Source organism: Poecilia reticulata, chromosome 6 (genome assembly GCF_904066995.2).
Source record: "Poecilia reticulata chromosome 6, P_reticulata-male-v2, whole genome shotgun sequence".
In the NCBI taxonomy this organism is placed as follows: domain Eukaryota; kingdom Metazoa; phylum Chordata; class Actinopteri; order Cyprinodontiformes; family Poeciliidae; genus Poecilia; species Poecilia reticulata.
In genome coordinates, this window is record NC_088835.1 from 8,611,660 (window position 1) to 8,682,787 (window position 71,128).

Consider the following 71,128-nt stretch of genomic DNA (forward strand, 5'->3'; position numbering starts at 1 on the left):
TGGAATCTGATAATATAACTTGTTAAAACTACTTGTGCTTGGGTAATCTATTCTAAGATAAACTAGTTTGAAAGGACAGAAATTAGACCATTTTATCTGTCAGTCAAATCTTTATTAATGATAAAGAATTAAACTTAATAAAAGTGTATACTGTATGTTTCACATTGAGCTCCACTAATGACTATTAATTTACTTTAAAAAAAAAATTTAAAAAATCAATTCATACTTAATTTTATTAATTATGAACACGTAAATTTATATTCCGTCATGTGTACAGGATCTGTGAAATACTTATTAGACTGAGTGTGGATAAACTCCATCAGGACGAGCAGAACAGAGCTGAGTGATGAAAGCAGTATGAATGCACTAATCTGGATTAAGTTGTAAAAAGGCTGAAGCACAGCACTTCGAAGGTTAATTAAAGTCATATCTAGATTACTCAGGAAGCTGCCTGGTGGATGATCTTTCTACAGCTGACAGATGATGTCAGCGTCCAGAGAGCAGTCTGGTGTCACTCTCCAGGTGCCGTCCTCAGCTGCCATGCTGCAGCCTCTGTCCTGAATGCTCTGATCCGGCTGTCTTTCTCCCCATTTAGTAAAGGTCAGAGGTCGATTTTTCATGTCGGACTGGAAGTTCCCTTCTGCTTTTTTCATGTTGATGTTGATCCATGCTCTTTTCTCATGTTGACCCATCAGCTGAAGCAGCATGTGGTTCTCCTCCTCACTCTGGGGCAGAGCCAGCTCCAAGCCTCGTTGGTCGCAGAAATCTGCAGCCTTCTGGAAAGATCCTCTCTCCTTGTTGGACACAAAGTATTTCTGACCCACCTTCCTCACAAAGTCAAAGGTTATAGCTGGAAAAACATGCAGAAAATTTGAGGTTATCTTTTTTTTTTTGGACAACGTGAAATAATCGTGTGGCTGTTCTCTGAGTCACTGCTTTAAGTCCTCTATTAACTTTGCTGCATAACAATATTTAGATGTTTGTCATGCATGGACACAAAATGTGTAACACTCTAAATCAGACATTGAGAAAACATTAGATCCTCAGTAACTCTAAAACAGCTTTTGCTGGTTTAATTCTTGGCTGATCAGAATTGAATAGAAAGCCCACCAAGGTCCAGCTTAGCGGTGATCTTCATCTGTCCTTCAATATCCCGTCTGAAAGAATCAAAGATCTCTGGATAAAACAGAACAAGTTTGGTTACCAAAGTTCATTTGGCTGCAGCTCAGAAATATTTTCCTGTGATTTTCTCTTATCTATATTAATATGATATTCCAATAATTCCAATAATAAACAGTCGTCACCTCGTCCACACACGGCAACAGGTCCAGGTCGTCCAGTTGCTCCTGTCATTCCAGGTTTCCCTGAATCCAAAAAGAAGATGAATAAATCTTCACTGGTCATAAAAAATTGCCCACAGTATTTCTCATTGCTCTTCTCATTCTCCAGATTTTGTTGCTCTATTTTTTAGCTCTTCAGAAACACTTTTTCTTTGCTTTGTGAGCTGATACCCGTTGGTCCCCTTGGTCCATGAGGTCCAGGTGTTCCTGAATCCAGAAAGAGATGAAGCAATCTTCACTGGACATGAAAAAAAATTAAGAATTTGGCTACAGTATTTTTCATTGCTCTTCTCTTTTTACAGACTTTTTGTTTTTTATGCTCTACTTTTAGCTATTCAGAAAAACGTTTTCTTTGCTTTATGAGCTGATACCTGGTGCTCCGAGAAATCCAGGATCTCCTTTATCTCCCTTAAGTCCTGAATCCAAAAAGAGATGAAGCAATCTTCACTGGACATGAAAAAAATTTAGTATTTGGCTACAGTATTTTTTGTTGTTCTTCTCTTTCTACAGACTTTTTGTTCAATTTTTTAGCTCTTCAGAAAAAACTTTTTCTTTGTTTTGTGAGTTGATACCTCTTGGACCAAGTGCTCCAGGAAATCCAGGTGCTCCAAGATCTCCTTTTCCTCCCTTAATTCCTGAATCCAAAAAGAGATGAAGCAATCTTCACTGGACATGAAAATAATGACGAATTTGGCTACAGTATTTTTCATTGCTCTTCTCTTAGACTTTTTGTTTGATTTTTAGCTCTTCAGAAAAACTTTTTCTTTGCTTTGTGAGTTGATACCCATTGCTCCAGGTGCTCCAGGAAATCCAGGTGGTCCAGGTTCTCCTTTAAATCCAGGTATTCCAGGTAGTCCAGGAAATCCGCGTTCACCTTTCTGACCAGGGGGACCCGGCAGCTGACTGAGGCTCATGGGAACCATCAGACAGAAAACACAGAAGAGAAAACAAAGCCTCATCTTCTCAGTTTAGTGTTGGATACTGTAAAAAATGAGTTAAATTTGATACTTAGTTTGAAAGATCGTTTTCTCAACAGAAAAGATGCTGTCTTTTCTGTCTCTTATCAGTTCAGACACACATTTAAACATTTAATCCTGTTAGAACAGGTTTACAGTCAGTTATTGTGTCACATCTTTCCAAGGCGAACATTAGAAATGCTCAAGTGTTGAAGTCACCAGTAAATGAGATTGTGAATCTCCTTTTTTCTTTTTTGCAAATTAACAAAGTAGTTTTAAACATGCAAGGCTAATTAAAAGGAAAAAAAAAACTGTACAATGATAAACAATGAATCAAAAACCTCACCGTCAGAATGTGATCGTTCAGAACGTGCTGCTGCTTTGCCGTTCAAAAACCTTCTTATGTGAATGAAGATTCACAAACATGAGATCCAGCCCAGAGGAAAAGATAATTAGTCAAGAATAATAAACAACATACAGAAGATAAGCAGAGAGTTCCTGTGGTCTGACAAAATATCATTCCATGGCAAAGCAGCAGCACATTCTGGATGATCACATTTTCAGAGTGAGTTCTTGTTAGTTTTCTATTATTGTACCATTTTTGGTTGACATCATTTATGCAGGATTTCCTGGACCACGTGGACCCGTCACCATGTGTGGACGAGGTGATGGATATGTCCTGAAACAAATACTAATCTGTAAAAACTATCAATTCACCCAGCCTGTTTACATCAAGGAGGAAACAGAGGAAACTACATGAAGAAAATCCATCCATTTTCTTGCACCCTGTTCCCTTAATGGGAGGGTTGCTGGTGCCCATCTCCAGCTAACGTTTCGGGTGAGAGGCGGTGTACAACCTGGACAGGTAGCCAGTCTGTCGCAGGGCAACACAGAGACAGACAGGGCAAACAACCATGCACACACACACTCACACCTAGGGGCAATTTGGAGAGGCCAATTAACCTGATAGTCATGTTTTTGGACTGTGGGGGGAAACCAAAGTACCCGGAGAAAACCCACGCATGCACAGGGAGAACATGCAAACTCCATGCAGAAAGACCGGGGCCGGGAATCGAACCCAGAACCGTTTTGCTGCAAGGCAACAGCTATACCAACTGCGCCACTGTGCACCCCATGAAGAAAACCATGCAGGGTAAATATGCAGAGAGCCGAGACCACGATGAAGAAAGGGTTTTTGTTATGAGGTGACAGTAGTGCTGATCACAACCTCTATGATTGTCAGATCTTAAGTATGTCCAGGTAAATTGAAGATAAATATGGAAAAGCACATGGAAATGAAAAAAACAAAAAACATCTGGTTAACCTCTATATAACAGAACAGCATCATGGTAATGTTAAGTTTAAATATGACATTATAACATGTGATGGTCCCCACAGTATGGAGGGAAACAACACACAGAGGTACTTATAGATATTTACAACATCAGGAATTTCATTGGTAATATCAACATTTGATCCCGTGTCCTTCACTAAATATTCAAAAGAACATGGTGTGATTTAGGTTTTCTATTTAATGCAATAAAGTCAAACCGGTTTTCAATCTAAAAAGTTGAATCTGAGATCAAACCTATGAAGTAAAATAGGTGAAAAAAAACTGAGCTGCTCCTGATCAAGGCTTCAGAAATCTGTTTTATTTGGTGATTTTGTTAAATTTGTTACAAACATAAAGTAATTCATCTTCTGACATGAACAATAAAATGTATTACTTTAATGCTAAAAAAAAGTAGAGACTTAAACTAACTTTAGATGTGAAAGTTCACTGTAGAAACTTTCTGCTTGTTTTCTATGTGTTAACATTCTTTACTAATCATCTTTTTCTCAGGGTGGATCTCAAATGTATGACTCCAAAATCTTCATCCACATGAGTTTTAAACAGACAATTAGCAGATCAGATTTTGACAGTAAGTGTTTTTTATTTAGATCTTTTTATCATGTTTATTTTACCATTTAGTCATTGGAAATCCCAAACAGAATCTCATTCTCTGGTGGTTCTACAATACTTTTTTTACTTTCTGGCCTCTGTCTTGTGAACATGTGACAGAAAGTTATTTACTGCAAACTTCTAGTTTAATTGTGTGATTATATTATTGCTAGATGAACTGATCAAATATCAATGTTTAATTAAAAAACAGAAAAGGAAAATTAAAACTTTTTTTCAGAGAACACGACGGCTGTGTTTTCTGCCTGATGGTTCCCAGGAGGTACAGTGACCTGATGGGTCCCCCTGATGGTAAAGGTGTCAGAGGACTACCTGGATCACCTGGTAACACACATAAAGGAAAGCTTTTCTGACGACTTAAAGATGAAACAAAAACAATTTGGAGAAGAACAGGAGAAAGAAAATATTGTAACCACACTCTTCCTCTTAAGCAACCTGACCAATAAAATTTATTTATGTTTTTCGTACTGAGGCACCACTGGAAACCATGGACAACGCGGAGCACCTGACCCACCTGGACCTGTTGTGTGTGGACGATGTGATGGCTGTTTGCTGAAACTGACTTGAATAAATAAAGTTATGGTGACATTTCATTCACTGATTCTTCAACACCACAGTAGAACAGAACCAAAACACTATATTATATACATCCAAAACGCTGACATTTTTCACTGCCATGTGAATTATTTGAGGGATTATATAGTGAATAACATATTACTCTAGAGGAGAGAAAACTAGTGGAAAATATTTCTGAGCTGCAGCCAAATGAACTTTGGTAACCAAACTTGTTCCGTTTTATCCAGAGATCTTTGATTCTTTCACACGGAATATTGAAGGACAGATGAAGATCACCGCTAAGGTGGACCTCGGTGGGCTTTCTATTCAAGTTTGATCAGCCAATGATTCAACCAGAAAAAGATTTACTAGTTTCTGAGGATTTAATGTTTTCCTGCATTTCTAATTCCAGAAGGCTCCAACGAGGCTTGGAGTTGGCTCTGCCCCAGAGTGAGGAGGAGAACCACATGCTGCTTCAGCTGATGGGTCAACATGAGAAAAGAGCATGGATCAACATCAACATGAAAAAAGCAGAAGGGAACTTCCAGTCCGACATGAAAAATCGACCTCTGACCTTTACTAAATGGGGAGAAAGACAGCCGGATCAGAGCATTCAGGACAGAGGCTGCTTAATGGCAGCTGAGGACGGCACCTGGAGAGTGACACCAGACTGCTCTCTGGACGCTGACATCATCTGTCAGCTGTAGAAAGATCATCCACCAGGCAGAAAACACCACCCGAAAGAAATCAGTTACTTCAAAAATAATTTATTGTTTGCTTTCGTTTTACATTGTTGGGTCTTTTTTGTTATTTTCAACTATTTCTTTACATAACCTGCATGTTCTTAGGCAACAATTAACCCACCAAACTGACCTGCATTGTGGATTAGCTCGGACCATGTATGCTCAAGTGCATGGCATTGGTAATACTTAACGCTTGAACAAATAAACTAATAAACAAGCCAGATTGACAAACGGGTGGCATGTGTGTTTGTCACTAGGAGACCGAGGGGAACCTGCAAGTGCCAGAGAAAACCAAAACTCTGAAACCTTCATGCTGTGAGCCGAGAGCACTGCTAATCCTGACTGAATGTTGAATATAACCCAGCAGTAATCACTTCTGCATGATGGCTTACTGCTAAAAAGATGGCATTTAGGTTGTCGCTTTCCTACAAAATTTAGATTCTCATCTCACTTCATTGCTCCGCCTGGGCTTTCTCCCTTGCAAGTGGATTCCTCTAGTAGAATTTCAACTGGCCAATCAGCAAACAGAAGGAGGAATAATGACATCAGTGACATTGATTTTCTGTGCTGTTCTAGAATTATAATTTGCCTGTACTTTTCGTAAGGGCAGTTCAGTCCATGTTGGCCACACTTCATTTACACCAGCCTTGTTTGGCTCTACACTTTTCTCTTTTGAGTGGGGGACGGTTGCTTAAAGTGCAGGCGGTTTCCTGTAAGCTTCATAGTATTGCATACGACACAGAGAAACGTAACATGGGGTAACATTTACGAAGTCAACACAGTCCATGGCTCCAGGAAGCAATGGTTTCTCAACACTATTGTTGAGAAACAATAGTGTTGTTTCTCAACAACAATAGTGTTGAGAAACAACACTATTGTTGTTTCTCAACACTATTGTTGTTGAGAAACAACAATAGTGAGAGCTCAGGCCTGGTTGTTACCTGGGATGCACCGATCCTCTTTTTTCACTTCCAATACTAAAACAGACATCTGAGTTTTAGCATCAGCCAATACCGACCTGATACAGAAAAAACTGTGCTGAATTGACTTTTAAAAAAGTCTGTTTTTAAACTCTGCACCATTACAGCACAATTAAATACACCAATAGCTTCAGAAATTTTGTTTAAATGTAAAAAAAACAACAAAACTTTTATTCGTTCAGTCAGTACAATTAGGAGTAGAACAACCAATGCAAAATAAATAATAAACAAACTGAAACTGGAAAAAATAATAGGTTGACAACATTGATCAAACGTAAAAAACTAAACAAATATACTGCAACAAACATTCTTAAAATGGTGCAGAAAGTGGAATTAGATATTCTAAATTTTAACCAAATAATAAACTTATACATTTATACATACAAAACCATTTACACACTACAAAGAAAACAGAACTAAAGATCAATCTCAACTAAGCCCAAAACAATTCAGCTAAACTTGAAATCCCCCTCTTGCTGACAAGCACACAGATTTTAACCCCCCTGCTTCCCCAACACTTTTCCTCGGACAGGAAGTGGCAAAAAACAGAAACTTAACAACGGAATAAATTCTGAAAATCACATTCCTATGCTCCTTACTATATTAAGTTAATTGAAGAAAGTAGATTAATTAAATTGGTAAAATAGGCAACACATAGCACCACTAAATGAAGTGACTATTAACAAATTTACTGACTAACATAGCTGTTAGCCAAGGAAGCTTAAAGCACATTTCTGCTTTTCCTCATGAAATTTGAGACTGTTTAAACTTTGTGTCAGCTCCCCCTTTGGTCCCTTCATACTTAAAGTACTTTCAGAGAACAACATGACGCGTTGCTTACATTTGTAGGAACGCTCCCGACATGTTTATCCGCTCAACAGTTGATTTCTGTTTCGGCATGAAGAGATGGGGAAACGCAAAATGTTAAATTCACTACAACATTTTGGCATATTTCCAACATAAGAACCAAACAGTCGACAGACAGAAACAAAACACAGGGATGTTGATGAAAAGAAAACATCTTCCAGAAAGTTAATTTTCTATGGTGGGGATAAATATTTTAAAACGGGTTTTTGACACCAAAAAGTTTTAGATACTTGTTAATGTTATTTGTTATCATCTATTTATATAAGTTACATGCTGACAAAAAAATTAAGGTATTTAATACAAAATGGGAATGCAGTATAGACAAATAGCCACAAAGTACACTTTGTTTTTTTTAACCGATTAAATAATCATCTGAAAGCTATATTCAGCAGCATATTCAGCATACCGCGCTTCTACTTCTGATAAAGTAAATTATTTTATGCTGATTTCTGTGTTTTTACTGCAGTTTTATTATTCATTATTTTTTAAAGAGAAATTGTATATTGTTGCTAAGATGTAAAGCAGCTTCAGATTTTTAAACAAGAGTACATGTGGGCTCTTGGTCTCAACCAGGTCCGTTAGCGCGTGGCTCGCTTTATTCTCGATCATGTCAAATGAGATTTCGGTTTTTAGTTGTCAGAAAATAACACAGAAACACGAGACGTACACATCGTTGCACATTTGAAGTCTGAGCCGTGTTTTATCTACATTTCAGCTCTGCAAGTCTGACAAGATGAGGCTCCCTGTCTTATTTGGAATCGTTTTGTTGGTGACAGACGTCGGCCATTGTCAGTATCCATGTGTTCAACCTCCGTATTGCAGCAGAATCCCATACCAGGGCCGATGGGACTTCCAGATGAGTGACAAAACTTTCCTTGTAACGACCACGTCTATAAAATATGGCAGAAAATATAGAACGGTAACATAATAAAACCACCGGGATAAAGTTTGTTTTGGTCTGTGGCCTGCAAAGACGGCACCGAGCGACTGCACCTGAACGCCCCACAACGTCTGACGCAGTGACGTTGGTTCCAAAGCTCCATTGGCCAATAGTAGACATAGAAGGCGGCTCTCCTCATTACCATAACGATGCAGCAGGAAAAACAGCAAGCGGAAAAACAGCGAGCAGAAAAGGGAAAAGCAAAAAAAAAGTCAAAGCAAAAAAAAAAAAAAAAAGAAATTCTTGACGGAAACTCATGTGTAAGGAAAAAGAAAAACTAAATATATATTTATGCTTTTATTTCTTATCAAAAATATGTATTTAAGCTTTTAATTCTTATAATATATATTCTTTTATTTATATATTTTTTCTTTTATTTCTTATGTCGGATATATATTTATTTTTTATTCATATATTTATACTTTTATTTATATACGTATTCTTTTATTTCTTATTATGTTGGTTTTTGTCCTCCATAACCCGGTGCTCACAAATGGGAATCCAACAAGACGCAGAATAAATATCTGAATCAACAAAATTGTAATTATTCCCAACCCTACTACCAGGGATCATTTTATTCACTGATCTCTCCTTTAGTCTTGTTGTTTTGTTTCAAAAACTGATCTAAAACCTTTTACTTCTCTCATGGTGCAGTTATAACCAGGCTTGTCCTGAATTTTATGGACCATTTAATTTACCTTAATTAGCATGAATGTTTAGACAAAGGATGTTCCCAAGATACAAATTCAATCACTTAAATAAAAAAAGAAAATCGTTGATGTGCAAAAAGCTTTGACTACGTTGTCAAGTGGTCTACAAAGTCACACGTTCACTTCACTGAGTAACGTTTTCCAGACACATTTATAATTGTTAGAAACAAATCAATAACATTAGTGCACGGTATACCTTTTTTTTTTACTGAGACATTTATAAATTTAATTACTGGAAAATATTTTAAAAAAGACTTTGTCCTTTCCACATCAGGCAGTTTCTGAAAATGTTTAATATTGATCAGTCAAGAGACAAAAGACGAATCAAGTATCACATGGGGACGTTGATGGTGTCGCAACAGTTTATGCATAATTACTGTTATGATGAAAATTTTAAATGTTGTAAAAGGAACTGCTGTCAAATGAGTTAAAGAAAAACAGAGATCACGATTCCAAGTGCTTACAGCTGACATATTTCATTAATCTTCAGGGATACGAAATTGTTAGTGGTGAAACACATTAGCTAGATATCCTAGCTGGTAAAATGAGCTGTTAGTATGCCATTTGGGAAGCCTGCAATTTACCTTTTTCATTGTAAATTACAGCTTCAATATGGGCCAATGAAGCAGACCCCCCAAAAGCATGCCAGTTGTTCAAAGAAAACCTGGAAGAATAAAGAAGAGCTGATGAACGGTTTCTCTGAAAGCCCAGGCCATTCTCACAGTCGACATGTCTGATGCAGAAGAACAACGGGGCAGTGCGATCACTGCGTTTTATAAGCAGAAGAACGTGAACTGGGCAGCTCCATGCGGTCGCTGCCCGCCGTGTGGCGTACAAGCATGTGACGCATTTATAAGGCTTCGTAATAACACGGACGCATACCGAGTTTTCATTTCAACTCTGTTGGACAGCACGGACTTCAAACTTTATAAAAGTGGTGTTTTTATATTGGTTTTGTGGTTATTTACTTCAAAAAAAAAATCCAGAAATAAGATTGATCATTTCCGCCTTATTTTGTGGGGTCTAAATGTACCACATTTCGAAACAACCAATGAAAATGTGTTGACGGTCTGTTGCTAGGTAGAACGGAGACACGCGGAGAGAGACACGTGTGTGTGTGTGTGTGTGTGTGTGTGTGTGTGTGTGTGTGTAGGGGGGGTTGGATACGGCAAGAGACTAGGGCGCAGCGATGCTGTGGATTTTACTAAGAGTGTTTCGATGGGTTTTTTTTAGACTATAAGCGTGTTAGTTAGAGTTCGTGGTGTGTGCAGGGGTAGTAGTAGTTTTGCTAGCTATCGCTACATGGCTTCATAGCGAGCGCTGAGAAGAAAGACTGCGCGCCGGGATGGCCATTAGTGCAGGCTGAGTGGTATTATAAAAAAAAAAAAACATTGTAATCGTTTTTCTGGTAATGACCTGAATTAAATTGTTGCTGTTTCAACGGTTGATTTCATGTTCTTTAACACCCATATATTTATTACACTCCATGCTTTGTGTTGCTTTACCCTTTTGCTTGTTCTGTTCGGGCATTTCTTCCCTCTGCCCCAACGGGGATGCTGCAGTGGCGGAAGACATGCTATGTCCATGGCCAGGCAGAAAACTGGCTTCATTTTCAATTTAGGTTTGTCTTTATGACTGACTTGAGTGTGTCGTTTGGGTTTACATGTGAAAACTTTTTTAATTGCATTTGGCTTTTCAATTTCCTAAACTGAAGGGACAGAACTTGAGTATGTTGCCTCTTTTCCACTGGCTCTCCTGGACCCGGTTCCGCTGCCGTTTTTTCCAGCGCGGTTCTTGATTTTTTTCGGTCCCTGCTCTGAATAGGGGCTGAATGGGGGGGTTGCAAGCTTTACACCTCTTCACTGATTGGTCATGGGCGTGGTCAGATCCAAGCATAAAGAAGAAAAACGGCCTTTTCTCAAACTCGTAGCAAGAAGAGAGAGAGAGAGAGAGAGAGAGTAGCAATGGAGTCGTTCCAACCTACGTGTAATCCGGGCAGCGATGAGGTGGAGACTTTTCTGTCAATTATTGAGGACTGCAACATTCAACACCAGCTAGACGGAGCGACTGGAAACGAAAATGTAGCGGAAAGGATGACCGGCTCCGGATATCACAGAACATCCCAACAGTGCTGGGAAAAGGTGGAAAAGCTAAAAAGCGACTACAAAAACATGAAAGACGACAACGGGCAGGGCGGGTCCAACCAAAACCCGAGGCAGCGGTTCGACCTTATGGACGATATTCATGGCCATCGCCCTGCAAGTCGTGGAGGGGAGGAAAGCGTGGACAGCGACACCTCTCTGCTGGAGGACATCTGCAATGGTAAGGTTTTATTCATCTCTGTATCCATATAAAGGTTGGTTAGTAACTAGTTACATTTACCCAATTACATGGACTTTAGTAACTTCTTTGAAAAAAATTTCTTACTTTAGGAGTATTTTTACTACCATGTACTGTTTACGTTTACTAGAGTATTTTTATTATGAAGTATTTTCTACTCTTGAGTAAAATTTCTGGATTTTCTACCCACTGAAGGAAAAACAAATGTTAAAGTTTCAGAAGTTTTTACTGAAAGAATCTGATTTGGAAAAATTTTTTGGCCTGATTTTGTTATATGTGTTACCGCATTTTGGTCCTTAGAATACCAAAATGTCCACCTAACTCGGTCCATCTGATGTCATTTTTAAATATCAAATGACTGATAATTTCATCAGTTGCTCAGTACTTGAGTAGACGTTTTACCAAACACCTTTTTACTCTGACTTGAGTAATTTTCTTGTATTTTAACTCGTATAATTTCAATAACTGTAAACGGAAGTCAATCAAAGCTGGATTAACACGGTAAAACAACAGGTTGTTGAGCTTGAACTGAGCTCTGCGTCCTTAAATCAGAGTGAATTGTATTTAACTGGTTTGCTTTCTGCACAGGATCTCTCCCCCGTGGTGCAGAGACTGAAACCAATGCGGAGGATTTCCCGTCATTTCTTTCGGTTCCCAGCTCTTCCAGCACCTCTACTTCCTCAGACTCTCCTCCCAGCGCTGGCTGGACACCGCTGCCGTCCAGCCAGCGCCGCCGCTCCGGTGAGCACGGTTCATCTGTCTGCTTTGATGGAAGACATTATTAGACATCCTTATCACCACAAGCTATTAGTTTTGCATTTCATTATCCTGTGGATAATGTGATTTTAAAAACAGACAAACACAGATATCAGCTCTTTAAACTGTTATGAGCTGTGGCTTCCGTTTGGAAAGTGGCACTGTCAAAAATAAAGACATATTCACCTTTTTATCCATTGATTTTAACTTGTATCAGATATTATATCATACAATGTATGATATAAGCAACCAAAGGAGTTTAGAAATCAAAATTTCTAGCTCCATTCCCCTGTCAATCACTGTTAGCATTTTATTATGTCTAGTAGTGATAAACTACTCATATTCAGATATATAGTTGTTTTTAAATCACTGTAGCTGTGCTTTAATACTTATTAAATCTTTTTTCCCCAGGGAAGAGACGAAGAAGGCGGGGCGTGTCAGACGTGAATGAGGAAGAGGAGAACCGGCAGCAGCGTGAGCGGCACCACAGCTCATGGATGGAAATCCTCCGGGAAGAAGCGGCCATCCGAAGAGAGGAGCTGAGACAGGCGTCCCATTTCTACACGGCCTGCCTCGGCCTACTGGGGGACATGGTTGCAATCCTAAGGGAGCGACAAGACGGACAGCATTCAGCTGTAAATGTTGATAATGATACCAAGGAAAATGCTGACGTCTAAAAGTGAAGAATAAATGCTGTGCTTTAAATCTGTGCTTTAAGTCTGTTCTTACACAATTTAAACTTTTCCTCGGGGATTGAAAGTACTCAAACCAAAATTTGGACGTTTTTCTTTATATCAAACGACTATAAAACCAGTGATAATCTCATTGACACTTCACATTAATTTCCACTGACTGCATCCAAATGTAAGTTTACTTGGCAAGCCAAACCTAAAGTAATAAGAATAGCCATTTAAAACAACCCCGACATGCAAGTTAGATCACAGTAATGCAGCCGCTGGTTTGGTTTTCCTCAATATGAGAGTCGAAAAGGGTGTCAAGCTTTCAACTGGATTCTGTTTTAACCTTTGTTCTATGACGATTGAGAGCTTAAGCCTGTAAGGTCAACTGTTGCAAAGTTAGCTTAACAAAAGCAAACCTGCAAACGTGTCGTTTCTTGAACGACTGTATTTACATAGTCAGTAGGTCTTATTGCTCATTCCTGCAATGCCTTTGGATGGTGAACGTGCTAATAGGTCAGGCCATCAACTCGTATAGCTTGCAGACTTTCCAGTGGTTGTTAATGGGTGTGGAGATAAGAGCGAATGCTCTCGAAGGTGAAGTGGATATGGTTGTAAATGTGGAGCTTTGTTCTGAACTTACATGGAATGTATCAAATCATTAGCATCCATTTGTATTGAAATGATTTAGACTAGCATTCTCTAACCACCGGCAGTGGAGGAGCTCAAGGACACGATCACACATTTTCTGTGTGTGTGTGTGTGTGTGTGTGTGTGGGTGTGTGTGTGTGTGTGTGTGCGCGTGTCTGTGTGTGTGTGTGTGTGTGTGTGTAGGCTCCTCATGAAAGAAATTGCTCTTTGGAGCATCACTGTACTCAAACATACACAGTTCATGATGCTACAGAGTAGGGCTGGGCCATATATCATTCACGACATATGGCAACAACAACCGGATATTATAATGCAGTAAATGCAGATGGTATTGTCGTTTAGTCTGGAAATCTGAAAGAAAATTTCACACCATAAATTGCATGTGAGTGAATTCAATTAAAAAAAAAGTTTTCACCATTTGTGTTGGTGACATATCAAGACGAGACAGGAGACGGAGATGGATCAGGTTATCCTGTCTCTCCATCATGGATTCTCTGATGTGCTTTCAAAGTTCCTGACTGACTGAAGCATCATCCACATCGTTCACAGCCTTACAGCTTCTCTCCTGTGGATTCTCTGATGTGCTTTCAAATGCCCCAGCATTTTGAAACTTTTGCTGCAGCAGCCACAGACATGAAGCTGTGTGGGTAGTTTGATGACTCTTCAACTAGTTTGACAAAGCAAAACTCTTTCCATACTGCTCACAGGTGCATGGCTTTTCGTCTGTGTGGACGTGTTGGTGACACTTTAAAGATGCCAAACTCTCTCCACACAGGAATTCTCCCGTGTGAATTCTCACCTGACTTTTCAAATTTCCAGACTTTGCAAATCTCTTGCTGCAGTGGCTAGAGACATAAGATTTCTCTCCAGTGTGGATCAGTCGATGACACTTCAGAGACGACAGACGAATAAAGCTCATTCCACACACGTCTCAGAGGAAAGGTCTCAGAATCCATGCGGCAGAAGAACTCCTGTCACACTGATCACAGCAGTGAGGTTTTCTCAGCTTGGAGCTTCCCTCCCGACCCCACTGGGGGACAAGGGTGTAAGAAAATGGATGGATGGATAGATACTTTGTGTACCTTAATTTTTATATATATTTATAAAAAATGAAGGTATTTAATACGAAATGGGATTGCAATAAAAATAGACAAATAGCCATGAAGTCCACTTTGTTTTCTTTTTATGTAATCGATTAAATAACCATTTGATTTTGGGATCTATTCTGGGTTTGCGGGTTCCGCGTCATTTGCTGAATGTTTTCACCGCTGCATCTTGTATTGAACCAAATTAGGAAATCAACAAAAATGGAACAGTAGAAAATATAGAGCATGACATCACCCACCCACCCTCCGCCCCCAAAAATGGTGAAAATAGTATAAAACGTCCCATAGAATGACATCACCTTTTTTTCAGTTCCTTCCTTCTTTATACGAGCTCAAACTTGATCTTAGTCATTACTCTTTGGCAGGACTGGGTGGTGGCAGCATATCGAATATAGTAAGTTCTTTTATTCTTATTTCTATGTGTGTTTACTACGGTTTTATTATTCATTATTTTTCAATGATAAATAATAATTGAAAAATCAATATACAACAGAGAAACTGTGTTGTTTTGGTATATTGTTGCTAAGACGTAAAGCAGGTTCAGAGTTTTCGACGAGTACATGTGGGCTCTTGGTCGCAACCAGGTCCGTTAGCGCGTGGCTCGCTTTATTCTCGATCATGTCAAATGAGATTTTGGTTTTTAGCTGTCAGAAAATAACACAGAAACTTGAGACGTACACATCGATGCACGTTTGAAGTCTGAGCCGTGTTTTATCTACATTTCAGCTCTGCAAGTCCGACAAGATGAGGCTCCCTGTCTTATTTGGAATCGTTTTGTTGGTGACAGACGTCGGCCATTGTCAGTATCCATGTGTTCAACCTCCGTATTGCAGCAGAGGGCCGATGGGATTTCCAGGTGAGTGACAAAACTTTCCTCGCAAAGGACCATGTCTGTAAAATATGTCAGAAAATACAGAATTGTAGATAAAACTAATGTCAGATTGACAAGAAGGCATTAAACTTACTTTAGGAAGAAAAAAAGGAAGAGAAACTCCATCTTCCATGTTACTGGGGAGGTTCTTTACACAGAATGATGAGTCAGGAAATCCTACAGAAAAGTTTGACGCAATTTACTAGAATGACCATCAGTTTCTGAACTTCACCCTCGTCTATAAATAAGACTGTAAGTAGAAATGATGTAACGATTTGAAAACTTGTCTAAAACCAACGGTTCTCTGTGCAGCGCCACTACGGGTGAGTCCTATATGTGGACTTAAGCCTTAAAATCTCAGTTAAAATTCAATCATCATTACGAAGAACTTATTATATAAAAATATGAAAAATAGTTCAACTTGAAATGCACATTTTAACCTTTTAAAGGCCACTGAATTCACATATTGCTACAGCATCTAGCTAAAGCAAAAACAAAAGATTTCCTTAAAGCGACATAGAGGAAACATTAAAGGTTGAACATTTTTGATGTCTTAAATGGAGAAACAGTAAAGCCGTCTGGTTTAAAAAATATAAAACTAAAACAAATTATTAAAATTACAGTTTTTGTCCTAAGGTTCACACCAGCCCTGTTTTGTTTTCCTTAATTGAACTCTGGTCTGTTTGTCTAAGTTCGTTTGGGGGAAATGTGAACACACCATCAAACTGATGCAGACCAGAAAAGCAAACTCTGGTTTGTATAAAACCTCGGTCTCGGATCCTTGAAGTGAACTCTGGTGCGGTTCTAATGCACAGGTGAATGTCGGAGACCGATCCAAAATAAGTAAGTGGACTATAGCGCAGGGCATTCTGGGTAAATACAACCAAAACAAATGCGAGAGTCTAAAGCGAGATGGGAGAATGGTTCATGATCTTTTACTAAAGACATAGGAGAAATCCTAGAACAGCTCAAGCCAGATCCCACTTCGTTTTTGTTCACATTTTGTGAAGAAGGACATTGCGCTTGTGTCTTCTTCAGAAGTTTTCATGTCATCTTCTTTCGGTGGTTCTTGGTGCAGCGCCACCACAGGTGAGGAGGGGAATAGATGATTCTGTTTGATTCATTTGACAGCGTAGCAGTTTTGGTTCCCAATCAAACCCGACTGTCAGGTGTGAAAACACTCTTAGAGAATAGTTAGTTTTACACTCATTTAAGAAATGTAGATAAAAGTTATAAAATAAGAAGAAAATATCTGGAATATTTGAGCTTTTTTTATCAGCTAAAGGGGGAAAAATGGAAAAAGAACAACCCTAGTATCTCTTAAAACCAGACAGGGTCTGCATCTTTGTTCACATCTCTTATCTGACTAGAAATGATGTTGTTAAGTGATGCTGGTTATTTTATTACAGCTTATGTGCTTAAAGAGAATCTAATAAATGTCAAATAAAAAGTGAAGTCCAGTTTTCCTGAGTGAAACATTAACCTTCGCTGCCCGTGATTAGAAACCTTCTTCCATCTGCATTTCGACAGATAAGTAATAATCCTACAGCGGCATTACTATATCCATGTTTTTTGTTCGAATCGTCATTTGAACAGATATTTTCTCAAAGAAGCAAAGAAATAAAAAATACCAGTTTAGAAAGAATAATGTGAGCAGTGCATCTGAAGCACTTTGTAGACTTATAAAGTGTTAATTCATTTTAGGGTTTCTTGTTCCATTTTTCTTCCCCATTCAGGAATACCTGGAACTCCTGGAATACCTGGAATGCAAGGACCTCCTGGACCAAGAGGAGAACGAGGTCTGGTGACATCTATCCGTTTTTGACCAATGAATGGATAACTGTTGTAGTTCATTGTGCTTCAGGCAACCCACATTTTATTTTTTAATTTTATTGTCTTTTCACTCATGTCTACCAGGACTTCCTGGACCAATAGGATCACCTGGAGCAAGAGGACTAGCTGGTTTAATGGGACCACAAGGACCGGCAGGAGAAACAGGACCACCTGGAGAATCTCTCCCAGGTACGTTTTGTTTTTCTAGTGACATCTATAAATTTTTAAGCAGTGAATGCCTTGCTGTTGTGATCCTGTGTTCTTCAGATAACCCAAGTTTTACTCTGTCGTGTCCTTTTTTCCCCCCTGCTTTTTGTTTCGTTGTTGTTGTTTTTGGCCCAGGACCGGCGGGACCACGAGGCCTACCGGGGCCACCTGGACTAGCAGGTCCAATAGGGCCACCAGGAACAGCTGGACCGGCAGGACCGAGAGGAATGGCAGGACTAGACGGACCAGCAGGACCACCAGGAGCCCCTGGACTGTCTGCAATAGGTATAAAAAAGGTCAAGGCTGTTCCTTGTATCGTCATAAACAATAAACATAAACTTGAACTTGTTTAGATGGTTCTAAATATGGGTTTGAAACAGCAGTCCAAACTGTCCAAGTACCATTCGGTAGGGTAAGGCAGCTGTCTTTATGTCTTTACCTGAGACAAAATCACATTTAGTTTAATTTCCCTTTGGGATCGATAAAGTTCTTTTGAATTTGAATTAAAGTTTGTAAATATTGCTGCTTGAATGGCTGGAGCAGCTGACCAATATTTCCCCTTAATGTTTGTTGGCAATAATGATGCTAGTTGTTTTCTTTTTGTTTTGTTTTATTTGTGCGGTCCATTCCAAGGACGACCGGGACCGGCAGGACCAGCTGGACCACCTGGGAAAACGGGCCCGGCTGGACCACAAGGGCCACGCGGAGAGCCAGGTTTCACATATTTTGTCTTGTTTTGCAGTCTGCTTTTAATTGTTTGTGCTAGGAACACCTTCCACAAAAACCATAAAATGCACCTTTAAGACTGTCAGATTTATAATTACTATTAACAGAAAAATCATCAGTTTTCTTACCTTTAGAGATATATAATAAAAAAAACTGTAATCTGTTCTGATCTAGGTGTTAGCTGCAGCTGTCCTGACATCAAGGTCATACAGCAGCAACTGACCAAGTTAGAGCTGGGTAAGTATCAGTATTAAGATCTACTGTAATGCATTGTGGAGCAGAGTAGATTTCATTAGTACTTATTAAATCAAATCAAGTCATGCGTTAAGCCATTTATTAACTCAACAATAAAAATGGCTATAGTCTTAAAATGTTTAATCAGAGGATGAGTAGACTATTTAAATTTAGGTGTTTTCAATAAAAGACCTAATATGTTTTTGCCTCTTGCTCCTGTTTATTTTTTCATCTTTTGGCATTTTGATGTTAAAACAATTCTTTTTAAAAATGTGTTTCTTTCCTTTAGCTATAACTTACAGCTTTGTCCGAAAGGTCGGTGAGAAATACTTTGTGTCCAACAAGGAGAGACAGCGTTTCAAGAAGGCAGTGGAGTTCTGCTCCCAGCTGGGGTTGCAGTTGGCTTTACCTCAGAGCGAAGAGGAAAACAGTGCTCTGACTGAAGTGTTTGGCGACGCATACAAAACCGTCTGGATCAACGTCAACAAGGAAAAAGCACAGGGAAATTTCACTCTTGATGCGAATAATCGACCTCTGACCTTTACCAAATGGGGAGCCGGGCAGCCAGATGCGTCCGTCCAGGATGTAGGCTGCACCACGGTGTCAAAGAACGGCTTCTGGGAAGTGACAAAGGAATGCTTCCTGAATGCTTACGTGGTCTGTCAGATCTAAACGGGTCTGAGTGTTTCACTGTATACTGGTGGAGGATCTGTCTTTTCCTCTGTCTCCTTTAGCCTCTTTTAACTGTTTAGACGTACCTGCTGCAGCTTACGTAACCATGTCTATCTGTGTCTGCCGGCAGTCATACATAAACAGACTGAAACTATTTTAGACTACCCGTCTACAGAGGGTACAGATTGCAGGGAAAAATAAACACATTTTAACATTTTAAAGGATAAAGTTGGTGACAGACGTCGGCCATTGTCAGTATCCATGTGTTCACCCTCCGTGAACACATGGATACTGACATGAAACTCGCGCTTCAGTCTTTGCCTCACTTTGTTCTATCCATAAGGTGAGCTAAGTGTGACCCAGCGCTGGACGGTGAATGTCACTCTATCTGTTCCATTTGTATGATGTGTGGCTTGTAAACATTTGATCATTTTTCGGAATTAAAGCCAGCTTTTATATAATCACATCTCATTATTTCTCAAGGTAATTTACACTCAGGGGTTCTAATCGGGTCCTGAAACTGGTTAACGGACCTTAACCAGAGACAGAACGGACCGGAGCTCAGAGACAGAAACGAATGAACTCCAACAATATTTCACTCGGGGTTTTAACAATCAAATATGTCATGGAAATATTGTTTTTGTTTAGTTTTGCTAGGTCTGTGGATGTAGAATCAGGAAAAGTGGAGCAAACTTGCTTTATTTAACATATTGTCTGATAGAAATTGACTAAGTTGGCTAATGTCATGAAATAAAGACTGCACAGTCGGTCGATATTAATGTTTATTATTATTATGACCAACATCGTAGATATACACACACGCTCGTGCGCGCGCGCACACACACCCAACGTTGCACTTCTGTATAATTTAATCATTGACCCTCCTAAGTGCGACGTCAAGTAACCGTTTGCCCACGTTGTCAAGAGTGGGTGAGCAGTGTGAAACCAGACATATCCGGAGTGAATGTCTGTGGAATATTGTGTAAGCTAACTTTATGCTTTGGGCATTTCCACACAGCCTGTAAGGGTATTATTGTATAATCTATTTATAAATACGAACTCATTCGTATCAGGTGGGTACTGTATATTATAAACATTTCGGACAATTAGAGCGGAAGCAGAGTGGCGCAGCGGAAGCGTGCTGGGCCCATAACCCAGAGGTCGATGGATCGAAACCATCCTCTGCTAACTTTTATTTTATTTTTTTATTTTATTAAATAAAATGTATTTTGACATTTGACATATTTCCTTTCCTCTAAAAGAAAACAAACAACCGGTCACAGAATATATAGGTTGAATTTTAGCTCTGCAACCTGCTGATACAAATCGATAAATTGCCACCAACTAACATACCCTCGGACAGAGGCTGGAAATGAATCATTTAAATGTTTAATTATTACTTTACTGCTTGAAAAAAATCAGTCACAAAAGCAGAAATGAAATAACGTTCCGAAGGAAGAGTTTATCTGGATAACGTTACAATGACAGAAAGAGAAACGGGGGCATAGCTCCCTCTGCTGGATGACCTAGTCCTGCTGACTTCACAGAGGGCGGGGATACTTAACATATTGAAAGAGCACTTAATGAAGGCGCTTAAAAAGGCCCACTTTTTGCTTTATAAACAGCAATCTTCTCTTTGACATAGAAACAGTGTTGTGCAGTACATGTGTTACTTCTTCCCTCTTAATTCCAGTTGACTAGTACGCCAAGAGCCGGTGAGGTTTGAAATCCACTTTTAAAGTAGCAGCATTTTTTTTTAGTCTGGACAAAAAAAGTTGTTCATTTGAAAAAGCATCCTAATGTCAATCCATTTTATTCCAGATATTAAAGAAAAACAGCCTAGAACCAGCTGGTACATTTGTTTATTTGTTTATCTGTACAGCACATTTCAGCAAAAAGGCAGTTCAAAGAAAATACAGTCACCAATTATGAAACAAGCAGCAGATTTTATCAAATGCCATCATCAGAATCATGACTACACATCAAATATGTTGCTCAGTGTTCCAGTTATTAAAGGCAACCTGTGGGTTTTTAGCTCGGATGTAAAGAAACTCGGTGTTTCAGCATCTTTGCAGTTTTCTGGAAGTTTGTTCCAGATTTGTGGTGCATAGAAGCTGAATGCTGCTTCTCTGTGTTTTGTTGGTTATCTATGCTCAATTATATTGCTCTTCCAAAAACAGTGAACAATCGGGTTAGTAATGCTGAATGTCTGTGGAGTTTAATTTTACTAACAAAACACGTGACATGTACCTTGTTCTTACTTATCTTGAAACTCTTTAGGGAATATCGGCCTGTGACCTTTGGTTTAGCCATCAATTTTAATGACTTATTTCAGAACATTTTTACCTTAATGAGAAAAAAAATATGCACAAGCATAGCAAATCTACAAACTTAATATGACCTGTTAGGAAAGTTTCTTGACCTCATCTCTTTCCTTTAGCTAGACTGTTTTAGAAAAAGCATCCTCTGCATTCAGATCAGAGCAGTTCATCGCTCACATTATGTAGAAAGAGGTGCTGAAATCAACGAACTGAAAGGGCGATTTTAAAACAAACACGTTGACTCTACAAGATGACCTTTGGCTTGATTTTAAAAGCCACAAAATCAAAATTTTGACCCCTGCATCTAAACTCACTGTCACACCTTTTGAACTTCTGCCTCTGCTCATTAGACAGAGTTCAAAGCAGCAATAATCAAGAGAGATCAGAAGACATTCGATCCACATCAACAGTGTTTGAAATGCTATAATACATGCAGCTAAATGCCAGATGATATCAATCTCTTTCACCCTAGATTGTAGGGTTACAAAAATGTGTTTTGTCAGGAAATGTCTTCATAGGAAGAGAAGCTTTTTGTTTCAGTTTCAGTTTGAAGCTTTAAATTGGATTCATTGAATACCTATTGGTCATTTGGTTGTATTCAGGAGCCAATGTGAAGATTTGAAGGGAAACAAATTGATTCTCCTCAATGTTGTTCTATACTTTGTTTTAGTTTTCTAGTGTTCGGCTTTTCACAAAACTGTGTTTTGTTTTCGGGGAATCCATCCATACGTAAGGAGAAGCTGAACCTTTGTAACATTAGGAAAGCAGCACATTACTGACATGCCTGCGCCCCCTGCTGGTGATGTGGATTCATAACATCCCAAACTCTCCATCCTTACAGTTGCTATTCGCTGTTTCTCACCGTTTGATATTAAATCACACTAAGACTTTTTTCCCCCTCAGATCAACAAGGATTACAACTATTATTTCTATTTGCCACCATAACTAGTTTTTTAAAATTATTTTACTGACTTGAAATTTAGAAGATTAGATAAGCGCAATAAAATCCAGGTAACTGTCTGCAAATATAATCTTGGAAGAAAAGAGGGAAGACTAAAAGTTTGAGACCACCCCAACCATGAGGCATCTGTTTAGAGTTGCTTTTCACTGGAGCGTTGACCAACACCATTTAATGTGTATTGGCGATTTTGATAATTGAACTTTGGCAAAATGTAACGCCTGCTACTGGTTTCACAAATTGATGACTGTATGATTTTTTTTTTATGCCTTTTCATTTTTTGTATTTTTACGATGAAAAGCACTTTGAAGTGCCTTGTTGCTGAAATGTGCTATATAAATAACCTAGATTGACGGATGTTGGGCTGTGTTGCAACACGAGGGACTGGTGCACTTCACAAGACGGTACAAGACGTCAGCCAGGACGCTACAGTTTGGACAGTGACAATCAGGATACCTTCAAATTAGCTACACAGTGACAACAAAGTAAACATTTTAGAGTCTTGATATTAAATCCCATTGAAAATATATGGGTTTGTGTGAACAATGCAAATCAAAAAACGGTCTCAGTTACATCAGTTTCGTTTGGGGTAATGGTCCAAAATTTCAGCCAACTATTGTGAGAAGCTTGTTGAAGGATTCCCAAATCATCCAATTCAAGTCATACGAATTGAAGAAAGTCATAAAGAAATCAGGTTATTAAGCAAACAGTATTAATTTAGGGAATCTGGGTATCTGGTTGGATCAGTTTTATTCCTTCTTTAAAGTTATTTTCAGTTTCAGGCTTACGAACTATCTTGAGTCTGGGCTTTTTTTCTTAACCCCCCTGCTGTGTGTTCCTACACACAGCAGCTCGGAAAAAAGACCTTCAAGAAAACTGAAATTAGGGACCATCTAATGGAGGACTGTGCGCTGCTCTCATATAAAGTTTTGTCCTCTTTCGTCTCTCTGTCTCTATTTCAGTCTCCTTCAGGCCCGGCCACATAATGACAGACCTGCTGTGTATTAAAGGACCCTGCCCATGCGTCTTCTCCCAGCCACCTCCCTTTTCGCGGGCCTTTAAAAGCCTCCCAGACCGGGTGGTGGTGGGGGGGACCACTTCCAAACAGAGAGAGAGAGACTCGCCATCCACTAAGTCAACCGTTCGGTCGCAACCAGAGGTCTTCAACATGGATAATCATTCCTACAACTTTCCATCCGACTGCACCCCGCTCACAAACTGCAAGTCGGCCCGCAAGTCAGCGGGTTCCACCGTGGTGAACATGGGCAACGCGGGGAAGAACCCGCCCCGGGACTACCTGCTCTGGTCGCTCTGCAACACCTTTTATGTCAACTTCTGCTGCTTGGGCTTCATGGCACTCATCTACTCCATCAAGGTGAGCTCAGGTCCTGTTTTCTTGAATTCACTTGAAATTTGAATCGTTTTGAGGAGGCGTTCAAATGAGACGAAACTTAAAATGGCACCCAGACTAAAAACAAAACAATCAATTCAACACCCAGAGCTTGCACTGAGTGGCCCCTTCCTTTGACTTTTGATCTAAATGATCTTTAACTAATGAGAAAAAACCCTGAAAATGATCAGTGGTTGGAGCCGAGAGTGAAAGCAAAGTCTAGAAGATAAGTTCTTGGAACCAGTCAGTTTGGTAATCGGTGACATTTGAAGAGAAAAATTAAACATTCCTTGTCCAATTTCTTGAAGTTGGCCGTATTAAACAGTCAGATTTGTCAGTAGGCGTTATATTCCAAATGCCACGCTGGGAAACACAGCCGGATAAAAATAATCCAGAGCAGCAGACCAGGATGTGGCCATCCTCTGTTTGCCAACCTCAAGAACCATTTTGTTTGTGCAAATGTCGACTTGAAAGCTCTAACCATTGAAAATATCTAAAAATATATTGAGATTCCCCGAGTTGTTGGATTTTGTATTCTTTTGAATCACACACAACGCAACAAAACACATTTAGAAACCTGGAATGCTTTACACCACAGGAATGGAGTCAGGCAGATGTTTTACCGACAAAAAGATACCTGAATTAAAAAATAAAAGTTTCTGCTAAGCTTACCACAGAAGGGTGTCACTTCACTCCTTAAGTCTCCCCCCCTGTCTGCATAGTTTTGAACTCCAGGCTTGTGATTGGCCCAGCACAGTAATTAAAGGCAGCGTCTCGCAAAGTGGGGAGTTAAAAATGGCATAATTGGCATCTTCTTAATGGGCAAGTACTGTCAAGAAATTAGAGAGTGCTGGTGGAGAGGTTCAGTAACACTGCACTCTGATGAGTCCTAGAGGAGACACAAAGGTTACATGAGTCTTTGCTTATTTTTCTCCCCCATTTTGTCCAATTATAACTACATACCATGTAATCAAGCAACTCACAGTAGTGCCTGATTGTCAACTGGAAGGAAAAAGTCAAATTCAGACATTTTTCTTTACAAATAAAAATCCTAAAATGTCACTTTGGATGTTCATATTCAGCTCCCTTTACTCTGTCACTCCTAGATAAAATCTGCTCTGTGAAAGGGTCAGAGTTTCACAGAGGATGTTAGAGACACACAAAACTGAACAGGCATAGAGTTGTGAAGATGTTTAAGCAGATATAAGTGGTAAAATAGTATCCCAACCTCTGGAGGAGCTGCAGAGATCCACAGCTCAGGTGGAAGAATTTAAAAACAAGGCAGCTATTGTTTGGTTGGGCCATCCATAAATCCAGCTATCATGGAGGAAAACTATTGTAGAGACAAAAATAAGAATATGAACAACAGTAAAATTACCAAAACATGGCTGTTCGCTGAAACTGACAGGCGGTAATCAGAGAAGTAGCTCTGCTTAGTTTACTTTAGTTGAATTCTAGTTTGTTAACCAGAAGGTTCAGTTCATTTGGGGAGGTGTGAACGCGCAATCGAACTCTGATGCCGACCAAAACAAGCCAACTCTGGTCCACCTAAAAACCCAGGTTTGGGTTCGACTGAAGTAAACTTGAAATGCATATGTGAACGCCAAGCGGGCCAGAGACCGCTCCAAAAGCAGGAAACTGGCTATAACAAGGGCATTCTGGGTAAATACAACAGAAACAAATGCTTCAGTCTAGCACTAGCAGGAGATATGAATCAAGGTCTTTTGCCAAAGACAAAAAAGAAATCCTACAATCTCTAAAATCCGATGCTACCCTATTTTGGTTTACAATTTGCAAAGGAAGGTGCGTTCAGTGTCTTCTTCTGAGGTTTTTGTGTCACTTCATTCAGTAGTTCTTGGTGCAGCGCCACCACAGGCAAGAAGGTGAACAGGTTTTTAAAGTTTTTTTTTCTTTCTCTCTTTTTACATACTGCAACATGAAAGTGAATTGCTACGGCTGAAAATGTGAAAATATTGCAATTTTGGTCCCCAGTCGAACCGAGTCTGCCAGACTATCAGGTGTGAAAACACCCTTAAGGATTGTGATGTCTCTTGAGGAGGTGCAGAGATCCAACGCTCAGGTGGCAGAAATTGCCAGGCCCTTCACAGATCTGGCCTTTATAATGAATCACACAAAAGTTAAAAATAACGAAAGAAGTCACGAGGCATTTAGTAGACACGGCAAATATGTGGAAGAAGATTCTCAAGTTAGTTAGAATCAAGATTAAACCTTTTGGGGCAAAAAGTGAACACAGCACAAGACCCTGAATGCATCATCTTCACCTTGAGACGTGTTGGCGGACGCAGCTTGCTGATGCTTTTTCTTCAGCACAGACTGAGAAGGTGGGGAGATGGATGAAGATCAACACATGACAATCTTTAAAGAAAACATGTAAGCGGCTACAAAAGAGTGGAGAGTGGGGTGGAGGTTCACCTTCAGCCACATAAACATACAGAAAGGCCTGTAATGAAATAGTTTAGATCAGAGTAAATTCAGCCCAAAGTCCAACCTGGAGTCCAAGCCAAAGTCTGTCTACAAGGTCCATGGAGGTTATACGTCATGTTTTTAGATCTTTATTTGAAAAACACATGCTGTTTCACTTCACAGTAATACGTTAGTTTGTGTTGGTTCGTCATATAAAACCTCAACATATCCCAAAGATGTTTGTGGTTGTGTTGTGGCAAAGTGTGAATAAATATATACATGTTAAGGTGTATTTGCGAGGCACTAAATCTGATATGCTTGTGTTTGTTCAGGCCCGGGACCAGAAGACTCTGGGGAACCTGCAGCTGGCTCAGGAGTGTTCAGACAAGGCCAAATGGTACAACATCCTGGCCGCCGGCTGGAACCTGCTGATCCCTCTGCTGGCCGTCGTCCTGATCGTCCTCCTGCTTGTCCACCTCGGCTCCTCTCAGGGTTCCTTCGATTTCCTGGGAGAGGACGGTTTCCAAAACTTCCTCAAGTTGTTCAGCTGGTAGATAAAGGAGGGAAAAAACAAAATGTTCGATTGGATTCAGAAGACGATGACAGACGTTAGAATTAGTCGACGTCTAAATGTTTGTTTTCGACTTGTCCTATGCAGATGTGTTAAAACTTCTGCTCGCCATCTGAATTAACTGTAACACTGATAACTTATTTTAGTAGTATTAGCATCTTTCTGCCAAAAATTTGATAAATACAAAAACGTCAAGGCGGATTTAAGCAGTATTTTCAAAACAGTGCCATGAATGTGACTTACATCTGAGCTGATGCTAGCATGAAAAGGAAAAAAAGGGAAAAACTTTAGAGCATGCTGATGTTTTATGTTGGGAGCCAAAGGCTGAAATGGCCTGAAAGACGAAATGAAGGAATGAAAGAAAAACATTACAGGGACAGTTTGCATTTTTTGAAGTAAAGTAATTTAAAATTATTATAAGTACGTGTAGTAAAAGATGTGATATCACAGCGAGTTTGGTGAAGCTAGCTGTTAGCAGTGGTATGCTAAAAGCTCGTCACTAAACAGCATTTTAGCTAGTTTCAGCAGGTTACCATCCCATCCACACAGAACAGTTTTTTTTTGCTAAAAGAGAAAAGTTTTAAACAATTTTTGCTCTATGTCTACACGGAGACGCCGTTTTGGGCGCCCTAAATGTTTTCGGTTTTTTTAAACAGGTTCCAGAGTAAAAAATTCACTCTCATGTATTTGGACAACGAAAACATATTTATTGTGAAATCTCCGACATGTTAGACTACAATCTAGCCTCAAACATATCAAATGCGACAATGGAAGATTACATATTCCACAAAAGACTTCACTTGCATTCGTATTTTTGTGGCAGCTTTACACACGTCCCACTGTGCTTGTTTAGCACCACCCACAGGTCAGGAGGAGTCAAAAATGAGGCTATTCCCTCTCTCTGAAGATGGGTTCACACTTGAGTGTGAACCCAAGTGTTTTCGATAACAACCCGTTTTAGAAGAAAATTGTTCCTGTGTTGTTGAGATCTAAAACAACTCTAACTGAAAATGTGCTGTGGTTGTGGTACGTACTAATATGTCAGAAGATATTGTCTACATTTCATAAGTTTGTCAGTGTCTTCTCAGCTAGACAATGTCCATGTAGCTACGCTAAAACTACGTCATTGGATGCCACTGCACAAAACCTAAAGAAATCCTAAGGTTTTTTAAAGGCTACGTCATGGCCAGTCACAAAATTCAGCTTCTCTGCTTTATTTTTGGTATTTATTGTATTTATGTGAAGTACAATTTGATCGGTTGTTGTAACCGTCGTTGGTCAGGATAGATTGAGATTGAGAAATGAAATAAACAAACAAACGTGGAGCCAAAGTTTACAACAGACAATGAATTCGTTTTCACCTTCTAGCATTTCTCACATTACTTTATACTTCTCTTTTCATCACTTTATAAGTTTTTTTTTTGTTTGGTGCTTTGAAGATTTTTCTGTTGTATCTCCTTATTGTTTTCAATCTATGAAATAAATAAATCAGACTGTATGTTAGCACAGTACATCACGGAAAGGTCGAAAAGAGATTTATTGATCTTTCCACGTCGAGATCTCCATGCAGCCGAGTCGTTTTCTGTCCCCGCCCAGCCGACGGGAACAGGTGCCGAGAGGTGTTCCTTCGGCTGGCTCCTGCGGTTCCCACCGCTGCGCCCACACCCAGCTTTAAAGCGATCATTTTGGGTTTCCGTGGCCCGACTCCGGGGTGGGTCTGCTCCCAGCTGTGTGTTTGGCCCACTAGCATTTTTTACATGTACACACAAAACATCCAGTTCTGGGAACCGTGTCGAACGTGCCCTTCAGATGAGAGGCGGAGCCGCCCAGGAAGACCGCTACAGAGGGCCGAATGCAGGAGGCCCGCAGCGGAACGGGACGCCGTCCAAGTCTGCTGGTTCTGCTCTGAGTTGAACGAACGACCGCTCAGACCAAACGCGAGACATTTCAGAAGAGACAGCTGTGGGTCTAGTTGTCGCTTTCTGACTGGTTAGAGTCGCTGGACTCGCTTAAGCTAAAGTTTCAGTCCCACAGTTTACTGCTACATCCATAAAACAAAGGAAAAACAAATAAAGTCCAAAATTGCAGGTTTCCAATTCTATGACGAAGGTTTGAGGTCAAGTTTATAGAAATCAAGAAATTCCGCTTTGACTAATAATACGTATTTGATTATTTGTCTCTATAATCCTGCTTATGTGGTGCAACACATATAACATGTAACATCCATTTCTTCCTGAAACACACCCACTCAGCTGATCTGCAGTCCAGTCGCCACCCCCACGCCAAATCTCCAAGATTCCCCCAGGTTTTCCTTGTGCCACTCATGTGATTTCAGCGTTGCGCTCCTTTTGACGCCCTTCACATTTGTAGCTTCTCTTTTATTTATATCTGCCCAAATCACAGCCCAGGGCTTCTAGCTTTCTATTTTCCTCCTGTGGTCTGAGGCAAATGCTTACAGATGTCTGAGGGGAAATTACAGGATAGAATTGGGCCCTACAGTAAGAGGAGGAGGAGGGGGAGGAGGAGCGTACTTTCTCCTGCTCTTTTCAGGAGCTTTTTTTTTTTTTCTACGGCGATGGCGCAATGTGGAAGCAGCAGAAAGCCTCACACCGAGGCCCAAAGCACTAGTGTCAAACCAGACCTCTTACAAAAAGACGTCTCTAAAAGCAGCAAGACAGTTTTTGTATTTATTGTCAATCAAAATCAAATGATAAGGCAATGAAACATTTTTTAACAAATGCCCGCAAAATAAAATGCGCAACAATTTATCAATTAGCAATAATTAGTAGTACAGATTAATGTCATTATGAATCCATGTCTGTGTGAACATCGGAGGTTTATTAGACCAAATAAGTAAAGAAATAGGATCATAAAGACCAATGAGCACAGCAGGGAGATCAAGGAAGGTTAACAAAGGGATTTGTTGTAAAAACTCTTGCTTTGACCAAACCAAACTGCAGTCCATTAACTAAAAATGGTTGCAACTAAATAAGGCACAACTGCAAACCTACTGAGACATGGCAAGAAACCACGAACCAGCGAAGCAGCAGAGAGGCGCATGGTAACTCTAGAAGAGCTACAGCTAAACTTAGAGAATCTGTTGACAAGCATTAGTGCTCCATCGTGGGCAAGAAGAACTCAGTTACAGCCACAACATGCCTTATGCAGGACGCAGGAAGCATCCTGCGAAACCAAAACTGAACTTTTCGGCCTACAGGAAAACTGGGTGTGACAGAAAGCTAACGCTGCACGTTACCGTGACAACACGGTAACGTGCAGGAAAACGTGGCATTCTGGCCCATTCCTCCTGACAGAACCAAGTCAAGTCTGGAGACCGCCTTGCTCACACACACACACACACACACACACACACACACACACACACACACACACACACACACACACACACACACACACACACACACACACACACACACACACATCTTCCCTGACTGAGATCAAGGTTTTGTGAAAGCTAAAATTAATTGCAACTAATTCAGCTTTTAATTTTGGGTCAATGTCAATCTGGAATTCACGTATCTGGAAAACATCTTGAGACGGACTCCTGAATTATCACATAACAACATTTAGAAAATAGAAACAGGAGACATTTTGACGGGTTTGAAGTTAGACCATCAGCAAAAAGATAACATTTATTTAAAAAATCTGTTTTGATACAATTTTTGTTATAACCTGGATTGGACTCTCCCTGTTGAATACCAAACACAACTGTTCACATTAGTGCATCAAATATTATAGGAAACATTTCTGAAAAGATTGATGGATATGCTTAAGACTAACAATGAAAAAACAATCTTTCAATTTTTGCTGCTGATATAGCAATTGTAAATAATTGATGACTCAATAATTATATATTATTAATAATAATTATTATAAATAAGGCTATAATAATAATGTTTATTATATTATTATTAATACATATCGCCTTATTATTTATTATACCCTATAATAGTATTATATTTATATAATTATTACATAATTATAATAACATTTATTAATAATAATATTATTGAGATAATTGTGAAGTAATCAGATTCAGAGGTGTAAGTACTTTAGCATTGTAGAGGATCATACATGTTGTTCACTTCACCTTTCTTCGGCCATAAAGTGTTTCTGGAGTTTCAGGATCATTTGAGTCTTTCTCCTCCCTCCAGACTCGCAGGAAGTTTCTACTCAAGACCTTGAACTCGAGCATTATTCTGGAGGCCCCCCATCAGAACATGCAATCTATGATACACAGAGAGTCCCTCCATGTTTAACAGTGGAGCGCGAAAAATTGCAAAACAAAAAGAAAGAAAGAAAGAAAGAAAGAAAGAAAGAAAGAAAGAAAGAAAGAAAGAAAGAAAGAAAGAAAGAAAGAAAGAAAGAAAGAAAGAAAGAAAGAAAGAAAGAAAGAAAGAAAGAAAGAAAGAAAGAAAGAAAGAAAGAAAGAAAGAACGAACCCCATCTCACTGCGAGATGATGGCGCCCACTGAGACGGAGACAAACTAACGGAGTGATCGACGCTCTAACAGGTGGCGTTCCCAGCGCGGATCGTCTCCTAATCTACACAGATTAAATCAGCAGGTCGAGGCTGAGGATTGAGAAACAATGACAGTCAGCAGATTAGTGGGGCCACTAATCAGGAGTTTCTGGAGAAAAGCAAAAGCAGAAGCTGCTTCTGCAGCTGGTCTGTTTATGCATGAAAAGTTATTACTGAGCGTCTTTACAGTAACTTCTCCTGTTTCAGTTTAGATTTTTTGCACATTGTAAACACAATTCAGACAGAGACATCTGGAGAGTTGGGTAATATATATATATATATATTTTTTTTTTTTTCCCATAAATTTGACCGTTTATTGATGGAACAGAAATCGACAGGCAAACCAAAAACAATAATTTTATAATAGTTTTCCACGAGCCACGCTGACCAAACATATGAAAGAAGCTGTTCTGCTCATGAGAGCAGAACCGAATACGACCCTGAACAAACCATCCTGATGACGAAACACGGTGGTGGGAGTATCATGCTGGGGGCTACACACACACACACACAATCCATGAATGAAACATGATGAAGGTTTCAACATCTGTGTGAGTGTAGCAGAGGCGTGTCCTTCCAGCAGGACAACGACCCCAAACATATAACCACAGCTTCGGGTCAGATATTAGAATATTGAGCTAAAAAGTGTCCTAGTCAAAGTCCAGATCTAAACCAAATGGAAATCTATGGCTACAGACTCTTTATCCAGTCTGACTGATATTGAGCTGTTTTGCAAAGACTGTGTAACACCCCCCCCCACCCCCCAAATATTTCTAAAGCAAAGTTAGTAAATAAAACCTTAAGATCTGCAGATGTAACTGTAACAATACAAAGACACGCCACACTTTGAGTTTAATTTGTAACTCTTGTTAAAGACCATCCATCATTTTGTTTGCAGTTCAGAATTGTTCTCCCCTCTATAATTACTCATCAGATGAAATCCATTGAAGTTGAAAGTGAAGCAGAGCCACGAGGTTCCTTTTTCACAGCTGCACCCAAAGCGAGCGTAAAGACAGCCGACGTGTCTTGGTCTGTATTAGAAACGCGGCGCCGCGCAGTGGTGCGATGCGGCGCGATGCGGCGTGATGCGATGCGGCACGATGCGATGCGGCGTGATGCGATGCGATGCGTTGCACTCGCTGACCCCCCTCTGTTGCATTTAAGCTTCGTTCTGGAGTGTATCACCACTGTGTTACTTTGTATTTCTGTTCCTCTTTGTTTCTCATGTTCCATGCTCCACAAATTTTATTGTAATTCTTTAATTAAAACAACAACAAAAAAAATGCCAACACAGAGCAGAGAAGTGAGCGTTTTCCTGTTTTCTACCCCCATGCAGATGCATGATTAGCCAGCAGGAGGTGCAAAGCTTCATTGAGAGGTGCCTAACAACCGTGGGCGCCAAACCCCATCATGCTAGCAGCCTAGCCGAGGTGCTGGTGACCGCAGACTGCAGGGGGGCACTATAGCCACGGGCTCAACAGGATGGGTCAGTCGATGTGGAAGCTTGTAAATATCCACCCTTCAGTGTCCATAACGGCAGCTTGTCGTTATGTTGTACCGTTTGACGTCTGCTGGGTAATAATCCCTGCCCAAAATGTGCTGACAGATATGAACCTGAAGGACATACAGACAGGAGTGTGTGCAGTGGAGGGCGAGCCCGTGGTGGAGAAGGAGAGCGCAGCCACAGCGCTGGTGGACGGGAACAACCTGCTGGGCCCAGTCGTGGGAAACTTCTGCATGAATCTGGCTATTAGGAAGGCCAAAGAGGTCAGCATTGGCTGGGTGGTGGCGCATGGTGGGTCCCTCATGTTCTCTGGTTTTAATAGAGGCTGGGAAACAGAGTCAGGTTAGCCATGTTGAATTGCAGACATATCTTAATAGGTGATTAGGGAAGAAAGGCAGGCAAAGAAAACAATAATAAACGGATGATAAACTTATGTCACTCTGCTCTCAAAGGCTCTAACCATTTTGGAAATGCTGGTTATTATTCAATGCAAGCCCTGAAAGAAAACATGATCGAGAGTGAGACTTCCCTCTCTCCATTAAAACTTTTTAATTTTATAACCGACACAAGTGAAGTATGTCTTCAGTCGTCTCAATAGTATTTATGTCGTTTCTCCAGGGTATGTCATTTACCAACACCTCCCCCTTGGTGGCCCTCCTGCGAGGTAAAGAGGTAAGAATGTCATGTAATCCGCAGAATAAACCCATATGTGATGCTTCTGGACGTCAGCAATTCCCAACTGAGAGGCTTTTTCCTTCTTTAGTCCCTGCATTTCCTAAAGCCTTAACACAATATAGAATGCATGTCCTAGATTTGTACATTCTCTTACATATAATTCTTGGAAAAACAATGTGAAACTGCACCCTGTAGCGCACGTTGGGCACCAACCCGCTGAGCGTGGCGCCTCCCGCCGAACACGGAGACAGCTTTGTCCTGGACACGGCCACTTCTGCGGTAGCGCTCGGAAAGGTGAGAGCTGGACTTATTTTGGTTTGTTGAAAAAGAGAGCAGCACATTAGTACTGAAAAACCTCGTTTTGAAGAGAATCCCAGCTTAGTTAGTCGACCTTTTGATACAATTAACGTTTATTCATATACCCGTTAGTCGTCCGGTTAATGTCAAACTAGGCGTCGCATTTAAAATCAAATCAACAGCGTTAAATATGCGTAAAGTCTTCGTTCTCACCTGGTTGAGGTAATGCGCATACAAGTGGAGCTGAGGCGATCCGATCCCTGATGGATGGGGCTGTGACCCGAAGGGACACGTAACAACGGACCCAACGAGTGTTCTGACCGGAGGAGGACTGGTCCCCATCGGTGGCAGTGAAGCCACAGGTTGGAGAATATGATAGAAATGAACATCAACATTAATTTGACTTTAATCTTTCTCCAATTCCCCAATTCTATAAACAGTAAATTATTATTCAGTGAATATAAATTGTTCATTTGGATGCATCTGATCTACAATTTAGTATCATGCAAATTAGAAACAGATGCAGTTGGGCGTAATGTGTGTCGATTATTTTCTGGATGCTTCTGTTGCTGAAATTGGGCTTTGAAACTGAATTACATCTCATGAACATGAACAACCATTGCATGTTTATCATCAAAGTATTTACAATCAAATCTAACACTGTAATATCACAAACTGAACAAAATCACCACCGGGCGTAGTTCACACTCCGACCACCAGATGGCAGAAAAGTCCTTCCAATGTGACATTTGAGTCTTGCTCCTTAGCTTGATTAAGACCACAAATTGTTTGAGGCGGATTCAAATGAACAATAAAACAATATTAAGATATGAAGTACTCTAACCTAGAACCAAAGCAGAAGGTTCTAGGTATTGTAGACATTGTTTTTCTACACTCTCACTTACAGGGTTCAGCTTTGTTTCCCTGCCTTTCCTTTAGGTTCTTAAACAGTTACTGGTTTAATAATTTACACTGCAAAATGTTATATATATATATATATATATATATATATATAAAATAGTTGTTTTTTGTTTAAATCAAACACACAAGCCCTGATGTGTTGATGGCACTAAGGGTTAATTAAATCTAGTCTCACAAATGTGCATCTTGGCATAAATTCAATAAATATCTTTACTTTTAGAAATTAGGATAAAATTTTGATATAAAAAATGGGCTGTATTATCCATCCCTTGTCTATTGTAACTTATGATTAGTTTATTTCTCAGTTTTGTTCAGAAAGCTACACGACAAAGAATCACCTCTCCAAATCTTAGTCCCAGGTTTCGTTTACCTTTTACTTTTTGAATCCATGAAATGGATCCTAAAAGGGAACGAACCTGTTAGAGAGCATAATGGTGGAGTTATATTTATTGTGGCTCATTTGTTGATAGCAGGTGGCTACAAAGGTTACCGTCTTGGGATGATGGTGGAGGTCTTCTGGGGGATCCTGGCTGGAGCCCAGTACAGCAAATACGTCCGCACATGGAAGGTCACCGACTGCGTCGCCAACCTGGTACGTCCATGCTGTTTTTATCCGTTTTCACTTTTGACTTTGAAATATAGAAACATACAAGTCAGTATGTTTCATTCCTCTGTTTGTTGATAACCGAGGCACCAACTAGTTTTCTTCAGTGCCGTTTGTAAAATCCTCTTTAAAGAATAAACAGCAGACCGAGTGCTGCTGAGGTCTGAAGGTCATTTTTAGCAAAAACAAAAGTGGTAAAACACAGTACAGCACATGGAGAAGCTCTTATAACAGGGACTATGTTGTATCATTTGGTAGTTATAAATCGATTGTGGGGTTCCTCTAGGATTTGTTCTGAGCCCACTTAAATTTAACATGATTGATTTCTCCCATATCAAATGATTGAAAACTACGTCTGCTTCCATATTTATGCTGATAAAGCAGCTTTTTATTTGTGTCGTCGCCTGACCTTAGTCCATGAGTCTGTCTCTCTGTAACACCAGTGAGTGGATGAGTCAGAATTTCCTCCAGTTTATTGCAAATAGGTTAGAAGTTTGGTCTGAGGAAAGCAAGGACAGAAAGAAGCACTCTGTTTTAAACTTTAACAACCACCAATCTTAAAACGCCGCCATGAAAATGAGTTTCCTGTTGAAATGGGACATAGAAAAACTATAAAGCTGTCTTTAGTGGTCTCTGTTAAAGAAAAAAAACAAAAAAACAAACGAGGCAGCTCCTCCATGATGCTGCTGTCAGAGTCCTGGTATATCTTCAAAATGGTGGTGTTAGGCCAAAGTTAATTACTGATTTGATTTGGCTACTTGTTCAGTGTTTCCAGGACCAGAACTAAACAAGACAGCATTTAGTTGCTATGCCTTTTGCTCTGAACTGACAGCATTTTTTTTCTCAGTCTGACTAATGAACTGTTTGTCTATTTGAAGAATGAATTGAAAGACAAAATTTGCATTTAAATAAAAATTAAATTACAATTTAATTTTTAAAGTTGTCTTTCAGTAATTGATATGTCTATGCAATGTGCTTTAGATACTAGGATCTGTATTATTTTTTGCATCAGTGAAAAAGGGAGTCTGTACTATCTTCATAATTTGTCCCGTTTTGGATTTCAGGGTCAGTGTTTTGTTGCAATCAACCCGGAAAACTTTGCTCCCGGATTCAACGAGAGAATGTCGGATCTGCTCTCCATCCAGAGAGACCAGGACCCTGTGAGTACGCAACGCTTTGAAAGAAAACAGCAGTAGCACTTTAGGTATCTTAGCTTATGTTTTGTTTAATAACCCAGAAAACAGACTCCTAAGCCTCTTAAGAATTTGCTTTAAGTTGTAAAATGCAGCCAGAGGCAGCAGCATATGTAAATGTAATTTTTTGTGTGTGGATTGAATAGGAGAAGAGATTTCCTTCTTTTCTCTCCAACTTTTTATTTTTTTTTTGTTTTGTTTTTTTTGCTGCAGGCTGAGCCGGGCTCGCCTGTTTTGGCTCCTGGAGACCCGGAGAGGTTGAACATGAAGAAGTGTGAGGAGATAGGGGGAATACCCTACCACATCAACGTTGTCGAGTACATAGTAAGGGCTGAAAAATGTCCGACATTAAGCAGGTTTTTCTTTTACGCATTTCTTTCTTAGAAATGTAAGATCATGTAAGCTAAATACATGTCGAGCATTAAACATTATGTTCCACCCCGACAGTTAAAAAGCTCTGCTAACCTACGGCGGCTTTAATTGAATGCGTTTTGATTCCTAGAGCAAGCTGCTGACTTTACCTTTGCATTTGACTCTGCAGAACGATTATGTGAAGAAAATCGGCGTCAGCCAGCTGCTGCCATGTGACAAGGTCGTCTCCGTTTAGACGGTCAACCATGGATCTGTTGCTTCTACTCACTTTAACGCCAACGGAAGGAAACTTTATAGGAACAGGGTGACATTTTTAAAGCTACAAAGTCAAAAATTAACAGCAATTATCAGTCTCAAGTTATTGAGACTGATAGAGGAAAAAATAGGGGTTCATTTTTTCAGTCATATTTTCATCATGTTGGTCCATTTAGAAATGTCAGTTTCAAACTAGAAAAATAATTAGCAAGCTAAATATTTAGCCTAAAATAAAATATATAGCTAGCATGCTAAATATTTAGTTAGCAAGTTCAATATTTGGTTTCACACTAAATATTTAGTTTGCTAATTAAATACTTCGCTTACCTAGTTAAGTATTTAGCTTACTTAAACTCTTAGCTAGTTAAGCGAAGTGTTTATAAATATGAATAACCTGAGGTTTGAAAATCAGACCTCCTATTTTTTCAGGCTAAATGACTCAGATAATTGTTGTTAATTTTTAACTACGTAAACTCCATATGTAGGGAGATTGGATTGGTACAAAATGTATATTTTGACATAAATACTTAAGTTATTATCGTACTAATCTTGCTATATTATCCCTTTGTAATGTAATTAGTCGGTTCAACTTCCACGGTGTAGCTGTATGTAACAACGTCTACTGACTCAGTTGTGCAGAGCTTTTTGTGTGGACTTTGCATTTCCTCCTAGTCTATTTATAGGTTTTGTCCTACTGCCCAAACACATGTTGTGTTGACTGGATTTAACAGTTTGAAGGTCCGTTGCTGTTGTTTGCCGTTTGACACTAGAAGAATCAGAAAATTAATTCACGGATAAATAGAAATGGGCAAATTTCAAAAAGTTGTAACGTAAACCTATAAGATATGAGGGAAAAATAAAATTTTTCAAGGAGAGGAGGAGATACAAATTTAAAAGTAAGCATCTAACGATCACACAGTTAATCTCAGATTATAGCTCTGTAGTTTTGGTGTTGAATGTGAGTTAAGATTACGCATTTATTATTAACTGAGCCAGTCATTTCCTGTTATGGAAACATTTTAGTCTTATTGAAAATATTCAGGAACTACTCTACTAGGGTGCATAAAATTATATAGTACAGATAAATGTGTTAATTCAATGGCAGGATGTTCTGCTTTTTTTAAGTTTATGTCACTTACAGACTGTAAACATCTTGTACAAACTTTAAAATAAAAACGTTTCTAAGTATTTGGGTTTTCACTCATCATTTCCCAAAACGTCCCCTTGGTGACTAAGAAATATTATCATTGAAAAATTACAAAAGTTGAGATGTTTAATCTAACATTCATTAAATGTTTCATTACAGTTTTAATGTAGCTGCATGTAAAATATAATGTCTGACATGTTGAACTTTTCCACAAAGTTGTGGAAAAGATCAAGAACAAACTTCAATGTTTCTTATTGCCATATCACGTTAAAGGCCAACATAAACCCATGCATGACTTAAGAAAAAGAAAAACGATCATGGTTTTCAAAATTCAACCTTGAAAAGTGAAACATACATTTTGTTGTTCATGAAAAAAATACATACTGAGGGATAAAAGAGTGAAGAAGGCCTGAATACAAAGCACTCGAAACCAGATTTTTATATCTACAAATGTTTTGAAAGCAGTGGATTATTTTTATTTCACATAATAATCAGGCATTATTTTTCATTGTTCAGTCACATATAGTTACAATAGGAAAAAAAAAAGAATTGGACCGCTTTTCATTAGAAAAATAAAATTATTTAAATAGAAGATCTCACAAAATAATTTTTCAAAAGTTAATTTCACTTTTAAAAAAACATTTTTATCTGTTTTGTCATGAAAAAATTTGTTTTATCTTTCAAACTTGCTTGAAAAGTTCCTAACTTTATCTTTTAGCTTGTTTATGTTTACTTTAATCATAATTTTGGATCATAACTACAACTTTATTTTAAAAATTACTTATAGGTGAGAAATATTTGGACAATGTGTGCATGCTGAAAACAAAAGGTTTAATCATTTCATCTGAATTTATGTGGTAGGTGGAAACTCTCTTGGGAATAAATCATCCTTTCAAGTTCAAATTCAAATGTTTTTATCTTTACTCCATCATAATCATAAATTGTTTGCAACGTTGTTTTTTTTAATTCCAGTATAGATTATCGTCGGTTTACAGATAAAAAGCTAGTTGATACCTTCACAAACTGGCCTCCAGAACCATGAAGGAGAAGGTGGACTCCACCTTCACAGATGTCTAGATTAGGACCTTAATCTGCCATGCAAAAAGTTCTGGCACTGTATTCTGGACCCTGGATGTCCAGTTCACACTCCACTGGTTGCAAACAAAAGAGGAGAAATCAACAAATCAATGGACTTTAAATCCCACCAGGGGAGGGAAAGGAGGTGGGGACAGAGTGCTGTGGGAGTGGGACCAGTGAGTTTTGGACTAGTGAGTGGGGTGGGGGGCAGATGGGCAAATTAAGAAGCCAGTTCAAACAGTTGTTGTATGAGGCAGACTTAAGAGGTGTGTGTGTGTGTGTGTGTAGAGGGGTGGATGTTTGGATGGATGGATGCTGGGGGTCTAATCTGCCCTGGCCTTGGCCTGGTGCCCTTCTGCGGATTAAACGGGGCCCCTAAGAGCCCAGGGAGCACCGCCGCTGGCTGGGATTAAGCAGATTCTAACAGGTGTTTTCTTTTGTGACACTAAGGGGGGACCAGTCCATCACTCGCTCAAAAGATCAAATCATGAAGTCGGTGGTGTGTCGATGCCGACAAGGCAGACATATTTGTGTATGAATTGGATAATGTTTAGTTTGTGCTTTATTAACCTTATAAGACCTAAGTTTCAAATGTCCGCCTGGGTATTTTTGCTTATTTTAATTGTACACAGTTCTTCAAAATGTCCTGTGAGTAAATATATATTGCCCATTTATCCATAACAACTGGAACTTTAAATATTTAGCAAGTTATTTTCACAATTTACCGTCTATTAAAACACTATTTCATCAGATTACTTTCACTCCCTGCTACGGCGGGGGTGAATTTACCAGTAATAACCCGATATCGGCTGGAAAGCGCAACGTCTCCCCTTTAGAAACTGTTTGAATTTGCAAGATAGCACAACTTGTGGTGGAATTACGGTATTGCAAATTTGGCTGGATCGTCGGCAATCCGTTCAGTCTGGAAGGGTTAAAAGAGAACCGGTGAGTACCTTAAGAAACGGGATCAGAAGTTAATAAGATGTAGGCAAGTAAGTAAAACATCCACAACAAATGATTTGCATCCATTATGCTTAAGTGATGTGTTGAGTATTTTAGGAGAATGTATTCATTTCTAGAGAACTTTTCAAAATATAGGATGCTTTTTTCATCCAATACAAAGACAACACTTAGATTTTTACACAATGTTGTAGGTTAATGTCTTGCATAACATTACTCGGAATGATTTTATTTGGAACGTGTCTGTTTGTGATTTGATAAGAGAAAAATAAGAGCCACAGAGTCACAGATTTCTGCTCAACATTGGTGTAAATTAGTGAGCTTTGCAAGATCACCGGACTTTAGGAACGTGTGGATCTGCATGTCATCAGCATAGCATTGACAAGGCGGTTACATTTTTTGCATGAGGTGATCCAAGAAATTTATACAGACAAAGAAAAGGTCCAAGCACTGGATCTTGCATCACACCATCCAGCTGTGCCAGGAGAAATTGTTTGAACCAGTTCAAAAGAAGAAGAATCTCGGGAATTTTTTCTAATAGTTAAAGCATGAAAGTTTCACCACAATCTACATGCCGTTGGTAAATTGGGGAAAGTTTGTCTTTAGTACAGCTTTGATGAAAACCTGAGGGCAATACCCACCTTAACAATGAATTTCTGTTTGCAAAGTGGAGGAAAGCAAAGACGCTGTTGCAGAAGAGCAGCACTTTCCCATTATATACGACAAGCGTGGATCAGAAATTCTCCTTTTAGGTCTTGAGAAGTAGAAATGTAGTTTTAAAGCACAGAATCCTTCTACCTGTGAAGCAACACCTCAGAGAGATGTGAAAACGCTCCTCGTAATCTCCGTTGGGGAGTGGATGTGCGTACATGTACGTGTAACGACAGACAGGAGGGAGGAGAGTGGGGAGAGCTCCAAAAGCCTCTGCTGCTCTCATGCTGAGTCTTTAATGAAGTGAAACGGCTGCCCGGTCAGTTCCTCCCAGCTGTTGTCCCCACAAAGCCAAGATATTTGCCCTTGGCTCTTTGTCCCCGCTCGGGCTGCCGTACCTCCAAATGACCCGCAGGAACACGTTGAAATAAAAGCAACGCATCTGCTGCGCTGTTGACTCCAACTGCTCAGGAATGCAACCATGTCTCCATCTGTTGACCCCCGGATCAGGACCGAAGCCGGTACCAGTAGGTGTTGAAGAAAAATCACGGACTGGCTGCCGTTTAAAGCCAAAGACGAGAGAATACTATACAGTCAAAAAGCATCATGTTTGTCTCATCGCATGTTCCAAAGCAATAACTTTAAGTCCAATTTTTATCTATCTTGAAATTATTTGAACAATAAGTTTCCTCCTCGCAGAAAATAGAATGAAGATGTTATAAAATGGCTACCTTAGATAAAGCTGCCATTTATCTCAGAGAAAAATAGGAATTCATTTTTAGGCCCCCCTCCCTACCGTTATTAGAACAATGGTTTAAATTCACAGAAACTTTTGCAAATTGTCAAGTAAAATGTTAATGTTTTTACAGCAACAATATATTTGTATACACCAAATGTATTTGTTAAAACTACAAATGGTGGTAACAACAAAAAAAATATTGAAATAGAACAAAACAAGTCTGCCAATATGACATTCTAACATTGGTAAAACAAAATGTTTCAGTTGTTTTTGAAAATATAAGTCACTTTACTGCCTAATGCTGCACTTTCTACATGAGCGGGTTTGGTTAGTTGTGGTTCGTTTTCATTTTGCTATGCAATTTTTTGTGGACTTAACAGATTGTTAATGTAATCCAGCTGTGATTTCAACCACTGTATGTTAATTTACATATTTACAGTTGCCAGAGTTTTCCTGTGAAAATGTTTGACAGTGTATAGAAGAGGCACTCTCAAACCAAACTTCAGCATATGCTGAAATCACAGAAACTTAGTTTGTGCCTTTCTGAGTGAGATAGTTTGAACATATAGTAGCTACTTCTGTTTGTCCCTACATTGCATCATCTTAAATCGTATGTTTCTGCCTGAAGCTTCCCCTCATGCAGTCAAGCTAAAATGACAACCAAATGAAATTCAATCAGCACAAAACACCTCTTCCGTCTTGGGGGTCACCTTGTGTGACAGATTTGATCTGTCCTGTGTGGTCTGCACACGCCCTGGAACAGCGGAGGAGCGCCTCAGCCCACCACCTACACCCACGTGTCAACAGAGAGCTGAGCTGCTGGCCTCTGTCTCAGTGTGAGGTCTTAACGACACGTTGAAGGTTGTCCTGTGTTTCCATCCTGGAATGATTTACTGTCTCTCTGAATGCTGAATGTTCACTAAATGAGCCGTTTTCACTGTTATGTATTTCTGAATGGAGCACAGTGGAGCAGATGAAGAAGATGGATTAAGATATTTACTCACCTCAAAATGCTACAGCGCTTCTACTGGTGATTTTTTTCAGTTCTGAACATTTTACAAATTAAAAAGTTTAACATGTTTACATGTATAAACATGTTTTTTTTACACCCTTCAAATGACCCTCATCTACAGTTTCTGTATTCGCATTCACATTGCCTAAATAAATATACAACATAAAACAGTCCAGTGGTAAAGTTTTAAGTTTACAACAACACAAATCAATAACCAAATTTAAAAGAGTAAGATTTGGATAAAATATTGTCGATATTTCAAAGGATGTGGGGGAAAATATAAAAAAAGAGGGACAGGGTATTGCATCTGTTTTGAACATCAGATTAATCTCCACCAAAATGTCTGATAAATTAATTTAATTAATTAATGTAATTGCCAGTTAAAGGTGACTTTTAACAGTTTAGAGTATTCTGAAATAATTTAAAATATATATATATATATATATTTTGTTGTTGTTTTTATAACCATTTCATAACATGTCAGTGATTTATTATACATAAAATAATTGTTGAAGTCATTACTTAACAATATCACAGATGTTTTAAAACCTTTTAAAATTACACAAAATTATTTCAGCATTTTAAAAAAATATATACATTTTCTTTACTGCAGTTTATCATCCCATAATGAGGCGTCCTTTTAAAATTATTTCTAAATTACTTAAACACTTTAACACCTAATGAATGTTTGCTACATACATGTATATTTTATCTATATTTAAATTATTGCGCCACGTTATAGTCACAGTGAACGCTTCTGGACTTTCATCGTTTTACAGGCATGCGTTTCATGATGTCGCTGGACTCCAGTGCTGACGAGGTTAAATGCTTCCACTGGTGCTTCCTGTGAACAGTCATCCACCGTGGAGATTTTCTCACCTTTCTCAGGAAGTGGAGTCTGAAGCGTCACAGAGCAGCGCAGCACCGGGACCTCATGCCACACACTGGGATCTGTGTGTGGGGTCGACAGGATCCCACTGTGTGGCGTCCAAACGTTTTCCAACCTGTCAAGTTAAAAATAATCGTGGGACACAAACGTTTTATCTCTTTTGCTATGAACAATGCAAAAACAGTTCTGAATGCAAAACTTAACACTTAATGAAACCTACTGACCTGATTTCGTATTACATGTATTCCAGGCTAGGAGAACATGACACAAAGATTTTTTTTTTTAACCTTCTCATTCAGACAAACAGTAAAAGTTACTGTTTGTTTGTGGGGCTACGTCAGGGTATCCAAACTTTCTGCACAAAGGGCCAAAATCACCAAGGTGAAAGTATTCAAGGACCAACATTTTCCTTTCTTCCTCCCTTAAAAACCCAAAAATATCATAAAGAATTATTTATCTTTCTCCTGCACAACAATAAATAAAACCTGGAACGTTTCAGCACTTACAGTCACTTAACAGTTTGGACTCATTATTTTACAATTTGAAAGTCTATAAAATGATTGGTATGCCCAAGTCGCTTGATGATTTTATGAGATAAAAATAAGCAAAAAAAAAATCTCTGTGTTGTATTTAACATTTTCAGTAAGAAAATATAAACTTTGCAGTCTAAAAAAAAAAATTACAAAAAGTGCTGGAAGACCATGTTTGTGCCATTCCTGAACAGCAATCAGGGGCCACAGAAAATTCATCCAAGGGCCATGAATTTCCCCCGGGCCGCACTTTGGATCAAATTAAAATGAAAGCAAAACGTGGTCAATAAACGATTAGTGATTTGTGTTGTTGTTTTTGTTTTCTATTTTAAGACCATTTTAGTTTACCCGCATCTTTCTTTTTTCTTGATAAATAAATTAACAGTTTGGTAAAAATAAGTTAGTAATTCTTTAACGGTGGACAAGGGCCACATTCTAAGAGCCACAAATGGCCCCAAGAATGGCTCCTTGGACACCGAAAGCAGCCATTAAAATAATTATGGAAGACTTTGACTTCTTCCATTGCTCTGCAGGTTGTTCTCCGTCATCGATGAGCGAATGGTTGGTGGACGGAGAGCCGTCCTCCGTTTGTTAACCAGCTGGTGATCAGTTCCTCTTCCTCTGAGCTCCAAATTGACTCATTTACGTCAATACCTTCTTGACTTGAAAAATCAAAGATAATCTCGTCTAATCTCTAAACTTTAAACAGAGAAGAGTGGAGGATTAAAGAGGATTATACTTAACAAAAATAAGACTTTGCTCTCAGTGGAAAAGCCTCTGAGAGGGTCACACTTTAACCAGCACAGCTGCGTGTAAAACTGAAAAGTTTTAAGAGGGCGTTTTTAGCTCTCCTTCTTTCTGAGACATTTATGACTCCTCGGGACTCAAATTTGAAAAAAAAAAAAAAAACTTCATTTCTGCTTTGTTTTTGCCTGAAAACAAAGCAGAAGCAACAAAAGTGACTGACAGGTGTAACACTATTGTGAATCAACAGGATCAATTCAGAGCAATAAAGCTTTTGATCACCAGAGCAACAGATTCTTCCTCCAACTTTAATCTTGTTCTCCTTTGTGCTTTGATGTCTGTAAGGTTCGTTTCCTTTAAATACAGGTGGGTTTTTTTTTTTTTGTTTCATTGTGACTTCCTTTATTTCTTCGCTCACAACAAAAGGCGTCTTGAGGAAAACGCTGAGGAAAACAGAGGTTCCTCTTTACACACAGAGGAAGCCGCTCCCCAGCTGCCACCCGGCTGTTCTGTTCGCAGCGAGCTGCTGAGGTGTGACTGCAGAGGCAGGTGACCGCAGCTCGTCTTCCTCCATGGCTGCACCGTCCGTGTTGGTCCAGAGCTCCCAGTCTGGTAGCCTCTGTGATTAATGGGTACAGCTGATTTGTGCAGGTTGGGAGAATCTGATCTGGGAGTAAACCGAGCCAAAGAACTCCCCGACTCCCAAAACACGTTCAAAGCCGTCTCTAATCAGTCAGTCCCTCTGGGATGCTGTTTTTAAAATGATTAATTATGCAACACCTTTTTAAAAAATATATATATATATATTTTTTTTTTTTTTTGCCATACCATTTTTCTTACAAAAAAGTTGATTTTAGAATAGTTCATATTTAAAGTGCAAATGACATTAGGGCTGCAACCAATGATTATTTTCGTAGTCGATTAATCTATCGATTATTCTGACTTCATTGATTAATCTCATAAAAAATATTGGCACATCCTGCATATTTTTCATTTAACTGGTAAAGACTTTTTTTTATACAATATTAGAATTATATTAAAGGAAACAAATGAATAAATAATTGAATTCCTTTTCAAAATAAGAATAAATAAAATACATTAACAGAATTCAGATGCTTGATCACTTGTAGCATCTACAACTAAAAACAAAATACTTCTATCAACAACATGTGACATCAATACGACTGATCAGCTGATTTTTTTCAGTTAACTGATTAATAACTGGATTGCAAAAATGTGCTTATTAAAACACATGTGAAGCTAATATGAGTTTTGGGTAGAACATATTTACAGAGTTTTTTCATCAAAGTTTTTGATTATTTACTGCCCTGATTGTGTTATTTCATAATTAAATGCTATAGAAAATGTTATAGCTTAGCATCACATGCCTTCATCTTGCAGGTTGCAGTGAATTTGCATCAATAGTTGGAGGAACCATCTTGTATTAAATATCAAAAGTGTAGATTAAACCGTATTACTTAATCTGTAAGGCCAATTCACAATTTGTATAACTATTCTGTAGCTGAATAACCAAATATATTGACATATATTTTAAGATTTGTCTGGGTAAATAAAAGCTATGAGAGAGCAAGACTTTGAACAGAAAACAGGAAGGCTGAACAGTCAACAGCAAAGTTCCTGTTTTATCCTCTTGAGCGTTCGGTCTCTGATTTGGAAATGTTTGAAGTATTGTGGATATCTTTGAATTAAGAATCTGCATTTTCCAGAACCTTTACTGTTAATAGCCAAACTTACTATGTTAATAATTAATATATAATTACCAGGCTTTTTTAATATGTTGACGCTGTAGCTTAAAAAATAAGGATTAATGTTTTACAGTGATTACTTTTTCTTACAAAGGGTGTGATGTCACTTCTGCTCCTTATATGAATAATTAATGAAGGAATTAATTAGGAAGCTGTTTGTAAATTTTCTAATGTTAAAGATTTTCAGGAGAAACCCGAATCAGATCAAAGTTTTATAAGAACGGAGAATAGTAATTAGCCATAAAGTTCTGATCTGTGCAAATATTTATATTGTGAATATTTGCCCCTATGCTGTTAAAAAAATAAAATAAATAAATAAATACCACAACATAGACTGTAAAAGTCCCTTTAAAAAAATGCCAAACTTCACCTGCTCTAAAACATTTTTAGCAACTTTAATTCTGGATTTACTTATGATTTCTGGACACTTGGAGGCATTGAACTGAAAAGCAAATACAGATCGCTTTAGATTTCAAATTGAATTAGTGTTGTTTTATGTGCCGTTTCATTTCGTGCAATTGCTGTGTAATTTAATTTAGCGTCAGCTGGTCTGACCCTCGGTGGCATGTTGATGTGTTTCTGCCTGAGCTCAGCTCATAAAAAGAGAAACAACTCTTCCCATCCATCAACCATCTGGGGGCTTCACCTCCCTCCAGCATTCACACACACACGCACACGCACACACACGTACGCACGCACGCACAGATATCTTTGCCCCATATGAAGGAGCCGAAGCCCAATCCTACCATTTTGATCTCTAAAACTTACAACTGCTTACGCAGCAATCCTACATAACACTGGTCAAAGCGATGCGTCACCAGGCTGAAAATTTTGTGTTTTATACCAAATCTACCAACTAAATAGAGCATTTCTTGATAACGAGACATTAAACTAAGCTAAATGACAAAGTTAGAAGATGTGTGTGGGAGTATATAACTGTGTTATGAATGTCGAAAGAAGAAAAAAAATCATAAATTTAAGTAAACGTCTGAGGAGCATAAGAGCTGAATAAATCTGACTGGGTGTCAGGCATCCTGTCTCTGCACACTGATCTTTTGGCCTTAGTGCTGCTCTGTTTATCCAGCTGTGCTAATGGACCCATTTGGAAGATCAGAAGACAGTGGTACCATTGCTGAGGTCAGAATGAAGAACCCTTGGATCCTTTTACAAGCAAAGTTCTGCTTTCCTTGTCTTGTGTTCAGCTCTGGTTGCTGATCTTGAAATGTTGGAACTGTAATTAGAAATATAGGATGAACTCTTAAGAATGTGTAATAAATTATTTATCAATGGTGAAAGTGGATCTCGATTCGATATGGATGCATTTCACAACAACATCTAATTTCCTAACACAGGATTGTACTTTAAATTGAACCAGTTGATTGTAGCTTGTATGATTCATTGTTAGGGAGGTTAGGGTTAGTGAAGGTGTGGTGTTTTGGGGAGTATATTGCTATTTTTCCTCCATTGTTCAATGACAATCCAACAGTAAAACCTGTTTTCATCAGGCCTATGTTTTCTCTGCATACAGTAGCCAGTAACAATGGTATGCAGCAAACTTCAAATGAGCCTGGACAAGCTTTTTCTTCAGCAGTGGAGTCTTATGTAGCCAGTGGCGCCGGCTGGCAGATTCAGAAGTTTTGTCTTACGAAGACAACAAAATATTTTGTAACAGTGAGGCTGTGAGAATCTTGAAAGAGTTCTTTAAGCCGTCATGACATGACATGCTTCTTGTGAGAAACCTTTTCGTAGATCACCGAATAGGATGGAACCAGGTCACATTACTTAGCACCAATTTATTTGTCTGCATCAACTGAATGCCTCGACATGCCAGTGTTCAGATATCAACAGACTGGAACATTTCCACACATGTTGTGTCTGGGGTAGTTTTGGAGTGGTGGTGGTGGAGGGCAGGGGGGTTATTCCCATATTGTCAGCTGTTCCATACAGTGCAACACCTGAACGCCGTCCTCAGCCAGCCGCTACGGCGAAGGAAGTCCCCGGTACGTTTGGTGCCGTGGTCGGGACAGCTGGTGCCTGAGCAGCTGCGCGGCCGCGGGTGGCTGAGAAAAAAGCCCATCCCCTGCTAACCCGGGAGGGGCTACTTCATCTGCTCAGCTGTTATCCACCCACCCCCCACCCGTCTTCACTCGTACCCTTCCTATTCCCCGATGCTCCGTCAGCTGAAAGCTGAAGGAGAGACAGCTGGCCTGTGCTGCTAGGGAGAGGGGGGTGAGGCTGTTTATACTCGTTTGACTAAAGACAAAGCACATGTGATGTCATTGCTGAAATGATATTTGTAAATCTGGATACATTTATTACATCTATAGTGATTTGAGTCCTCACTTTTGAAAGTTATTAAAACTTGAAACTGAAAAATAGACTTAATTGCCTTGAAGAGTCAACAATAATTAGGGGAAGGCAAAGAGAAATCAAATCTGTTATTTTATTATTATTCAGCTTATGCATTTTGTTACAATCTAGCTTCACTAGATGTTTTTATGGGGAAATCTGCTCAAGAGCTTTAAATCATAAACCATATTGCTGAGTTACTCATATCGTTGGTGTAAATGAATTTCCAACAGTATTATAGAAATGAGGTCATGAATTAGGGCATTTTACCGAGACAGGACAAACAACCATGCGCGCACACACACACACACACACACACACACACACACACACACACACACACACACACACACATCTAGGGAGAATTTACAGACCAATTAACCCGACAGTCATGTTTTTGGACTGAATCAGATCAAGGTTTTCTGCATGCAAACTCCATGCAGAAAGACCCTGGGCTGGGAATCGAACCCGGAGCCTTCTTGCTGCAAGGCAACAGTGTTACCAACTGCACCACTGTGCAGCCCTCATTAAATCTATATTTAAGTAAATCTTTTTTCTTGTGTGTGTTTTCACTTTTGGTTCATGTGCATTCATCTCCTGTTACTAGTTACTAGTCCTACACCAAGAACGACGTCAGGAAGACAGAAGTCTGGCTCAGCTGCTGAGAGTCGGTGGGGGAGAAAGAAGCTCCCATTACAAAAATAGAAACCTGAGATTTTCAACAATAAAATGTTAACTAATGGTTCTGACACAGCGATTACTCTTTATAGCTCATCTACAGCGACGTCCAGCTCTAAATGATATAACTTTAACAAACTTTGTGAGAACCACCTAGAATTACAAACAAGTGTTCTGCAGCCATTGTTTGTGACATTTCACAAAGGTTTGATTCCATTTGTCTTCAAAAATAATGGATTTGTATGTTCCCAATATCCCACTTTATGTAGTATTCCGATTGGTTTCTTTTGTGTTGCGTACAGCGGCCGAAAGCTTTGTACGCATTACTGTCACACAATAACTCATTTATGGTATAATGAAAGTATTAGATAAAATAAACAATGATTTGTAGTCCAGAATAAATCCTTTGGTCCTCAAAACATGTTTGTCCTGGATCTAAGCATGCATAACCACGCAATTTCGATTAAACCTACACCTTAAAAGGTACAGTCATAAAGATCCTAGGAGGCTAGATGGAAAAGCTTCCTCTGTTCTGAGTTTAACAATCCAAACGACTAGAAGGATGGGAGGTGGGTCAAAGACTCATGTGACCTTAATGACCCTATTAGTGTAACCTAAACCCTGCTTTAGACTTCTTCATGGCTTCATCCCTGACCTGTCTGCTGTGCTCCTCCATGATGCTGCTCTTTCACCAGTGTTCTCAACACTTCAGTGACTCCTGCACCTGCTTCGCTCATCAAGTCGTAGGATTTCTCATTAAAAGAAAAAAAAGAAGTCTGGTCTGGTGCTGACGTCACTGTCAACATGGCGACTCAGGATGTGGTTTCTCCCCACTTCCACTTTTAAGTCATAAATATTCATCATCTACACCCTAAAAAAAAAAGTTGACAGGAAACCGAAAAGTGTGAAACAATTCAGGCATGAAGTTTGGTTCAACCACTTTACCCAGAGTGCAGCGTATTACTGTAAAAATGTTTTATGTCTGGATAATAAGAATAAAAATCTGCATGCTCACTCCTCGGGTCGTATGTTTTTAATCAGCCACTCAAATTTTTTCAAAATGGCTGCCGTTTACAAGCCGTTTAAACCAATTATTGCATTAAAATGGTACCCATTTTCATGACGAATGAACTTTATGTCACATCATACGTTTTCAACTTTGGTCAACCTCCTTAAATATTCTTTAAAGTAAGAATATGTGGCAAAATTAGAAACTGTTGCTCTATGTTCAGGTTAACAATTTCAGCCAGACGTAGATAAAATATCAGCTTAGTACCTTGGTTTTATATAACATTGGTGTGATTGTTCCAGCTTTCCAAAGTTGCCAACTTATGACTATTGGTGCATTTATGATTGCGATTGGATGAGCCTGTAGTTTTATTGCGATTAGTGACGGTGTACACAAAAGAAACAAAAAATATGTTGTTTTTTTGTATGGTGAGTGATTTGTATACGTTTAAAATCAGCTGATTCTGCAGCAGCAAACTGGCTGCTTGTCCGGTAGAGGCTGAGTGGTTCTGTTTGGCTGGGGGATGGGAGAGTCTGGGGACTTTAAATGAACAGAAGTCAGTTGAGTCGGGGAGGCGGAGGAGGGAGGATGAGGGATAATGAGGTAGATGGGTGGCTAGAAAGCAGAGCTTCTTTTGTCTTCCAGTGTGATTATACCGGAGCAAGGGGGAGGAAAATTTTACACAATGACATGTTGACATTATATGACACGTATCTTCCTGTAGGGTGAAAAACAAAAAGAAAAACAAATTATCATTTGGAAAAACGGGACTTTTGACTGGATGTCACATGTTCTATTGGAAAAGATTGAAATAAAAACCAATTCCTTTAAAAATTCCTCATTTTTAAAGGAATTGTCATCGAATGATCAAGAAACGTCCCTGTTAGAAACCAGTACAAAGTAAATACATAAATAACTTGTGAAAAAGATTTAAAAACAACCCATACATGTGTTCTGGTCAATTTGTAAAAATAAATATATGTATAAAAAAATTGGTTTGACAAATGGGAGAAAAAAAAAATCCATGCAAGATTTCTTTCTATTTGTCAAACCAATAAGTATTCTCAATTGTTTATTTTTTTAAACATACATTTCAAAAATATGTTTTTCCTCAAATCAACACTTGTGATGTTAAGTTACTTGTGATTTAAAAGAGAAAAATGTCAATTTTTGGCTCACAGGATTAACTATACTGTACCACAAGATTAAGCAACAACAAAATAAAGAAACTTCTGCTGTACGTTGAGGGGGGAGGAGCGGGGAGGTTGAGGGACTGTACATATCCATCTGTCTGAGAAATAAAGCATGGTCACGTCATCTTCACTGTCATCCAGTTATGGTTTCATCCGAGGGGGGCCGCAGCCCATCTGCTCACAGAACATGAAAGCTCGCTGGCGGCCATTGATCATGCATTGTATCCGTGCATTGTTTAATGACCACCAAGGTCAATTAATTAACCATTTGCAGGGTGTTTTAATAGCACTGGGCTAATTTGAGCCTTGTGATTGACTGAGAGTCCCTGGTGGTGGAAATGACCCTTACTGTCAACGGTGGGATTAGGAGCACAACAATGGCTGACAGATGACTGACAGAGCACAGAGTGGCTTTGGAAAGCTGTTTTCATGTTTGCATTGCATATTTTAATGCACACTTTGTGCTCGGGGGCTCAAAGGATGCAACGGCCATATTGTCCCTGGAGGTCCGACAAGAGCGTATTAGAGAGAAGCTCTTGTTATTTTCATCAGGTCAAGCATTGGAACGAACAAAGGCTGCGGACGTGATGCTAAATATTTTCATTCATGCAAGGACAGTAAAGGGTTAGCTAAGAAAATCAGGATTTAACTAATGATTTGAATTTGAAGTTGTTTTAATAGTCAGTTGTTCGCATAAAATGATGTGTTGTTATTGTCAGATAATGTAAAACTGGAGAGCAGTAGGAAAATGTAACAAGGAGGAGAGCCTACATCAGCCTAACTACAGAGATAACCTGAACCACTACAACTATACAGATACATAATTATATCTGATTTTGATAGCTGGTCTTTTGCTGTCTCACCCAAAGGTCTAACATCCACAAGAAAGAGTGTTGCAAAAATAATCTTCCCTCTCGTTGAACAATTTAAAGCTTACTTACATTTTTAAATACTTCATAACAGAATAGCCACCTTAACTTTGATGGGGGGGTTTTTCAGTATGTATTTCAGATTGGGTAGCAATCTCTGAGGGAACATTTGTCCAAAACAGATGAATAAAAGCTTATTACTTTGACTTATTAGCCGTCACCTTAACCAAACGATGAGCGATGACTTTATCAGGACGTTTCCATTAGTCTGAGTTTGCTTTGGAAGACGTTAGCTCCGAAGTTTCTTAGTGTTGTCTCTTTCCAACTTAATCATTCTTCCACATGTCAGATGCCGGTTGCCTCCTCCAGACCTTCTGGTTGTGCTAAGATATTATCTCGGAGCTGTGAGTGAAGAACTTAATGTCCTTCTATTTTGAGGCAGAGCTTATCAGGTTTCCTGGCTTTGATTAAACACAGAAGAGCTGCTTTGGGCCTCGCTATTACCAGACTGTTTTTCCAGATATCCTCTCATGACTTATTGCATTTGCAGATCTGACATTCTGAAAAGAGAGCAGCAAAAAACGAGGGAGAAAATGCTAAAAAAAATTATTATTTCTTCAGTATTTTTAGTGTGACTCTTTCAAGTAGCTTAATCAAAATTAATTCAGTGTTTCTGAGAACAGAGACTAAAGGCTCACTGATCATGGATTGTTCTGTTTATTTTTAACTTTTTAAAAAAGGTCTCGTCTCATTTTTAATGGTCAATGAGTTTTGTTTCGCCTGGATGTTTGAAACCCCCCCCAAAAAGATGCAAACGTGGTCGCCCCAAAATTATAGAACAGCTTACGTATCTGCATTGCTCACACCATAGATTCATTTAAATGTTTGTTTTAAACTCATTTATTTTCTTTGGCTTTTGAGTTGATTGTAATTTGACATCCTAAATTGTTTATATACCTGTTATTTTCTTTCTGAGGGAATACTGCTGCTATGTTGATTTATGTTTGTGTATTAGTTGGTGTCACCAGTAGGAGGCAGCGTTAGTCTGACAGCTCAACTCTAGCCTGACATGAATGTACGGTTCATCGCCGGTTTTCAGCTTTATTTAGTCCTCACTTCAGCAGCAAAGTCATAATTAGTGACTGGGATATTTAAGGACTCTTGGTATTAGTCAGTAAAAATTAGTCAGAAAAAGAAAACAGCTTTTTAAAGAACGCATGCAATTTTCCCACCGAGATTTCACATAATTTCCATGGTCATCATCTAACCCACTTTATTTCGAGGTCATTTTTATCTGAACTTGTTATCCTAAATAGCTATTCAAAGCAGAAGTTGAACATTTTCACGTTCCGATCTTCTGCACTTTGCTTCACGCCCTGCGCAGGAAACACTGGACAAATGTTATGTTTCTTCTTCACATTTTGAGAACGGTTTTTGTGCCACAAAAATCACATTTTCCACTTGCGATGCTGAACTCTATTTTACCACCAAATGATTCACATCAGCTGTTCCCTACAGTCTCACATGAAGCTTATCAAATTAGTCCCATCTGGTGCAATGGAGGTCAGTGGTCTTAGTTGGGGTCCAGGAGGAACTCTTTGGAAAAGCATGAATTAAATTAAAATAAAAGTCAATAAACACAAGTCAGATTAAAGCGTTGGAGTAAAGCACGATGCTAGCTGCCTACATGGGCGTGTCTGTATGTGAGAGAGAGAGAGAGAGCATTCATTGATCGTATGTAGTTAGCATGGCTGAAAGGTGGCTCTGTTTAAAGTGGTGTCTGTGCGGTTTCTGTAATGACTTTCATACTTTATGTGCAGGTAATGGAGGTTCACTTCCTGTGTTTGCATGACTGCTGCATGCATCCATTAGATTCAGACTTGGGTGTTCACAGTGCTTTCTATCAGTCGTGCTGATAGAAAGCACTTCAAGGTTTCTTGGGTTTGCCGAGTATTTCACAAGCTTTCCCATTTTGGATTCATCGTTATTAAACAAACATGGTAGCCCGTTGGAATCTGTAGGGTTTTTTGTAAAGGGTAGAACTCAAATCACTTTTACACGCTTATAAGAATGGGAGATCTTCACCCCAACCCATGTTGGCAGAAAACTTCTGTTTAGTTTCTATTGGTTTGGTAGTGAATCTCAGCTGAAAGATGTGTGATTCAAAAAGAGTGGCAATTAGTTTTTACATAACATACATTATGAAATATATTTTTTTACATGTCTTTTTTTTTCAGTTTATACTGCTGCCTTTAATTTAAATCTCTCCTTACCTCTCTGAAGGTATAGTCACATTGTTAACATATCAACTAATATCAAAACTGTGTGGGCACAACTATTTGAAGCCTCTGTAATTATAATTTGAAAATACTAATTATCACACATATTTTGAGATGTGCTGCAAATCTTTATTCCACAAGACAAGTGAGTTTTGAAATAACTGAATCAGAATCATAAAATAAAACCGATCCACTAAATATGTATTTCACCCGTTTTTTTACTAAGTTATATATAAGGTTGTTACTAAACCAGATCATGATCATGTCAACATGTTTGAGGGAAAAGAAAAAAATAAAATCACAGCGCTGTTTTCTGCTTTGGCCTTCCAGCAGGAGGCAGTAGAGATCTACCTTCTCTCCTGCCGCTCCTGCTCAAAGTATAAACAAATCTGTGCCTCTGTCTCTCTCACTCACTCACTCACAAACACACGCACCCCCCACCCCCTACACACACACACACGCACACAGAAAGAATTGCATTTTATGGGGGTATTGTAATTTTGCAAAGTTTCTTGCCTCTTGTGTAATGTGTTCAAGGGCAAAATCTACCCAGAATATAACAAAGCAGCAGTTTTCAAACTATTTTGTTTACGGAGAAAAAAACTATTCTAATATCTGCTTGCCTTTATACCTGCTATCAAGAATTTTTAAAATGTAAAATCATGTTATAATGTTATTCAGTGACCACAAACATACGTACCTGTAGTGCTGCCTTGATTCTTTTATGCATGTTTGAGAAATCATTTAATCTCCATGGCAACCATTCAGCTGTGCAAAACGGCTTGGTGAAACTAGCACTTCGTTTGAGGCGCTGCTCCGTCTCAGAAATGTAGGTTCTAAGCTTGTGCCTCATAGAGCAGCCCTCCTCTGCAACTCCCTCATTCAGCTCCTACAGACTAGCCAGAAAAAATTAGCAAACACCTGGTGGATGTTTGCATCTGCTGAGCTCATTATAGGAGCTACGTCTGAGTGAAACGCTGGTAAAAATGTTATTAAAGGGTTACTAGAGAAGCCACGTTATGATGACTTCCAGAAGACGGAGTTTCAGAGAAAACAGGAGTTTTTAAAGAGACAGAGACCCAATTTCAAGGCGTTTGTGCCAGAAAGATACATAATACTGCCTCTTTAAAACGTTGCCAATGATTCTTATGTTGCTGTAGAGAAAGTTTGGTCCACTTTTCTATGTGGAACTGTTTTAATTAAGCTTAAGCATACTTTCAAAGTCAAAATAACCTTGAGCTTTGAGGTAATTTTGTTTTTGTTTGGTTGTTTTCAAAGGTGTACTTCCTGATGTGCTTTGGATCCTCATGCTGCTGCATAAGCCAAGTTTGCTAAGGCTAACGGTCATAAACTAAAGACATTTTCCTTCAGCATTTCCAGGCAAAGAGAAGAATTCCTGGTTCTATCAATTTCCCTCAACTGAATCCCAGAGATAAGGCAAAAGTCCAAGTACAGGTCACATGACATGTACTTGGATACTTGGAAAGAATACCAATGACACACATCTTCCAAAATGCAAGAAAAAAAAATCCCTGTTCAGAAAATATTTCTTCAAAGCTATCAAAGATCATGAAAATGTTTTCTCGGAGAATTAGGTGCAAGATTTTTAGCAGATTGCTTGGTCAGCAGTAGTTTTGACCATAGAATGGAGGTAATTTTTATCTCCCCTAACTCCTGTTTTCAGTTGAATCATGAACAATGACAGTAACTTAGTCAAGTGACGCCTTCAGGCATTTAGACATTATTCTGGCTTCTTCTGTCCATCCTGCATGCATTGGTTAATGCCTTTTTGGAGAACCTTTGATAGGTCCGACACTCCTGTGAAGAGTCGGTACTGCTCCACGTTTCCTCCTATTCTGGATAAAATATCTCTCTTTTGTTTGCTGGGATTTAAAATGGTTCAGTGGCCCGTTCCAGACTGATAGGTGTCAGTGACTGTGTTTCTTACCTTTCAGTTTCTTTAGATCAGGACACGCTTTTTGAAAGCTCCCAGCCTACTTCATGCTGACAGGTTCTTTCTGAGTGACTTCTTGATTTTGTACATCTGGTAATCAGGCCTGTGTGTTTAATAACATTAATATGATTGATTGTGTATCTCACATGCTGCAGATTTTCATTTAGCCACTTAAGCTTAATTTAATCAATATTAGAAATACATAAGAAAAAATGCAAATAAACAAATATTTAATTAAATAATTTATTGCTTAAAATGCGATTTTCTTTTGTTCTGTCCTGACAAGACGTGAACTTGACTGCTTGACTGTCTTCCTATGCAGAATATGGATTTACTTCTGCTGCTTTATTCCATACATCTTGTAAAGCTAAAATAGACAAATAAAGCACTTTAGTGTATTGTCATACAAGTGGCTTTAACAATTGTAAAAGCTGTCTGTAAACTCAATCACTTTGTGTAGAATGGCATAAACCACACATTTGTACCGCACTTGTGAACGTTAGCATAATGCTAACCGCAAATGCTAACTAACATGTGAAACTATGAGAAACTACTAGCCCGGTCCGCTAGCATGCTAACGCTAATTCCCTTGAAATTCAATATAAGCTAACTTGCAACTACTTTACTAAACACGTTTTATGAGACAAACTAAAACCACAGGCTCATGTTTTATTAAGAAATAACCTGAAGAAAGTCAATTTGTAACTAACAAAATACGTGAGCTAAACATTAGCAAGGAAAACGAAGCTGTCATAGCCACTGTTCTGGAATTTTCTATTTTCTTATACACCACGGGGGGGTGCTAAACATCCCCTCTTCTTCTTCTTTTTTATGGCGGTTGGCAAGCAACGTTTTGATATGCTTTACCGCCATCTAGTGGAATTGCTAAACATCCCCAATCAGAGACGTACGCTTAAAGCGTCCGTACCTGCACACCTCCAGTATATGCTTGGTCTCTTTAGATCAGTGGTTCTTGGGTTCGATCGAACCCCACGGGTTCGATGAGTCGGTCTCAGGGGTTCGGCGGAGCCTCAGCCACGGAGGTAAAGACACACTTGTGTAAAGTCGTGATGACGCCCCCGCTTTGCCATCACTTGCTGCAGAGGATCACGTTACATTGCTTAGCCAATCAGTGCTGCGGAGGGGCACTGACTGAAGGAGTTCCAATCTCAGCATGGATTTGAACTTGTGTCTTTAATTACTTCAGCAAAACTCAGAGTTCTTACCAAATTCTGTAGCTTTAGGTGTACTTCTAAATCTGCTCCTTAGTCGTATCTTTTCGGGGTTGCTACTGCCTCTAGTGGCGTGGGGGTTGTAACACAACTAATATAATTACATTACTAAATCAGAATACCGCAAAGTCTTAAGTATTTATTATTAATTTTTCATTCTCTTAAGAATGTAGAGCTAATTAAATGATCTAAACAAGACCTTAAAGTGATTTCAGTTTGTCTGGAAGGCCAACCTGTTGAAACTGTGGCAAATTTTAAATACCTTCGGTCGTTCCTGGACAGTTGGCTCAACTTTGCTGAAAACACTGACTATATTTTGAATAACTGTTCTCAGAGACTCTACCTTTTAAGAAGACTTAGTGATCTTGGGGTGACCCAACTAGACTCTAGTTCTGTCACAACTATGTCTTGAATTTGGGAGGGAAAATTATTATTTTTTATTTATCACTACCGAAGAGTTCAGTGAATGCGCATATGAAACTGGTGGGTTTGGTACCTCAAAAAAGGTTAAGAACCACTGATTTAGATACATTTTCTGTAGAGACATTCTTTGCCAAAGAATGTCTCTAAAGCTAAAAAAAGAAAAGAAAAAAATACTTCTGACATCAACATGTGAAAAACTCAGTCCTTTCTGCTTAATACCACGTAGTCTGTTGGCTTTTTTTTTTTTGACTATCAATAAATAATTTGGATATCAAAAAGTACTTAATAGATTTTTTTAAAGTTCTGGATAGATCATATTTACAGACAAGATTTTTCATCTTAAGATTTTTCACCGTATCATATGATAAGCTATAATAGCTTAGCTTTTTTTTTTTTTTTTTTTTACCAAGACTGTCCTGTATTTAGCCATATCCATATTGTGTGTGACAGAAATCACATCCCTCCTATTTTATCATGCGCTTTGGGAGTGTAGCACAGTGTCGCTCCAACCTCAGAGGTCACAGCTGCACGGGTTGCCAGGTTAGGCCGGGACGCAGCTGCCCTCGGCTCCCCAACGGTCACTCATTCCTCCACTCTTCCACCTATTGTTCCCACCTGAAGTAAAACCAACAAACAAATATTTCCTAACCCAACAATGTCCTCCCCCCCAGTCGCCAACACGTGGATTGTTGCCATGGAGACACATCCCCAGACCGATGACAGATTTAACGCCTGCATGTGTGTGCATAAAGTGTCCGCGCTGCTTCTGGTGAACGTATTCATCAGACACAGATTCCTGAAGGGGCTCCTGCTTCACTGGTCTGTGCACTTTCCTCTCAACAAGCTAAAGGTCAAATGCCTCCTCTTATTGTGTTGCAGCTGCGCTCACACACAAACCAGCGTTGAAACATGGATGTGTGTGTGTGGAGAGAAAGAAACAGGCAAGATTGAGTAAGTTTTGGTCTTCAAGGTGAAACAAGGCAAAGACAAACAATGTGGAATAGTTTAGCGTCCAGATGTTTCAAACCTATAATGAATAACAATGGACACTTCTTTAATAGACAAGACAATAAAATGTAAAACTTTTCCATGTTTTAGTCTAAAAAGTATCAAGTTGCTCTTAAATAAACCCAGGATTATCTAAACCCAAACTCACGTGTTTATTATAAACAGGCTTTTTCTGGCCTTGACTCACGCCTGGCAGTAAAGCCATGTGACTGTTAAAGATTTCAACACTTTAGTTTTTTTTACCAGATTGGTGTGAAGTGAAAAATATTAGAAGAAGATGAAATAACATTTCCAACAAAAACATTGCATATTTATTGCCCTGCGGTCAATGGGAAATAAATATGCAATGGAAATTCTGGTCTGAGACAGAATTTCCTAAACTGTTTTATTATAGAGGCTTTTTTATTTTTGTCCCTGCCACTGCACTACGTTTGCTTCCTCTGGACGGTGTGTCACTTCCTCCTCAGTGTTTTCAATATAGCGTGACCTCTGGGACAGTTTGTGTAAAAGTTATGCATTAAATATGGGGAAAGTAAGTGACAGCCAGAAGTCACTGTGATTTCATGAGGAAGTGTATTTTCCCCATATCGTTACCTTCCTAAAATAATGGTCAAAGTCATTTTTGGCAAAATGTGATTTTGACAAAAAATATCACCATCTTTATATTGCCAAAATATGATTTAGGAAAAAAAAACAACATTACTTTTGACAAAAGAATTACTTACTTACATTAAAGACGGCAATAGAAATTCCCTTCAATTCAGTTTATTTGAAAAATGTCTTAGTTCATATCATTCAAGTATCTTCAAAGAGTCGTGGATGATGACGCTGTGGGCATGGAGGATCTCCAGTAGCAGTCAGTCTCACAACGAACCTCAAGAATCCCCTGACTCAAGACATTCCGTCTGTTTTTGATGAGGTTTGTTTGTCAGATTAAAAGTACTTTTTAATAATAACATATTTTTCATATTGCCCACAAAATGTTTTTCATTGGTCCATGTGACATCTTTATCCAAATGTAGTGTTTTTATTAGCTTTATATGGAAAATCACATTAATTAACAGAAATAAATGCTGGGAAACATCAGCATTGGTTAAATGATTTGATATAATGTGTCTCACTTAGTGAACTGAGTTACTAAGGCAAATTAATTTTCCATAATATTCTTATATACGGAGATACACCTGATACATCAATCTGACGAATTAACAAAGCAAACCCTGGAATCTGTTCACATAAATTCCAAATGCCCTCATGAGAACAGCTCATGTTCAGTAGACGGCACATTAAATGTGGCATGGCTACAAGACTTTGTGGTGACTCTCAGGCTGTGCAAAAACAAACCAGCATTTTGCTTCTTTTTTGGGTTGTTGTCGTGGAGAACTGTTGCTATGGCCGCAGCGCTTCACAGAGCGCTGGGTCGGCTACAGTGGAAAAAACCTCTCAAACGTGTGATGGAGAAAAACAATGACAAATAATTCCATTTTCTGTCAGTAGTGGCAAGGTGCAAAGTAAAATGAAAGTGTGCAACGTCTAACGAATTCTGCGGACCGGGTTTACGAACTGCTCTTCGGTAATCATCAAACCGTTCTGTCAAAGAAAAAAATGGGCAATGGCAGCGGAAAGGTTCAGGAAGGAGTCGGAATGAACATGAGCTTCTCATAGCATCGTCATTTTATTTCTTTTACCTTGAGTGTAAAAAAATATCATTTCGTAAGATCAGGGTCCCTTTTATAGTTTTTGCAATTTCACAATGAGAAAGTCACAGAGCACAACAATCTGCTTTAAAATATTGGGTAAGCAAGAAGTTCTTGCTTTTTTAAATGACTAATCAAATAAATTAAATACTTAATAAAATGATCTGGTTACATGGCGTTTGTTCATTTTGAGAACATAAGGCAAATTAGCGCAAATGGAAACAACTAAATCAACGTAGTAACCACAAACTATAATAATAACCGCCTTTTTATGCTGTCAACAATAATAAATGCTCATTACATCTATGCCAGACAGCATCTTTCACGCAATATTATAAGAATGATTAATCCGATTAACTGTGACTAATCGATTATTGAAATGACTGTCAAGTAATTTAGACGTTGATTAATGATTAACTGGAGCATACACTCAAAAAAAGACAATTTTCTGGAAGAACAACATATTTAGAGAAGTAATTAGTGCAAGAAAAATATACATTTTGCATTTAAGATAAAAAAAAACAACTTAGATATGCTTATATAAATATGTTCTACAAAGTATTCAAGTGACATTGTTAACTTTATCGGGTTCAAATACTGTAAAATAAGAGAGAGAGAAGGTCAGTAGTCAATTAATCTACAATCGATACTATGTTATGGATTTTATATTTAAAATTAAAATTAAATTTAAAATTAAATTTTAAAATTAAACATTTTAATAAAATGTTTAATTTCTCATTTAGAAAAATAATTGATTCACAAACATCTTTTAATGCGTTTATAATACTGTAAAAAAAATTAGGTTTAAGTAGTTAAAATGAAAAATCTGCACAAAGTGCCAATCATTTTCAAAGTCCGATTAATCGTCAGAACAATCAATGTATGTAATACTAAATTCCTAAATTAATCATTAGCTGCACGTAGGTTCACGGAAATCTTAACAGTCATGAAAGGGATGGAGCGAAGTGAAAAACACACGTTAGAAAAACATACTTTTTTCACACCCGTGCACCACAATTCTCGCACCAGTGGGAAATATATAACACCGTAACACTCGTGGATCCATGCTGGTGCGTTTGTGTGCTGAGAGCGTCCATCCTCAGAGCGCCTGCGCAGACACCGGAGAGCGCGCGGCCTAGCGCGCGGCTGCTGACGTCACACCGCTCCCGCCACATCCGCGCGGGCCTGCTGCCACCGTCCGCTTTTAACCCCTATTTTTCTCCACAACGGCCCGCTCTGCGAGGCCTTTCATGTCTACTGGGCCATGTCATGGGTTTAGCTATTAGCTCATTTCCCCAGACCGGAGTCCAGGGGATGTTTAATTTGGCCCGAGTTTCCAATTATTGGACTTGAGAGGAGGTGATGTTTAATGTGTTTATGAGCTGCTCATTTAGAGGAAGTCTGCCGGTCCTGGATATCCACATGTCTGCCCAAAGAGGACGGCTGCACACCTCAAATACCTGCTGAGAGGAAAGTTCCTCTAGGCTGACACCGTCACTGACGGATGGAGCAAAGCGAGCTCTTCTTGGTCACTTCTCAACCGTTTATATAACACAAAACAGATGCAGGTGCACACGTGAACTAGTAAATGGCAAGCGAAAAATTTGACAATGTACATCCACCACCACTTGTGTTTTCATTGCAGGGCAGTATAGGAACTAAGAAAACTTATTTAGTTGTTTAACCACTTCTCGTCAACCCATTACCACAGCCTAAACACAAATTAAATATCCAGTTATATTATTCAAATAATGAAAAAATGCTTTTAATCTGGAAGCTTATATTCTTTTTTAGGTAAGGAGAACTAAAAAGGTTTTATAGTCTCTATAAAGAAAAACTCTCCCATTGCATGTTGTTAGTCCATTTGAGTTTCCTGAAAACTTGTTACATTTTGCCCAAAAGTTACTAAGTTTGCAACAGTTTGTCCCTGACAGGAGAAGGGAGGACAGGAGGAACTTCAATGTTGAGTAAGATAAGTGTAATAATCACTATTGTGTTATCTAACTCCACTTGAGTAATGTGTATTTATAAATCTGCATCAGGAGCTAAAGTTCTGATCAGGGACATTTCGGTGAGTAACTTACAGTCTTCTAGAATCAAACCTCACTTAAAAATCTTGACCTCTCCCCTTTTAAACACACATGAACAAACACACACTAAGAAAAACTTTCCTTCCCCTTACCCGCCGTCTTCCCGCCAGAAAGGGATTAGTCAGTGATAAGTGACATCAGCCTGAAAACGTGGACCTTGACCTTATGACTCAACTTCACGCACAAACAGAAGTGCACATCCACACACACGCTGTTGACTCACTGCTGAGTTGTTTGTGTGTTTCATCAGCGTTGTGGCGCGTTCTTCCAACACGGATCGATTCATGTGCTTGTCTTTCCTCTTTGGGGAATATCCCCTTGAGATGGACGAGATTAGAAATCGCATACTTCCTTTTGTGTGTGTGTGTGTGTGGGTGTATCTGTCAGTGGAGCAAAAAGTGGGTATGCAACGCATAGGGGCGCAGCACCAGAGGGGGCGGCGCACCAATGATGCTTTCCCATACACTTCAGCGCCTTACGATCCTTCACCTCGCGCACATAATGAGGTAAATGTAGCGAGTTTTACCCTTCACGTATCGTCGCATCAGGGGCGGGGGGGGTGGATTTATGTTTTCGCATCCACCTAAATAATGTGTAGTTGCGCCACTGGTACCTGTTAGCGATTATTATTAATACATTACTTCCGTTTCACAATTTCGAAATGACGAAACCAGAAAATCCAACTAGTTTAGATTGATCTGATCATTCATGCATTTATCACTTAAAAATAAACAAAAAACAAACAAACAGGTTGATGGAAAAACTCCATTAGTCAAAGAGATGACATCATCCCCTTGAAAAGATTGTTTGCAGTGGAGGATGGAGGGGAGGGGGCAAGGAGATGCGGGGGTGGGGCAACAGCAAGTGGTGTAGTTCATGTGTAGGCAGCAAGATGTGTGTACGGAGAAATATTTGAGTGTTTGACATCGTGGGTCGGTGTGTGTGTGTGGGTGTGTGTGTCTGTGCGCACATACCTTCACATCTCGGCTGTGTGTGAGTGTGCGAGAGTGACTCAATGCCCCCCTCGCCGGAGAGGCAGAAGCAGACTCTGACTCACCGTCTTCTCAGCAGGAGGTGACTTTCCTGGCCCGACTCCATTTTCCCGCCAAAAAAAGTTCCTCATTGTTTATTTTTTTCACCTCTCCTGCCCCCCTCCCCTCCTACCCCTTACCCCCAAGTGGTGTAAGCGCTTGTCCTCCTTAACTATGCTGACATCCCTCCTTTTTCTTGTCTTTGCCAGCATTCTATCTCTTCTGACCTTTGACCCCCCCTTGTCCTGTTGACCCTAGAGGCCAGAAGAAGCGTCGGAGCGCTCTTAGTTCCTCTGACTGAGAGCGCGGTTGAAGTAGAAGAGAAATATGCAGGTAAATTAGAAAGTGAAAACTGTAGTAGTTTATGTTTGATAGGACTTTGCCATTAAAGAAAATATGTGAAACCAGATGCGGTTTCAAAAAGTCAAAAACACAGTTTCACATGAGGGGGTGAGGGGGAGGTTATGACAAGAAGGAATGGAGAACAAAATGAAATGTTTTTTGTTGTCACGCAACTGTCCTTTCTGGAAGACCTCAAACTTTTCCCGCTCATATTGTTTTTCTCTTCATGTCACCGTTGGAGCCTTTTAAGCTCCAAAACCAAAAAGTTCCCATAAAGGCCACAGGTAGTTTTTAAAAGGTGATTTGAAAAAAAAAATTAAATACATTCTTCATTTCTTGCAAAAAATGTAGACAAAAACAACTACTAAAAATCTTTTACAACTTACTTTGAAATGAAAGTCAACTTAATCTGTTGACTTTCAACTTGTTTCAAGTTCAAAAAGTAAAAAGAAAATTTATAATTTTACAAAAACCTCCCGTCGTCACACCGGACATTTGCCAAACAAAAGCACCTACGGCAAGCACTTGGTGTGTTCTCGATCACTTACATTAATGAGAGCGTCAAAAGTAAAATTAATTACAGATAAATATATCATAACTGCTCAGTGGTGCAGTTGGTAGAGCTGTTACCTTGCAGCAAGAAGGTTCTGGGTTCGATTCCCGGCCCTGGTCTTTCTGCACGGAGTTTGCATGTTCTCCCTGTGCATGCATGGGTTTTCTCCGGGTACTCCGGCTTCCTCCCACAGTCCATAAACATGACTGTCAGGTTAATTGGCCTCTCCAAATTGCCCCTAGGTGTGTGTGCATGGCTGTGTGTCCTGTGTGTTTCTGCCCTGCGACAGACTGGCGACCTGTCCAGGGTGAACCCGCCTCTCGCCCGGTACGCTAGCTGGAGATGGGCACCAACATGTTACCTTGATGTGAGTCGAGGGCAACTTCCCATTATGCTACATGGGACGCTGTACAGTTGGTTTTATAAGAATAAGAACAATAGTCTTATGACTATACAATTTGTTAAAAATCAAATAGACAAAATTAAAAAAAATAAAATAAAGGGGTGTCTATCCTGTAACTCAGAAAACGTTCCATTATATCTCAGTCTTTCCATATTCATTAAGAAATTAACTATACACTTTGGTTTACTGAACAGAACAACTGACACTATAAATTATTATTATCCCTTATGTTTTACACTGTGACTAGACTAAATGCTGGCTTTGATGAGAATCTGAAATCTACCAGCTACCATCGCTTGTGTTATGTAAATAACCTGGAATGATGATGTCTTTGCCTCAGACAAGAAGAAAAGAGTTACTGTACACACGGGGATAAAAGACTTGTCTGCCCGTAAATCCACAGAAACACACACTGTGAAAGACCTGAAGACGGATTCGCGTACTTCAAAAGACATTTCGTATTCTCACCAGCATAAAAAAAAAAGAAGAAGCCAGTAACGCCGAGCGACACACTGAGCAGAGCTTCTCAGAGCAGTCACATAATTGTCAGGCCCCCCTCGCTCTTTGACACTCACTCTTTACTCGTTTGAAAGTCCACTGAATAATCTTGACCTCCGAAGTTCGCGAAAGACGCACGAGTGGCTGTTATATGATGTCATCGGGGTCAAAGGCCGGGATTGTGATGCCTAGTCATGCAGACTGGCTGTGGCCTTCAAACAAGCCCTCCGTTCAGTCGTCCTGACCTGCTTCAGAGCTGTGGGGTTGTAGACACACAAAGAACTGAAAGTGGGGAACACAGAATAAATCATTTCTTCCCTCATCTGTCAAACAAAAGTTTCTGTTTTCCACAGAGAAGAAAAAAACATCCACCGAAGCAGAGACAGTTGGACGGTTTACAAGAAAAACATGAACACAGACCACGGACAAATGCCATCAAGATCCAACGCGTCTGAAAATGCAGCATTTTGTAGTTAGCTGGATATTCTAATCCAGGGAATCATGTTTAACTTGGTCAGTAAAAAAATCCACATTGAATTTTGTATTTTTAAACAGGCAGCATAATGTATTTTCCAGCACAATGAAGCAGCTGCGTTGTCTTCAGTTGTTACAAAAATTCGGTATATATCAAATATGACCTAAAAGAAATTTGACTTTGTAATTTAACGCCTTGAAATTGAGCTATTGTCTCTTTAAGAAACTCATGCTCTTTCTGATACTCCGCCTTCAGGAAATCATCACAACATGGCTCCTCTATTAACCCTTTAACAACGTTTTTACCAGCTTTTCACTAACAAGTGGCTCCGATAATGAGCTCAGCAAATGCACAGCTCCACCTGGTTGCTAATTGCTGCTGGCTAGTCTGAAGGAGCCGGGTGTGCGAGTCGCTGGGGAGGAATGAGGAAGCTCTGAACCTGCAGAGCTTCACCGTCAAAGGCAGCGCTGGGTCCTTCCAGGAATGGTTGCCATGGGAGATCAAAGGATTTCTTAAACATGCAGGAAACAATCAAAGCAACACTCCAGGTTTGTTTTTGATGAGAGAATAACATTATAACATGATGTAAAGCTCAAAAAAAGGTCATTTTACTTAACACCGCCCCTTTAGCAAAATCACGCCAAAAGGTTATAAGTTCATTAAATCTTATCTGAAGCAACATTTTGACGTGTAAATGCTGGTTCGTGTTGTTTTCAGTGGATGTGTGCAAATAACAAGTCTTGGACTTTCATATGGTTCTAAGTAAGTTTTCCTGCCCAAGCAAACTGTAAGGCATATTACAATGAACAAAATTTAAATGCTACCAGGAATGCTAATTGATATTAACATTCCTGGTAGAAAACCAGTTTGAAACCAACTACTGGTTTCAGTTCTGGGAAAATGACAACTGTATGAGCTAGCAGTTGCTACTAGTCGTTACTTACTACTCCTAACATTTCAACAAAACCTCATTTTAAAACGGCTTAAGTATCCTCTTAATTGTGCTAACATTTAAAGCAGTAAAGCGCCCAAAATTGAGATTTCTTGGCTCAAAAGCCAATTTTTGGTCAAACTGGAGGAACTGATTGTCTCATTAGCAGCTGAATTTATGAGTTAGCTTACTGTCGATAATCCAAGTGGCCCGAGTGTTTACAGAAGAATCCTGCTGCACCGCCTTTTCAGAAAGGACAAGTGGAAAATCCAAAGTAGCACACGTCTTTTTGACAAGCACACATTTAGCTTGCAGCTCTGCGTTTTGCAATCCTCCCCTGCCAGCCGCCCCCCGCCAAAAGAAAGAAAGAAAAAAATCACAGTTAAGAAAACTTTTTAAAACAAATAAAACCAACCCAACCCTAAAAAAAAAAAAAAAAAAAACAACGACCGGTGAATCAGAGCTGTAGAGAAATGCGGCAGCGAGACAGATAAGGGTTTGAGATATGGGAGGAGCAGGGTGTGTCTCGGCTTTCCCCTTTGTACAAAGTGTCATTGTCCTCCCAGCTCTCCACATGTCAACAATGGCTTTGAGTGACAGACGGCTCCCAAAAAACCTGAGGCTCGGCAATAGTGTCTTTGTTTCCTCGGCTCACATTGTGGCGGACAAAGAGTGCTCTGCGACGGGCCGAGTGCGGGAGCGGTGGGCCTGTGGTGGGGGGTGGGGGGGGGGGGGGGTAAATGGCTACTATGGCAGTGTAGCTTTACGAGCAGCCGCTGCATACTGGAGGAAATTGGTCAACAGAGGGAGGGAAATAAAAGACGCTCATGATGGACGCTCATGATGGACGCTCATGAAAAAACTTTTGGGATAAACAACAAATTAATTCGACTTTTTTTGTGTATTGTGAACATTTCTCCTTAATTATCTTTTTTGTTATTGTTTTAGAGTAATACACATATTATGCACACATCTATCTTTCAAATTTCAGGCTGATTAAATCTGAATGGGTGCTGATGACCCGGTTCGTCACGGTAACAAATTTCACTGGACGATAAATTGTCCCAGAAGTTATTGCGATAAACGATAATATTGTTGTTTTGAGACCATTTTCAAGCATTATGATTATTTTGGATGGCATGATAAGGCAATGACACATTCTCAAAAAGCAAATACCAATGCACATTTAACACTATGAACTGGAAAACATTTTAAACATCCAAAATAAATTAACAAAAAAAAAAAACTAATAAAATTAATTATGGAACAATTTTGTTATCTGTAAATAAAATTGTAAAATCTGTAAATAAAAAAAAAAGCATAGCACCAAATTTAAGACTTTTGTCATCCAGTTTTTGGTAGAAAGAAAAAAACAAGAAATCATACAAATGGAAATTATTGAGTTTGTTTTAATTCATCACATGATTAATTGATTTATTGCTTATTGCGATAGGCCTACTGACTCTACTTTATGGGCGTTGACCGACTCCGTAGCAAACTACAGATGGAAAAAAATAAGCAATAGTCACATTCTCCAATATATCTAGTATGTACATTTGAAAAAGTCAGTAAGAAGATGATATAAAAAGAATCTGAAAAAAAAAAGAGCAATATTAAATCTTTTAAAGTTGCTGTGGTCGGTATGCTGCCCCTGACGGGTTAGGTGACAAAACAAGCTGCCTGTTTAAACAAAGAAGCAGCCAAACCCGTCCGGCTTTACCGAGTTAAGCTGTAAGCGGTCATGCAGAAATTACATAAAGCAATGACACACTTGCAGATTTCTGCGGTGATGATTGCTGTAGGCGATAACACACCTGCAGAGCTCTTTGGTCAGATGTTTGATCAGATCACTTTGAGCCAAAAGTTTACGTAGGCTACATAAACATGCTACATGCAGCTTTTTTCACTGTCTGAAGAGAAATTAGACCAAACTTATCTTGTTTTAGATCATTTAAAATCATCAAAATTAAATCTATCTGCAAAATGTCCCAATTGTGAGAGAAAGAATATGCCAGGTACTTTTGTTTATAAAGGAGACAAAAGCTAATTTATCTAAACTGATGGGTTGGGCAAGAAAAAGCTTTGAAACAGCCATGAAACTCCTCTGTTTTATGGTTTTGGTTTTCATTGTAGCGCAAAAGTAATCTTTTGGACCAAATGCTCATTTCGTGTGGATATAAACCGGAACGCTGCGTGTCACCCTAAACAACCTCAACGACGTCATGTACGAGCGTAAAATGTTACGCTCTGAGCTACGTGAATCTACCGTTGCCGTGTCCAAACAAAGACAAAACAAAAACTGAATAGATCAAAGTGACAAACTCCAAGGAAAGATCTGAGATTCCACCCAAGAAGAAAAAAAAAAATCCAGCTGAGCCATGTAACCAGATTCTTTCCAAGCAGGACGTTTCCTCCAGCCATACAGAGCTCAGTGGAACAATGTTTAACAATCGCTTATGCTATGCAATTGGCAAACCAATGATATTAAACAATCATTCAGATGAATTACATTTGGGTCTCCTGTTGTGGATTGTGGACGTACAGATTTGGTTTAATCTAAAACCTTGCTGACATCCATAGATACTCGTATGAAATGCTCATAATGATGATGTTTCTGTTTGGTTTCTGTTTCATTTCGCTGTTGCTAAGCCATAAGATTCTGATATTTACATGCAAACTATGATGTGATGTCGCTGCAACAACAGACTACTTGTTCAAGTCCATGGTTGGAAGATTTAACCTACTGCGATGAGTTCGGATCGGGCCTAAAAAATCCAGAACAACTGAGTCCAAGCTAGTGGACATTTTGTCTGAGCCCGATTTGACCAGAGCCTGTGGTAAATGGGATATTTTTATTAAGAATGTTCTGCTTTTGTTTGTAGACCATAATTTGAGTTAGCAGTGTAACGTCTCCCGTTTTTAGCTTTTGTTAAATGTCTTCCGGCTCCATTTTGTCGTTTGTTGTGACCGCAGGGTGAGTCAGGAGCAAATCATCTGGGATGTGTGACTGATGGGAGCGAAGCCATGCGCATTTATTCCGCAGTGCGCTGCACCTTAAGTGTCTAATGAGGTTCTGCACCTTACTTTCTTTCTACCCTCAACAGAGTAAGCTATACCTACACCCCTAAAATGCAATAAGTAGATTAACGCAACTTTATGTTGTGCGTTCTCTTTGGTTCTCTCTGTGCTGTATGTATTACAGGCTTATTAAGTGTTTCAGCTCGGGCCATAAATCTAAACTCTACCACATACGCATTAACAAGCATCTTTCCATTTTCACCAGTGTATTTGTAACTCTCACCTTAACCTAAGCTTAAACTTAACTCAGTGTCTAACCCAGTGGAGCCCAAAGTCAGTCCCTGAGGTCCGGCATCCTGCATGGTTTAGTTCTCTCCCTTGTCTTAGTAGCAACCTTTTCAGCATGTCAATGTTCTTCTTAGTCCTTCT

The 71,128-nt window shown here is 39.2% G+C and overlaps 5 protein-coding genes and 1 non-coding gene across 7 annotated transcripts; 5 read left to right on the forward strand and 1 right to left on the reverse strand.

Annotated features, from left to right (window-relative positions):
* Positions 1–215: 215 nt before the first annotated feature.
* On the reverse strand, positions 216–2,762 carry LOC108166347 (mannose-binding protein C-like). Of its 2 annotated transcripts, XM_081607814.1 has the most exons (8): positions 2,643–2,762; positions 2,125–2,321; positions 1,913–1,975; positions 1,712–1,756; positions 1,512–1,547; positions 1,305–1,364; positions 1,111–1,176; positions 216–850 (listed from the first exon to the last, which is right to left on the reverse strand). In XM_081607814.1, the coding sequence occupies exons 2-8, from the start codon at positions 2,297–2,299 to the stop codon at positions 468–470; spliced, it is 828 nt and encodes a 275-aa protein (XP_081463940.1). In that variant the 5' UTR covers positions 2,300–2,321; positions 2,643–2,762; the 3' UTR covers positions 216–467. The 2 variants fall into 2 exon arrangements, with proteins under 2 accessions (XP_081463940.1, XP_081463941.1); XM_081607815.1 differs by lacking the exons at positions 1,512–1,547; positions 1,712–1,756.
* Positions 2,763–10,210: 7,448 nt separating this feature from the next.
* LOC103465935 (uncharacterized) lies at positions 10,211–12,894 on the forward strand. Its single transcript, XM_008411166.3, has 3 exons — positions 10,211–11,373; positions 11,980–12,132; positions 12,559–12,894. The coding sequence occupies exons 1-3, from the start codon at positions 11,016–11,018 to the stop codon at positions 12,822–12,824; spliced, it is 777 nt and encodes a 258-aa protein (XP_008409388.2). The 5' UTR covers positions 10,211–11,015; the 3' UTR covers positions 12,825–12,894.
* A 1,953-nt stretch (positions 12,895–14,847) lies between these two features.
* Positions 14,848–19,585, forward strand: LOC103465934 (uncharacterized). The gene is made up of 8 exons (XM_008411165.2): positions 14,848–14,975; positions 15,308–15,437; positions 17,189–17,251; positions 17,370–17,474; positions 17,628–17,777; positions 18,126–18,206; positions 18,393–18,455; positions 18,742–19,585. The coding sequence occupies exons 1-8, from the start codon at positions 14,871–14,873 to the stop codon at positions 19,122–19,124; spliced, it is 1,080 nt and encodes a 359-aa protein (XP_008409387.2). The 5' UTR covers positions 14,848–14,870; the 3' UTR covers positions 19,125–19,585.
* A 655-nt stretch (positions 19,586–20,240) lies between these two features.
* trnam-cau (transfer RNA methionine (anticodon CAU)) lies at positions 20,241–20,312 on the forward strand. Its single transcript has one exon. It is a non-coding gene; the product is annotated as a tRNA-Met (tRNA).
* Positions 20,313–23,373: 3,061 nt separating this feature from the next.
* Positions 23,374–28,299, forward strand: LOC103465933 (interferon-induced transmembrane protein 5-like). Its single transcript, XM_008411163.2, has 2 exons — positions 23,374–23,778; positions 26,550–28,299. The coding sequence occupies exons 1-2, from the start codon at positions 23,389–23,391 to the stop codon at positions 26,769–26,771; spliced, it is 612 nt and encodes a 203-aa protein (XP_008409385.2). The 5' UTR covers positions 23,374–23,388; the 3' UTR covers positions 26,772–28,299.
* Positions 28,300–32,647: 4,348 nt separating this feature from the next.
* Positions 32,648–38,247, forward strand: LOC103465980 (putative oxidoreductase YjmC; the record flags this gene model as incomplete). Its single annotated transcript, XM_081608488.1, is given in 10 exon segments — positions 32,648–32,785; positions 32,787–33,126; positions 33,288–33,353; positions 33,434–33,507; positions 33,706–33,825; positions 34,046–34,169; positions 35,202–35,320; positions 36,397–36,492; positions 36,739–36,849; positions 37,067–38,247. Coding segments are annotated over 10 exon segments (1,254 nt in total), but the record flags the coding sequence as incomplete, so codon positions are not given.
* Between the last annotated feature and the right edge of the window lie 32,881 nt (positions 38,248–71,128).

Excerpts from the sequence above, each read along its gene's own strand:
- LOC108166347 (XM_081607814.1), bottom strand. The coding sequence starts at position 2,299 with ATGAGGCTTTGTTTTCTCTTCTGTGTTTTCTGTCTGATGGTTCCCATG. Across the intron at positions 1,548-1,711 it reads TGGATTTCTCGGAGCACCAG|GAACACCTGGACCTCATGGA; the intron begins GTATCAGCTCAT and ends TTCTGGATTCAG. Across the intron at positions 851-1,110 it reads CACCGCTAAGCTGGACCTTG|CTATAACCTTTGACTTTGTG; the intron begins GTGGGCTTTCTA and ends ATGTTTTTCCAG.
- LOC103465935 (XM_008411166.3), top strand. The coding sequence starts at position 11,016 with ATGGAGTCGTTCCAACCTACGTGTAATCCGGGCAGCGATGAGGTGGAG. Across the intron at positions 11,374-11,979 it reads GCTGGAGGACATCTGCAATG|GATCTCTCCCCCGTGGTGCA; the intron begins GTAAGGTTTTAT and ends CTTTCTGCACAG. Across the intron at positions 12,133-12,558 it reads CAGCCAGCGCCGCCGCTCCG|GGAAGAGACGAAGAAGGCGG; the intron begins GTGAGCACGGTT and ends TTTTTTCCCCAG.
- LOC103465934 (XM_008411165.2), top strand. The coding sequence starts at position 14,871 with ATGACATCACCTTTTTTTCAGTTCCTTCCTTCTTTATACGAGCTCAAA. Across the intron at positions 17,475-17,627 it reads ACCTGGAGAATCTCTCCCAG|GACCGGCGGGACCACGAGGC; the intron begins GTACGTTTTGTT and ends TTTTTGGCCCAG. Across the intron at positions 17,778-18,125 it reads CCCTGGACTGTCTGCAATAG|GACGACCGGGACCGGCAGGA; the intron begins GTATAAAAAAGG and ends GTCCATTCCAAG.
- LOC103465933 (XM_008411163.2), top strand. The coding sequence starts at position 23,389 with ATGACAGACCTGCTGTGTATTAAAGGACCCTGCCCATGCGTCTTCTCC. Across the intron at positions 23,779-26,549 it reads CACTCATCTACTCCATCAAG|GCCCGGGACCAGAAGACTCT; the intron begins GTGAGCTCAGGT and ends GTGTTTGTTCAG.